The sequence below is a fragment of the Cervus canadensis genome, chromosome 4 (assembly GCF_019320065.1).
Source record: "Cervus canadensis isolate Bull #8, Minnesota chromosome 4, ASM1932006v1, whole genome shotgun sequence".
NCBI lineage: Eukaryota > Metazoa > Chordata > Mammalia > Artiodactyla > Cervidae > Cervus > Cervus canadensis.
The window spans coordinates 12,547,241-12,619,072 of record NC_057389.1 but is presented as its reverse complement, the minus strand read 5'-3'; the positions used below and the strand labels follow the sequence as shown (position 1 = coordinate 12,619,072).

The 71,832-nt window shown below is 44.3% G+C and overlaps 1 protein-coding gene and 1 non-coding gene across 3 annotated transcripts; both read left to right on the top strand.

Annotated features, from left to right (window-relative positions):
• The first annotated feature begins 23,647 nt into the window (after positions 1 to 23,647).
• RGMB (repulsive guidance molecule BMP co-receptor b) lies at positions 23,648 to 52,559 on the top strand. Of its 2 annotated transcripts, XM_043464582.1 has the most exons (6): positions 23,648 to 23,826; positions 23,990 to 24,224; positions 25,252 to 25,327; positions 28,998 to 29,281; positions 34,427 to 34,935; positions 49,095 to 52,559. In XM_043464582.1, exons 3-6 carry the CDS (start codon positions 25,323 to 25,325, stop codon positions 49,758 to 49,760), a joined length of 1,464 nt encoding a protein of 487 aa, XP_043320517.1. In that variant the 5' UTR covers positions 23,648 to 23,826; positions 23,990 to 24,224; positions 25,252 to 25,322; the 3' UTR covers positions 49,761 to 52,559. The 2 variants fall into 2 exon arrangements, with proteins under 2 accessions (XP_043320517.1, XP_043320516.1); XM_043464581.1 differs by lacking the exons at positions 23,648 to 23,826; positions 23,990 to 24,224 and adding an exon at positions 25,000 to 25,154.
• A 15,854-nt stretch (positions 52,560 to 68,413) lies between these two features.
• LOC122441176 lies at positions 68,414 to 68,620 on the top strand. The gene has a single exon (XR_006269298.1). It is a non-coding gene; the product is annotated as a small nucleolar RNA U3 (small nucleolar RNA).
• The last annotated feature ends 3,212 nt before the right edge of the window (positions 68,621 to 71,832 follow it).

Here is a 71,832-nt window from a genome sequence, read left to right as displayed (position 1 = left end):
CCAGCATTTCACATGATGTACTCTGCATATAAGTTAAATAAGCAGGGTGACAATATGCAGCCTTGATGTACTCCTTTCCCAATTTGGAACTAGTCCATTGTTCCATGTCTGGTTCTAACTGTTGCTTCTTGACCTGGATACAGATTTCTCAGGAGGCAGGTCAGGTGGGCTGGTATTCCCAACTTTTGAAAAATTTCCGCAGTTTGTTGTGATCCATACAGCCAAAGGCTTTGGCGTAGTCAAAAAAGCAGAAGTAGATGTTTTTCTGGAACTCTCTTGCTTTTTCGATGATCCAAGGGATGTTTGCAATTTGATCTCTGGCTCCTCTGTCTTTACTAAATCCATCTTGAACACCTGGAAGTTCTCAGTTCATGTACTTGTTGAAGTCTGGCTTGGAGAATTCTGAGCATTACTTTGCTAGCGTGTGAGATGAGTGCAATTGTGCATTGGTTTGAACATTCTTTGGCACTGCCTTTCTTTGGGATTGAAATGAAAACTGGACTTTTCCAGTCCTGTGGCCACTGCTGAGTTTTCCAAATTTCCTGGCTTATTGAGTGAAGCACTTTCACAAGATCATCTTTTAGGATTTGAAACAACTCAACTGGAATTCCATCATCTCCACTAGCTTTGTTCATACTGATGCTTCCTAAGACCCTCTTGACTTCACATTCCAGGATGTCTGGCTCTAGGTGAGTGATCACACCATTGTGGTTATCTGGGTCATGATGATCTTTTTTGTATAGTTCTTCTGTGTATTCTTGCCACTTCTTCTTAATATCTTCGGCTTCTGTTAGGTCCATACCATCTCTGTCTTTATTGTGCCCATCTTTGCATGAAATGTTCCCTTGGTATCTCTAATTTTCTTGAAGAGATCTCTAGTCTTTCCCATTCTATTGCTTTCCTCTATTTCTTTGCAATGATCACTGAGGAAGGCCTTCTTATTGCTCCTTGCTATTCTCTGGAACCCTGCATTCAGATGGATATATCTTTCCTTTTCTCCTTTGCCTTTGCTTCTATAGGAGTCTACTTGCTTCTCTTCTTTTCTCAGCTATTTGGAAGGTCTCCTCAGACAGCCATTTTGCATTTCTTTTTCTTGGGGATGGTTTTTGATCACTGTCACCTGTACAACGTTACAAACTGTCCATAGTTCTTCAGACACTCTATCAAATCTAATCCCTTGAATCTATTTGCCACTTCTACGGTATAATCATAAGGGATTTGATTTAGGTCATACCTGAGTGGTCTTGTGGTTTTCCCTACTTTCTTCAATTTAAGTCTGAATTTGGCAATAAGTAGTTCATGATCTGAGCCATAGTTAACTATGTCAATAAAATATAAGAAAATACATGTCAACTGTTGAGAGCTAAGCGAGATTAGATGTTTTCTTACGTATGATCTTACTGAGAGTAGGATCTGTGTCTTTTGCATGCATTTAACTGGATCTGAGATGAAAAAGGACTACTAGAAAAGCCAACAGGTGTGGAGAACAATGACAGTCAATGGCTGTTTTTACCACTCAGGACTGCTCGTGTTTCTCTTGGCACGGTGCCCTGATGCTAGTTCTCCCTCCCTCTCAACATGTAGGTTCCAGGTGAGCTACCCCAGATAGCTTGGGGATGGTGTGTGACACAGACCTAAACCAACCAGCATGGCACATTACCAGGGCCAGGCTGACTGACTCAGTGGTGGGCCCCTGAGCCAGTTAGAGACACTTCTTGGAATCCGAGCACAAAGATTTGCACTCTTTTTTGCATGGCCTTTGATGACCAGACCACAAAAGGTTAATAACTGCTGCCGATCATGAGGGAGGACCCTCCTGAGGTCAAAGTCGGCTAGGACAATGTAGAGATGAGAGATAGACAGAGAAATCCCAGTCCCAGTTGGCACTGGTTGAGTGCCTATATCCAGCTGGACCACACGTTTGCCCGTCAGCTGCTACTCTGAAACCCAGGCTTCATCAAAGAAAAAGGACCTCTTTCTCTTTTCTTCAGTCTTCCATAAATGATTTCTGTGAGCCCGCTCATTCTGCCCCTCCCCAAATGTACCTGTGTTTCAGAATGGTCTTATGTGTGTGTAGGACTGTTTACCTTCCAAAATATGAGTTCACCCAGGAAAAGGATTATAATCTTATTCTTTTCACAGATCCTACACAATTTAACTTCTGGAATATAGTAGGCACTCAAACTAATTGTAGATATCGTGTGTGTGGCACTGTGGAGAGACTTGGACAGCAAGCACAACTGGGTTCAAACTAGACACTGTCTACAGTCTAGAGCATCTTAGGGCTTCCCTGGGGCTCACAGTGAAGCGTCTGCCTGCAGTGCGGGAGACTTGAGTTGGATCCCTGGGTCAGGAAGAGGAGGAGGGCATGGCAACCCACTCCAGTATTCTTGCCTGGAGAATCCATGAAGAGGAGCCTAGCAGGCTACAGTCCAAGGGGTCACAAAGAGTCAAACACAGCTGAGTGGCTAACACACACGCATAGACACAGAGCAATTTGGTACCTCAGTTTCCCCATCTGTAAAATGGGAATAATAGCTTTCACAATTTGTAGTAAAAATTAGATAATGTTTGACACGTCTCTATGATCCCTAGCTTACAGAAAGTCCTCAGTAATTATTGGTTTTTTCCAACTCCATTCCCAGTAAACATTATATTAATTGATAATTCAAGCAAGTGGTAATGAGAATGTGATAGAGAACTATAGTTATAGGAAAAAAGAAGACCAAGTTTAGGAGCTAATATAAAGTAAAACAACACATTTTAGTGAAGGACTAAATTTAAAAACAAAAACAAAAACACGTAATTGAATGTAATCTAGAAGATGTGAGGACTGAGAGACCACTGATGATTTCATCATGATGCAGGGAGAAAAAAAGCACAGACCATGTTATTGCTGATTAACAAATCCTCCTCCAAAGTTCCAACAATGTAATTGGCAGTTGCAGTGGTAAACTATAATTTAACCACTGTGAACATGTTTATTAGTCAGACTCTAATTCTCTGTTAGGGCCTCCGTCAGCCATTCCAGTAACTAATTGCCCAAATTAAGCTGTAAGCATTGAGCTCATTGATAAACAGTTTCATGATAACACATAGCATATGGCAACAGCAAAAAAGAAATAGCTGAATATCCAAAGTGAGGTAAAGCTACCCTTAGAGATAATCTTAATATTTGGTTGGTACCAGGCCTTCTTATGGAATGTCCATTGCATCCATCTGATGAAATTTGCCAACTGGAAACATGAGGAATGTCTAAATAATAAAATGAAGTGAAGGCTCAAACATCTATTCAGTATATGGATAGGGTACAGATCAGTGAATGAAATAATTTAGCCCAATAATCTCTTTTTCCTTACTTAGAAAAGAGTTCAACTTAATTTTGACAATGCATTTCCACTGATGGAGTGGACAGTGCCAGTAAGGTCAAAGAGATTATGTGTATATTATCTGTAGTATTAAGCACATTTCTATTCAAGCAATATAAATCTCTGTAACAAATTTAGACAAGAGAATTCCCTGGCGGCCCAGTGGTTCGGACTCTGTGGTTTAAGTGCAGTGGCCCAGGTTTAATCCCTGGTCTGGGAACTAAGATCCCATAGGCCATGCAGTGTGGCCAAAAGGAAAAAAAAAAAATTAGACAAAGAGTGTGGCATCTAGGCTATGGGACCCTTGGTGAATAGATATATCTGGATAGTTGACTTTTTTTGAAAGTTGATTTCATAATTTATGCACCCAAACTCTTTTAATTGTGTTGAGTAGAATTCTTTCCAAAATAAACCACTAATTTTGCCTGACTCTTTAAACAAAGAATATTAATGACTCAAATTGGTCATTATAAATGACAATTGTTAAAGCCTCAAATACTTGAACGCCCTTCCAACTATTATTTTCATTACTAGGAATTTACCTTTAGAGCATAATCATAAAGGTATACAAGTATTTTACTTCAAAGATACTCATATAATATCAGTTTCAGAAATGATTATTTGATGTATACTCAAAAGCCATGGAAATAGTATAGAATATGAATAGAATAGGCAACAGTTACAATATGTTTACAAAGTGAAAAATGACAGCGAATATGTCACACTATTTAAAAAGAAAAATATAAACAGTACTGTCAGAGATATTGTGCCGTGATGTAATGAACTTTGGAGCTACTAATGAGTATAGAGCTATTTGCTCTAACACACATACAACAATCAGGCTCTAGTTTAGTCCTTTTCAGGTCTGGACCTGACTTCTGAAATGTTTCTGCCTTTCTTCATGGCTGTAAGACTGTCTGCTCCATCTTCTCAGCACTGACAGTTACTTGTCCCTAGCAGCCCGCCTTTGTTTTCATTCTCTTAGCAACATGAGGTTGAATAGGACATCAGTGATCACTGAGACCAATCACCTTCCAGATGTTTATGTCACCTCATTGACAACTCTGTCATATGCCATCCAGCTGAAACCTGCACCCATCTACCTGGACAGCTGACTTCATCGTCTGGCTGCATATAGCTCCTTTCGGCCTTGTGATTTTTTTTTTTTTTAATCTATTAGTCCCCTTACAATATTAATCTTTTGCTTTTATTGATAGCCATTCAAATCTCCTTTCTAGTTACAGCTTTTTTTAATATTTGAAAATAACTATCAAAGTTTTCTCTCTTCCTTCATTTCTCAATGAATCATTACTTACACCCTAGGAAAAGGAGTACATCAAGGCTGTATATTGTCACCATGCTTATTTAACTTATATGCAGAGTACATCATGAGAAACGCTGGGCTGGAAGAAGCACAAGCTGGAATCAAGATTGCCGGGAGAAATATCAACAACCTCAGATATGCAGATGACACCACCCTTATGGCAGAAAGTGAAGAGGAACTAAAAAGCCTCTTGATGAAAGTGAAAGAGGAGAGTGAAAAAGTTGGCTTAAAGCTTAACATTCAGAAAACTAAGATCATGGCATCTGGTCCCATCACCTCCTGGGAAATAGATGGGGAGACAGTGGAAACAGTGTCAGACTTTATTTTGGGGGGCTCCAAAATCACTGCAGATGGTGACTGCAGCCATGAAATTAAAAGACACTTACTCCTTGGAAGGAAAGTTATGAGCAACCTAGACAGCATATTAAAGAGCAGAGACATTACTTTGCCAACAAAGTTCCGTCTGGTCAAGGCTATGGTTTTTCCAGTGGTCATGTATGGATGTGAGAGTTGGATTGGGAAGAAAGCTGAGTGCCGAAAAATTGATGCTTTTGAACTGTGGTGTTGGAGAAGACTCTTGAGAGTCCCTTGGACTGCAAGGAGATCCAACCAGTCCATCCTGAAGAAGATAAGTCCTGGGTGTTCATTGGAAGGACTGATGCTGAAGCTGAAACTCCAGTACTTTGGCCACCTGATGCGAAGAGTTGACTCATTGGAAAAGACCCTGATGCTGGGAGGGATTGGGGGCAGGAGGAGAAGGGGACGACAGAGGATGAGATGGCTGAATAGCATCACCGACTCAATGGACATGAGTTTGAGTAAACTCTGGGAGTTGGTGATGGACAGGGAGGCCCGGTGTGCTGCGATTCATGGGGTCGCAAAGAGTCGGACTCAACTGAGCGACTGAACTGAACTGAACTGAGGGCTTCCCTGGTGGCTCAGAGGGTAAAGTGTCTGCCTGCAGTGTGGGAGACCCGGGTTCGATCTCTAGGTCGGGAAGATCCCCTGGAAAAGGAAATGGCAACCCACTCTAGTATTCTTGCCTGGGAAATCCCATGGACAGAGGAGCCTGGTGAGCTACAGTCCACGAGGTTGCAAAGAGTCAGACATGACTGAGCGACTTCTCTCTCTTTCTCTTTCTTTCTTTCTTTCCTTCCTCCCTTCCTTCCTCCCTCCCTCCCTCCCTCCCTTTCTTTCTTTCTTTCCTCTCTCTCTCTCTCTCTTTCTTTCTCTGGTGAGGGGCACTGCTCTAGACACTGAGAATGTAGCAATGAATATATCCAATAAGGTCCCTGTCCCCATCCAACTCACATTCTAACAAGGGAGATAATATCAAGAAAATGAAGGAGTGAAACAAGATAATTATAGATCACAGGAGTTATCGGGCAGAACCTAAATGGGCTTTTGTTCCAGAAAGGCACTAGAAGAGACTGAGTACCTAAGGAAGCACCATATCTGAGTAGAGACCTGAAAGGTGATGCTCCACCCACGGGAAAGCACTTGAGGCAGAAGGAACAGAACATGAATTCACTCCTAGGTAAGGAAACTCACAAAGTGAGTGAGGCAAACAGCAGTGACTGGAGAGGGTGAGGAATGGGAGCAGCAGGGAGCGTGAGACGAGGTGGAAGAGGTACGCAGCACCAGGTCGTGTAGGGACTTGGTACGAGGCTTAGATTTCCTTCCAAATCCAAAGGCAAGTGACAGGCATGAATGTGATAAAATCTGATTTATGCTTGAAAAGATCATTCCGGCTGCCCAAACATTACAAATTCCTGCAACCATTTCTCACAGGAATGATTTGCATTACTTCTCTTGGGGCCACCCCTCTAAACATGCTCTAGTTTTTCTACATTCTTCTCCAGGAGGGAGCCCAGAGCTAAAGGTGGTGCTTTGGGTGCAATCTGATCATCTGCAGGAAAGTCACCTATCTTACCCAGGATGTTCTTCTACCACGTAGCTGAAGATTAAGAAGTCCACCAAGGTTGAAAATAGTCATATAAAGATGTTTGTCAATAACAAAAGTAAATGAATGCTATTTGAGGGCTCAAAACAGTGGTTCTCAACCTTGCCTGCACAATAGAATCAACTGGGAAGCTTTGAAACAAAGATGGTGTCTAGACAACATCCCAGGCCAGTTAAGTCAGAATCTCTGGAGGTAGGCTTTCCCAAGTGGTTTCATTATGCACCCAAAGCTGAAAACCATGAGAGAATGGCTAGCTTGGTGAGTTCCAAATTTTATTTTGAGAAGGAGAAATGTGATAAAGGCAGGTTAGCAAATATGCTTTTGTGAGAGGGAAGCTTAATGTGCAGAGATATCATCTGAGGATCTAGTTAAAATACATATTCTGATTCCCTGGGTCTGGGGCAGAGTCCAAGAATCTGGATCTCTCAGTAATTTCCAAGTGATACCGTCGCTGCTGGTTTAAAAACCACACTATTGAATCAGCAAGGGGCCAGCCCAGAAATTCTCACGAGAGAATTTCAAGCACGAGAATCATTTGGAGGATTTGTTAAAACACAGGTTACTGGACCCCACTCTCAGATATTCTGACTCAGCAGATTCAGGGTGCAGTGAGACCCAAGAATTTGCATCTCTAACACCTGCCCAGGTGGTACTGGGGAACTCCCCAGGTGATAGCTTGTACAGGGACCACTCTTTGAGGTCCACTGAGCTACCCAAGGAGGAAGAAACACACAAATTATGTGTTTGAAGTCTCTGAAGTCTGGAGCACACACTTTACGTTTGACTTTCATGACCTGCAAAATGTTTCAGGTCCTTTTGTTCTCCCCTGAATTCCATCCAGGCACACTGTTAATGTATATTTTCCACAGAAAAATGCTAACTAAAAGGAATTTTATTTCGAGAAGGAGAAATGTGGCCATGGCAGGCTAGCAAATATGCTTTTGTGAGAGGGAAGTTACTTTGGAACACTGAAACTAATCTTGATATGTTTTATCACTAAGAGAGGCTTTCGCTAAATTTTGAATTCTCCCTCTCATAGATTTTTAGCTACAGTCTGCAACCAGTTTCCCTAATTAGTAAAACCTCAAATATTCTGAATCCTTTTATTTCTGTTGTGTGTCTACCTATTCACTTCCTTGTTCGCTTTGTTTCAATGCATCTTTGTGTCTTATGAACATGCTGCATAATGTAAACTAATAAAAATACATACTACTGAAGTGTAAACAGTTGAGAAACATAAACAGAAAATAAAGTGAATTGCTCTTCCAGCACCAAGTGTTTTCAGCACATATTTTTCAGAATAACATCTTTCCTTCAGACTCCTCTGCATACCAAACATTTGACAGAGATATTATATTCCATCTGCTATATATATTTCTGATGTGACATCATCCATTTCCTTTTTCTATCATTCTGTGACTATTTTGTTTTATTAATAAAATGTATTTAACACAATAAACTAGAAAGTCTACTTTCCCTATCAAAATATTTAATCAACATATTTTTTGTTAATGTCCAGGGACTACAAAATAATACATGATCCACTGGCTATAACAGCTGCCCCCAACATTTTTGGCACCAAGGACTGGTTTCGTGGACAACAATGTTTCCAGGGTGGGAAGGGTGGTTTCGAGATGACTTAAGCACACTACATTCATTGTACACTTTATTTCTGTTTGTGGCAATCTCAGGATATTCCGCCTTGACTTTAAAGTTAGTTTTCACACCTCTATGAGAATCTAAGGCCACCACTGACCTGATAGAAGGTGGAGCCCAGGTGGTAATGCAAGCAATGGCGAGCAGCTGTAAATATAGCTGAAGCATCTCTAGCACTCCGGCCATTCAGCTCCCGCTGTGCAGCCTGGTTCCTAACAGGCCATGGACCAGTCGGCGGCCTGGGAGTTGGAGATCCCTGGTCTATAACATACATACAAAAAAATCTACCAAGCTTAGCACTCTTCTGTGAATCAGTGAAGAAGTCATACAGGTGTGATGCAGTCTTTTTGTAAAAGCCCAAAAACAATTATAGCACAGTTCTCCTCAATATACCATGAATTCTTACAGCTGTCCGTTATAGTGTGAACATGCAAACTGCATACTTGTCAAATCAGACACGGGAGGGTAGATGATTGGAAAGCTTCACGTGTTGTTTCAGTTTTGACTCTTATTCTCAGAACAAAAGACAGTAATAAAAAGTACACAACAGAATTCTGTCTCCTATTCAATTTGTTTATTGATTTATGGGGATGATGGGGTGCTCTCCTGAGCTACAGAGGGGATGGTCTCTTGGTTAAGATAAACTACCAGTCAGATTTATTAGATTTGTCCACAGTCAGCAACTGTGATCTTCTGCTGGTCTTGCCTTTCTTGGACTGCAGAACTTCCACCGAATTCACATCCTCTTTCACTTTGCCAAAGACCACATGCTTGCCAAGTCCAGCTGAAACCGTTCACCTCAGATTGGAACTTGAATCCATTTGTCAGGACTGGATCCCAGCCAACACCCAGTTTGGGACCCAAACCTACATGGCTGGGCCTGGGACCCCACAATCTTCCAACAGAGATCATAGACCTCGTTTCAGGACCTAGTGAAGCTCAGGTTCTTGATATCTCATCGCAGAAAGAATTTGGTGAGGGATAAAGTGGTAAGAAGTCAATCTATTCAGAGAAACACACTCCACAGACAGAGTGTGGGCTGTCCCAGAGGGTGAGTATGGTCTCCTATTCAATTTAAAATGTCAAATTACTTTACTTTTTTTTAACCCTCCTGATTAGAAACATCCTCTGAAGGATAACAGAAAGGAAAAGAAAAAAAAAAATCCTATCAAGGTACATTTTATTGAGTTATTTTTAAGAAAATAAAAGAGAAAGATCAACTTGAGGACTTAGTAAAGCCATTCTGGCAGAAACCCAAACAGAAACTAGAAGTTTCACACCGGGAAAAAAAAGAAAAAAAAGGGATTTGATGGGCATCTTGTTTAACATCAGTCTTGACAGTTTAAGAAATCAGTGAGTTAACATGGAAGGCCTTGCAAAAAAGTATAGAAAAACTAAACGATACACCGGGACTCAGATTCCTTGTGATAAGTGTTAGGTAGATGTCAGACAGTGGAATCAATAATAAGTAAAATTTTTATTTACCTCTTTCTCATGGAGTTTAGTTACACCCCTCAACCAGCTTTGTAATTTCTTTAACAACTCGCTTACTGGATTACCCAGTACTGACTAGCTCCAGGATACATGGGTGAAACTGCATTCCTGAAGTCACTAGGCTATCAGTATTGCAAATGCGCATAGCCTGAGGTATGCTTTTTAAGTGAGTTAGCCCTTGTAGGCAACCCTTGAACATTAGCATTTTGGCAGCTGGGAGGGAAAGATGACTAAAAGCACTGGTAGCCAAAACAGCTGTACCTGTCGACGTTGTTGTTGTTCAGTTGCTAAGTCGTTTCGGACTTTGCGACCTCATGGATTGAAGCACGCCAGGCTCCCCTGTCCTTCACTATCTCCTGGAGTTTGCTCAGACTCGTGTCCATTGAGTTGGCGATGCTATCTAACAATCTCATCCTCTGCCGCCCCCTTCTCCTTTTACCTTCAGTCTTTCCCAGAATCAGGGTCTTTCCCAGTGAGTCAGTTCTTTGCATCAGGTGGCCAAAGTATTGGAGTTTCAGCTTAGCATCAGTCCAATGAATAGTCAGAGTTAATTTCTTTTAGGATTGACTGGCTTGATCTCCTTGCAGTACAAAGGACCCTTGAGCGTCTTCTCCAACACCACAGTTCAAAAGCATCAGTTCTTCAGCACTCAGCCTTCTTTACAGTCCAACTGTCACATCCATACATGACTACTGGAAAGACCATAGCTTTGACTAGACGGACTTTTGTTGGCAAACTGATGTCTTTGCTTTTCAATATGCTATTTAGGTTTGTCTTAGCTTTTCTTCCAAGGAACAAGTGTCTTTTAACTTCATGGCTGCAGTTATTGTCCACAGTGATTTTGGAGCCCAAGAAAATAAAATCTGTCACTGCTTTGACTTTTTCCCCTTCTATTTGCCATGAAATGATGGGATCAGATCCCATGATCTCAGTTTTTCTTAATGTTGAGCTTCAAGCTAGCTTTTTCACTCTCCTCTTTCACACTCATCAAGAGGCTCTTAGTTCCTCTTCACTTTCTGCCATTAGAGTGGTATCATCTGCATATCTGAGGTTATTGATATTTCTCCCAGCAGTGTTGATTCCAGCTTGTGATTCATCCAGTCTGGCATTTCGCATGATGTTCTATGCATACAAGTTAGATAAACAAGGTGACAATATACAGCCTTGTTGTACTCCTTTCCTAGGAATTATTCAAGCCAATACTAAATGTGTGTAATTTCTTGGGGAACACATGTAAATCCATGGCTGATTCATGTCAATGTATGGCAAAAACCACTACAATACTGTAAAATAATTAGCCTCCAGCTAATAAAAATAAATGAAAAATAAATAAAAAATAAAAATGAAAAAATAAATAAATGTGTGTAATTTCTCCCATGACCAGAGATGGGAGAAACTAAAATCAAATTACTGGTTAGAAAATATTGCTAAACAAACAAAGAACAAAAAAAAAAAAAAAATCAAATGCCATTTGACAAAAAAACAAGCCCAGAAAGTAATTATATGCAAATGTAAGATATTCCAACTGAACTGATAGGGAGAAAATGCTACTTAGAGTTCTATAGTAGTCCTTTAGAAACCAGTATCTTCAACATTTTGATTAAAAGCTTGGAGTGGAGATTTTAATACTAATAAAATTTATAAATGACTAGGAGAATATATATGATGATATTTTTGAAAAATTAGAATTAAAATAGAATATGAACCTGAAAGTTCGTAAAATGGGTTAAAAACAAAAATAGTTCATTCGGTAAAGAAAAATGTGAAGTTGTTCACATAGAAAGCAGTGAGTAGTATAAAACAGTAATGAGAACAGAACACCAAAGAGCATTAAAAAAATGAAAAATATCAATAATGTGTCACTAACACAAAAATCCTGTAATGCACTTTATTCTTCATTAAATATAGTATTTAATACAATTGAGTGAGTTTCACTTGGAATGCTTTGTTTTAGTACCAAGTGGTTCATGCGGGTAGTATTACATAATAAAAGAGATACAAATTCGATCATTCAGAAGAGAACAGAAGAATTACTAAAAGGTCAATAAGGAAATTACTTCAATGCAAAAGTGATAGAAATGTTTTAGCCCAGAAACAAAAAGAAGACAAAGCAAAAATGATAGAACTCTTGTATAATATATAAATGGAAAATACTGCTAGGTGTAGTGTTTAGGAGATTTTATTTTTTTTTTTAATTGAAGTAGAGTTGATCTACAACATTGTTAGTTTCCACTGTTCAACAAAGTGATTCAGTTATGTCTGTGGATACATTCTTTCTTGTATTCTTTTCCATTATAGTTTAGCACAGGATGCTGAATATAGTTCCCTGTACTATACAGTAGGACCTTGTTTTTTATCCATTCTATATATGAAAGCTTGCGTCTGCTAACCCCAAACTCCCAATCCATCCCTCTTCCACCCAGTTCCCACTGGCAACCACAAGTGTGTTCCCTGTGTCTGTGAGTCTGTCTGTTTTGTAGATGGGTTCATGTGTTGCACATTTTAAATTCCACATATAAGTGATGTGTTATTAGTCTTTCTCTTTCTGACTTACTTCATTTAGTACAGTCATCTCCAAGTCAATCCAAGTTGTGGCAAATGGCATTTTATTTCATTTTTTCAATTCCTGAGTAGTATTCCATTGTATATATGTACCACATCTTCTGTATCCCTTCATCCTGCAGATGGAGGTTTAAATTGTTTCCATATCTTGGCTATTGTAAATAGTGTTGCTGTGAACATTGGGGCCCACGTATCATTTTTAATTATAGTTTTGCCTGGGTATATTCCCAGAAGTGGGGTTGCTGGATCACGTGGCAACTCTATAAGAGACATGTCAGACAGTGATTTTTAATTATCTCCTTCTCATAGATTTTAGCTATACTGTTCAACTAGCTCTTCAGACTCTGAAGTCTCTTATAGACATGTGTTTGAATCCTACCTCCTCAACTACCAAGCATGACTTCACCTTTTAATTTCCTTATCTGTACAATGCAGAAAATAATGGTGGCAGATTGGAGGGTGGTCATGAGAATTTAATGAGATAATAGTGTAGTTTACATTGGTTTCTGAGCTAATTTCCTACATTAATTAAGAGAATTTAGTTATGATTATGCCTTTCTAAAGCCAAAAACAAGTAACACAATACAGATCTCAACTATGGATTATTTTAAAATCAAGTTATTTTTTTCCCCAAAATAAAGGGGATAGTCTAAAACATATTCCCAAATGTGCAAATAACACTTGTTTATAATATTTTATTATATTTCAAGACTGCCTTTTGTCTTTAGACAAAACTATACTTTGTTCTCACCCTTATTATCTTTTGTTCCTTAAATTTTAACTTCTAAGATAAGATTTCTAAACTCAATATGTTCTTTCCTGCCTAAAACCTCTCTGTACTCATCTTGACTCATTCTACATTCATATGATTTCCAATCTACTTTTTTTCAGTCTTTTTCCCAAAAGGCCTACATTTCCTATCACTTCTCTGGCTGCTTTGATCAAACTGGCTGTCCTGAATTTCATATGAAATATGAGGCACTCTAGGTGTTGGCAGGACATGTGAGAAAAACCTAGATCATTAACCTCTAACACTATAACCAGATGCATCATTTTATGTATTTTATCATATATCGTTATCAAAAAGGTCTTTGTGTATCTTTACAAAAATTTACTAAAGATAGGTATTTTTTTTTAAGTGACTGGTCATCTGGGTACCTACAAGGAAAAGAACATAAGATACACATAGTTAAGTATGAATACGAAATCAGTCATAACAAGTACCCTGCAATCTTTCATGATCCATGAATCCTATCACTGAAAAGTGAAACATCTGAAGAGTCAGATGAAGGAAAATTTGGTTGCAATTTCATTAAAGTAATTTTAGTAATATGAAGGCTGTTAAAAACAAAAATATTTATACAAGAGAAAAATAATTCCGAGACTTCATCTGCTTACTGAAGTGAAATAAAATTGATTATTCAAATTGCACATTTTTGCATGCAGCATGAGAATTCAGGGCTGGATACAACACACATCTTGATGTCAGGCAAGGAGGTGTTAAAGAGATTTTTCACTATGAAATCTAACAGAAATCTTAGAGCTGATAAGTCCAAAACTAAGTTTTGCTTTTCCTCACAGAAAATATTTAACTTTACCTGCATCCTCTGCTCCCACTCTTTTGTGCTTGAAGAACTGGCTAACCAAAAATCACCACCCTTCCCTCAAATATTTGAAGATAACTCACTTCCACTCTTCCTCAAATGACCCAGATGGGAAAGAGCCCTCCCTGTCCTTCCTCATGACTCCCATGAGATGACCTGATGACTCCATTTCGTATCTGCCTCTCTCTCAAGGTACTTTCCTTTTCTTTGAGATGGCCACCATTAATGAATTTTCTCCTTATTGCAACGAACTGAATAAAATCATCTCCTTAACTGGTGCATTTTGTCTTTCATACCCAAAACCTGTTCCAACTCAGCTCGGCTGATAGCAGTAGACCTTGACGGTGCTTCAGGCCAAAATCCTGAGAGCATTCCTTGACTCCTGTCTTTCTAACACCTCCATTGGATCTATCAAGAAATTCTCTTGATTCAGACATCGAAATATATCCAGAATCAAAACACTTCTAAACAATTCCTTTGCTACCACTATTGGTCTGAGCCACTATCATCTCTTACACAGTTCATTGAAATAATCATCCCACTGGACTCTCAGCTTCCACCGTGGCCTGGTCATCATGAATTCTCAACCAAACAACATGAATGAATTCCTAAAATTTAAATCAAATCATTCCTCTGCTCAAATTTCTCCTAAGCTTCCCAAATTCAGTTAGACTCCAGACTTCTTACAAAGGCCTTAAGGATCTGGGGCCCTATAATACATCTGAACTCATAAGTCTCCCTTGCTCACTCTATTCTGAGCAAACTGGCCTCAAAAATGCCAGGCAAGCTCCCACCTCAGAATCATTGCACTGGCTATTGCCTTGAACTCCCTTGCTTCAGATAGCTGCCTGGGTCACGCAATCAAATCCTCCAAGTCTTTGCTCAGATGTCACTTTCTCAGTTAAGCCCACCTTCACCACTCTTTTAAGAACCGTACCTACAAATAAACATTCCACATCTCACTATCATGTTCTATTTTTCCCAGAGCATGTTACTCCTTTTTATATACTCTACACTGTCTGCAAGTTTATGTTTATTTTCTCTCTCTCCCTCTAGCAGGGAGGACTTTTATGATTCATGCATTAATATATGTCTCAGTTCCTAACTTTCTTTTTCTTTCATTGATATATCCCTAGTGCCTAGAAAAGGGCTTCCCAGGTAGCTCAGAGGTAAAGAATCCACCTGCCAAGCAGGAGATGTGGGTTCAATCCTTGGGTCGGGCAGATCCCTTGGAGTAGAAAATGGTAACCCACTCCAGTATCCTTGCCTGGAAAATTCGATGGACAGAGGAGCCTGGTGGGCCAAAGTCCATGGGGTCACAAAGAGTCAGACACGACTGAGTGTCTGAGCATACATGCCTAGAAGAATAATGGCACATAGTAGGTAGTTCAGTAAATGTTTGTGGAAAGACAGATGGGCCAAATAGCTAACTGACTGAATGAGTGAAATAGGGATAAAACAGCACTAACTCTTTTAAATGTAATAATGAGTACTGTAATGAAGCTGTGCACCAATAACTCAGATGACTTTCCGTTGTGATTCCATCAGACTTTTTCCACAAAGTTACCTCTAGCACCCCTTCCAGGCTCTGAATGTGGTAGGAAAACCACTAATATTACTGTGCCTCTGGCATCATGGACACCACAGAAGCTTCGCCATAGTCACACAGCCCTTACTAGGGAGAAGACACAAGCTGTGCTGTGAAATGGGCGCGATTATGTCCTTAAGATAGTCCTGTTTGTGAATTCACCAGAAACATACTGGCATCCCACTGAAGCTGTGTGCATCCGACCACGTAGTTCCACAGTCAAGCCATAGGCTACTTACTGGCCATTTAATCAAGTGAAGACTGTTCAAGTCTTGACGAGAGCTGTACAGAGTGACAGATGTGAGCGGAGAGAATCTTCAGGTCTTTGCACAGTTGAGGAGAGATTCTTGCGTGGGCTAGATGAGACCTACGGGTTTAATTTTACATTTCTAAAATTAGTTCTTAATGTTTTTTTCCCAATAAGCTCACTTTTTAATTCTCCTATTAATGACACTCATGTTATAGGTCGGTGACACCAAATCATGATGATCTCTGTGCACGCTAACGCCAGGCCTGTCCCTAAATAACACAGAGCAGTGAAGTCTGGCGGAAACAAAACCGGACTTTAGAATCAGAAAGACTTGGTTCAAATCCTGCGCCAACCATGTGTCACGTACCTTTGGACAGGTTTTTCAATCTTTCGATCTAAATTTTCTCATCTACAAAAGGAGAACAATAACCTGTGCGTAGAGAGAGGTTACCAGGCAGTTAGAGCTCATCCACCCCCAACCTCCGAGTCAGACACAAGCTAATTTAATACTAATTAAATAAATGTTCCTTCTGCTTCTCACCTTCCTAAGGCTTGGGAACAACCAGGACGTCTCCCTCATTCAAATTCCAACTGGGAATTGAAGAACTCTGCCTTAGAGTGCTAGAAATTCTCCCAGGTAAGGTACTTTTTTGACATAGTTTTTTCTTCCTTGAACTCTACAAGATTGTTCATACCTTGAGACACTGCCCTCTGTCTGGAACCCTTTCCCCCCACGTTATTCCAGGCCTTTCCATGATATCTCAGAGAGCCCTTTCTGCTGATGGTGACTCCTTCTCACCCTCGTTACTAACAAAAGCCTATTCCTTAAACTCGATAGCATTACTAAAATGATTGTGCTTATTGGCTTATTTACCTGTTTGTGTTCCCACCATCAGAATGTACATCACAATGTACATTCAGAGCCCTGTCTGAATTATTTGCAGCAACATCCATAAATTTTGAAGCTTGCCAGGCTCATTGGTGGATGCTCAAAAAGTATTTGCTTAATGGAAGGATTAAGAGAAAGGAATTACATTTGTGCATGATCCTTTCTGTAACAAAGACCAAGTATCCTGGATGCTGTCTGCTTCAGGGGGGCTGGGGGTGTGTATCCCCCACCTCCCTTGCGGCAGCCCCTCCAGGGGGCAGGGGCAAGGGAAACGTCATCTATTTCACATAGACCCCTGCACCAGGCATGCATTCCTCACATTCTTAGTTGATGGACAGCCCCAGCTGGGACAGCTGAAGAGCACGTCAACAACTCAGCAGCAAGGGCCTGACCTCTGAGAATCCTCTCCCACTCTTGGTTTGACATGAGCCCCACTCTTGAATTCAGGCAGATTTATTTCATTCAAACTTCTGATGAACACGCACTGTTTTCATCCATCCATAAGTTCATTCACAGGCTTGAATCTAACCTTTCTTCTGGCATGGAATAACACTGCCTGAGTCTCTTTGTGTGGTTAGACCACTTGAAATGATGGCATGATGAAACATGAGGAAAAAAAACAAAATACTGTTTTTTGCATTTGTGATTATTTGAACATTGATTCCTTTGGCCCCATTATTTTTTTCAATTTTTTTAAGTTGGATTAAAATATATCTCCTTGGAATTTTCTCTCCTATCTGTAGGTATAAACATATATCATTTGTATATTAGAGCACACTTTTTTTATTATTAACTCTTAATTGGTAATGTTGGCTATTAGAATTGAAGTTATCCAATTTCTCAAATGTCTTAGGTTTCATGGTATTTTAAGGATTTTCATATCTTCTGTTGCATCATATTTTTATAATGTTCCTACCACTGTGTATACAGGTGAGTGTGGGAAAAGAGATTATACCTCTGTAAGAAGTTATGAATTACCATGGTACGTCTAAATTGGTTTACAGAAGAGTAACTCCACAATTTTTTACCTCTCTAAAAAGGTTCTTTTACAATTTCTTGAACTTTACCTTTTACAGAGCAAATGTCATGTAAAAGAAAGTGAATATTTCGGGGATGTATATGTTGCCTCTTAAGATTTAATTACAATAAACAAGTGGGTCCAGGAAATGGCAACCCACTCCAGTATTCTTGCCTGGGAAATCCCATGGACAGAGGAGTGGCAAGCTAGAGTTCATGGGGTCACAAAGAGTCAGACATGACTTAGAGACTAAACAACAACAATAAAATAAGTGGTACCTAATTAAGCCTAAAAGCTTTTGCACAGCAAAGGAAATTTGTCAACAAAACAAAAAGAAAACCTACTGCTTGGGAGAAATATTTACCAGTGATATGACTGATAGGGGGTAATATCCAAAATATATAAACAGCTCATACAACTCAACATTAAAAAAAAAAAAAAAAAACAATTAAAATAGACAGAAGAACCGAACAGATATTTTTTGACAGAGGAAACACAGATGGACAATAAACACATGAAAAGGTGTTCAACATCACTAATCATCAGAGAAATGCAAATCAAAACCACAATGAGATATCCCTTCACACCAGTCAGAAAGGCTGTCATCAAAAAGAACACAAATAATGAATATTAACAAGGGTATAGAGAAAAGAAAATCTTCATACACTGTTGGTAGGACTATAAACTGGTACAGCCACTGAGGGAGGTTTCTCAAAAAACTAAAAACAGAACTACCATCTGACCCAGTAATTCCACTGCTGAATATACGTCCAGAAACATACACACACAAATTAAAAAAAAAAAAACAACATATGCCCCAAGTTCATAGAAGCATTATTTGCAATAGCTAAGATAAAGTCTGACTCTTTGCGACCCCATGGACTATATGGTCCATGAAATTCTCCAGGCCAGAATACTGGAGTGGGTTGCCTTTCCCTTCTCCAGGGGATCTTCCCAACCCAAGGATCGAACCCAGATCTCCCGCATTGCAGGCAGATTCTTTACCCACTGAGCCACAAGGGAAGCCCCTAAGATAAAGAAACAACTTGTGTCCCTCAATAGATGAATGGATAAAGAAGATATATATATACATACAGAAAATACTACTCAAAGCCATAAACAAGAACACAATGTTGCCATTTGCAGCAACATAGAAGACTCTTGAGAGTCCCTTGGACTGAGATATCCAGCCAGTCCATCCTAAAGGAGATCAGTCCTGGGTGTTCATTGGAAGGATTGATGTTGAAGCTGAAACTCTAGTACTTTGGCCACCTGATGCGAAGAGCTGACTCATCTGAAAAGACTCTGATGCTGGGAAAGATTGAAGATAGGAGAAGGTGATGACAGAGGATGAGATGGTTGGATGGCATCACTGACTCGATGGACATGGGTTTGGGTAAACTCTGGGAGTTGGTGATGGACAGGGAGGTCTGGCGTGCTGCGGTTCATGGGGTCGCAAATAGTCAGACATGACTGAGCAACTGGACTGAACTGAACTGAACTGAAATGGGATGAACTTGGAGGGCATTATGCTATGTGAAATCAAGTCAGACAAAGAAAGATGAAATCAAGCATAGAACAAATAAGAAGCAGACTCACAGATACAGAGAACAAAGGAGTGGTTACCAGTAGGGAGGAGGGAGAAGGGTAACACAGAGGTAAGGCAGTAGGAGGCACAAACTACTGGGTTAAGACAGGCTGTATGTACAATGTGAGGAATACAGCCAAGATTTTATAGTAACTGTAAGTGGAAAATAAAATTGTGTGAAATTTTAAAAAGAATTTAAAGGACAGATTAGGAAATCTAGAAAATGTAATGTGCATGTGTTTATAATGAGTAAAAATGAAAAACACTTATAAATACAATAAAGAGAAGGTCAGTCCCTGCTGTTCCTTGTTCTACTATCTCACACTAGGCTCAATGGCTGAAAGATTCATGACAAGAGCTTTTCTAATAGCAAGTCCATAAAAAATTGTAGTATCTTTTCCTAGCACTTAAAGGAGATCATTCTATGCTTTCTTATCACATATGTGTTCAAGAATATTAACTTTATTAATGCATTTATATATCTACTTTTTTGTGCACATATATAAGAATACTTCTATTTTTTTAATTAGATTGCTCTTCAAACTGTTTATTTGGGGTTTTTTTGCTCACTCCTCGAAGTATGTAGGGTGTTAGTTCCTCAACCAGGGATTGAACCCACACTCCCTGCTATGAAAGTTCAGGGCCTTAGTCACTGAACCTCTAGGGAAATCCTGTTCCTAGGAATACTTTAGAATTGCAGGGTTTCTCCAGAAAATCAGGCTTGCATTGCTGATAGAATGTAATAGTTTTCATCTTCTGAAGGATTTTTTTTTCTCTGCTCATTAGCTGTGTGTTCAGGGGTCTTATTTTAAAATTTATAATTTACCAGAATTCTTTACCTCAACCATCATGTGAACCATCATGTGAATCTTTGTATGGAGGGGATAAAAGCAAAGCAAATTCTCACCCTTTTACGAGTAGACGTAGGTCTTAGATCCTTTATGATGTCAATCAATTTAAACATTGATCCTGCAAAGTAAAAAAGATCTTGAGAAACTTCAGTAACATTTAACTAATTAAAATATTTTTATTAATCACTTATAAAAAGTAGCATTTTCTCCCAGCATTACTATATAAGTATTCTATTCCTTACCAGTCTTATTACTGGTATTACTAATATTTAAAACAGTGTGATTTATTAGCAATAACAATAATTCTCAGACTTTATGAGTAAATAGATCTGAGCATTAACCCAAAACTAGAGAAGAATTACAACAGCACATGCAAGCAAAGGGAAACAGGACTTCTGTGGTGGTCCCATGGCTAAGAATCCACTTGCCAATGCAGGGGACATGTGTTCGATCCCTGGTCCGGGAAGATCCCACATGCCTCAGAGCAACAAAGCCCTAGGGCCACAACTACTGAGCCTGCTGGGCCTGGAGCCCATGCCCCAGGACAGAAGCAGCCACTACAGTAAGAAGTCCACAAAGGACAAGACAAAGAGCAGCCCCCTCTCACTGCGACTGGAGGAAGCTGGTAAACTGGTGTGCGGCAACAAAGACCCAGGGCAGCCAAAAATATATGAAAAAAAAAAAAAAGGAAAGGAAAAGAAGAGAATCTGAAAACTGGATTCATATGGTGCTTGATCATTGAGGTTACTCTTTCAATTTACAAAAGGACAAACTTAGAAATATCAAAAGTAAACAAACTATAAACTTGACAGCTGGAGAACTGAATGTGTACATTAGCTGAACATTTTAAATGCTAAAGTTCTAGCACGCGTAAGTGGAAATTCAGAGGATGATACAAATGCACATTGAATCATTAGAAGATTTCTTTGCAGTCAATAGAGAAACGCTGAGTCAAACACTGAAAGCTATTTTTCTGTCTTTTTTCTATCCCCATCTTTGGTTTATTCTGGCTGGTATGAGAAAAAAGAGATTAAAATGAAATAAGAGAAAAAAGTTATGGAGCACTAAATAAGATAAAGAATGGGGAGGGGTGGATGGGAAATAAACCATGTTCATTTACTAATGAAACATACAGTGTGGTATTTAATTAAAAATATAACCATTGTTAGCATATATGAATGGGACGGTCATGAGGGTAGTGTGATGGATAGAAATGAAAGGAACAGAATTAGACAAGCTCAAAATGTTCCTCCATCACTATTGTTTAAACAATAACTTATATTTCCCAGAGAAAGTGTACTTAAGAATTATCTTCAATATTATAATTTTTAAGTGTGCATTGGTATGAAAGCTAAGCAGTTGTAAAATTCTTTTGTTGAAACTGAAGAAGAGATTTATAGTTTAAAAATTAATACTTCATTATGAAATTTCACCTTTTTTTGTTTTGCTTTCATAAAGGATTCACAGAAAACAGTCAAGTTTGTCCAGAGGGAGAAGTAAGGCTAAAGATTCCAAAGTGAGTAGTGAATCAAAAATTTTGGAAAGAATCATGAAAGAAAGTGAAAGTGAAGTCGCTCAGTCTGTCTGACTCTTTATGACCCCATGGACTGTAGCCCGCCAGACTCCTCTGTCCATGGGATTTTCCAGGCAAGAGTACTGGAGTGGGTTGCCATTTCCTTCTCCAGGGGATCTTCCTGACCCAGGGATCGAACCCAGGTCTCCTGCACTGCAGGCAGACGCTTTACCCTCTGAGCCACCAGGGAAGCTATCCTGCTTTCCCATGAGGCTAAGGGAAAGTTATGTGTATTGATTTGATTAATGCATTTACATGATGACTGACAAGTTAGCACACAGGTTCCACTGATCAATATTTATGGAAAGAGGTGAAGGGAAAGGGGTCTGGCAGCTCCTGCCTACTATTTATGTGCTGTCCAAAGCCAGCTTTAGCAGGGGTTGTGGTGAAGGACTGGGGCTGCATTAGCAAACGTCCTCTGGGCTGGCTCCCTGGGCTTGCTTTGAACTCTTGTTCATCATTATTTTATGTGGCAGCTTGTCTTTGTGTTGGTGGAAGGGAAAAGAAAAACACAGGAGGCTTGCCTTCAGGTTTTAAATCAAAGCTCTGCGCTACTGATTGTTGGAGTGACTTTCCAAAGTGAGGACATTAAAATTCCTTGTTTCTGTGGACCAGGAGCTGAGGGTGATTATTTTTTTTTTTAATTCTCAGTAGCAAAAAGAGCATTTTTCAATATATCTAACGTTTATCATGAAACATCCCCAGTTTGGGGTTTTTTTTTTTTTTTTTTCCAATTTGATTGGCACTTGGAGAAGATAAAGCCAAGTGGATAAATGCTTCAAAAGCGAAAAAGGAACCTACAGAGAGGGTGCCAGAGGGCGTGTCTCATCATAGGATTTCAGAACCAGAAGGAACCCGGCCACTGTCCCTAACCGCACCTTTCCGATAGTGACCCAGTTGTCTGACTCCTCTTCAGAAAGTCCCTAAAGGACCCGGCTCCCTGGATTCCCACTCCGCCTTCTTTGCCCTGCTCTTCGCTGCCTCTAGCGACAGACCGAGCAGCCCCAGAGGCGGGGCTGCAGAAGGCGAAGAAAAGCTAGAGAGGGTCGGAGAAACTTCTAAGGAGGCAGAAGGTGAAATGCCTAGGTCAAGACGCTGGACTATTTGCCCAAACGAGGAGAAGCAGCCTGCTTGTCTCAGGCCTTGATTGCACAGAATAATCATAGCTACTGCTGAGTAACCGTGATGCTTATTTTCAACTTTGGAAGGTCAGCTAGTCCCTTCCCTCTAGCCCCCCGCTGCCATCCCACCTTCTGCTCTTACACAAGGGACTGTCTTCCCTTGAACATTGCGTGGGCTGGGCTTGTTCTTTATAACACGCTTCCTCACCTGTGTCTTAGATGTCTCTCCCCTGGTGGTGGTGGGGCGGGGGGGTGGTTTAGTCGCTAAGTCGTGTCCGACTCTTTGCGACCCCATGGGCTGTAGCCCGCCAGGCCAAGAATACTGGAGTGAGTTGCCATTTCCTTCTCCAGCGGAATCTTCCCAACCCAGGGATCGAACCCAGGCCTCCGGCATTGCAGGCTGATTCTTTAACCAACTGTGCTACCAGGGAAGCCCCTCTCTCCCCTCGTGATTCCCAAATCGTTGTCCTGGGCTTGTCCTAAGCTATAAACTCAAGCCCCTTTTAGAGGGACAGGACAGATCGCTGGATTCCTTATTTCAGCGAAACTCCAGAGGACCAATACTGCCCCCCTCCCCCAGTTTAGACATACTCGGAAGACACTCAGAGATCTTGTATGGAAAGCGAGGAAGGCATTTAGACGCCACTGGTGGGCAGCGAAAGAAAGGGGTGGAAAGGGGGGCATCAGCGTCTGTGCGGAAAGCGCAGAGTAGGAACCACGTGCCCACGTTCCCTACGGCCCTGCCCTGGCGACAGCTGGCACAGCCAGCGACCGGGAATAGGTTGGTGCGGGGGTGGGGGGGGGGGGTGGGGCGGGGAGCAAAAGGCAATGCAGCCGGCGAGGAGGGTGGCTTTGGCCGCGTGAAAGGCTCTTTGTGCCCGCACTCGGGGTGGGGGCAACGCGGGCGAGCGGACCCGGAGGCTGGGCGTCCTGGCCCGCCGCTGCGCGCCCCTCCGCCGCCGCGCTGCCCAGACCCGGTGCGCGCCGGCAGGGGGAGACGTGGAGGGGTGGGGTGGAGACCCTCTAGATCTGGTCTTTGATAACGGGAGGGAACTGAACTAAACGGGAGGGAAGAGACAGCAGCTTGGAGAAAGCAAGGACGCAGCTAAGGGCTTTTTGCCTCCCGCCCCCCTCCCCTAGGGAGCCGGAGAGATCGCGGCGGCTGCAAGGGCGCAGCGCCTTCCCGGGCGCTCCCTCACAGTCGGGGATCCGGGAGGGCGAGCCCCCCCTCCCCGGCGCCCCCCAGGTTCCCGCCGCCCCCACGAAGGAAAGAGAAGCGGGCGCCGCGCTGCCTCGCTCAGCGCCCCGGCCGCGTGGCTTGCGGCTTATTTTCCCAGCTGGCAAGCGTCGTGCTGCAGACAAGGGAATGCCTGTGGTGAGTTGTTTATTTTGTTGAAGTTTGCGGTGGGCCAGAGGGCCGGGGTGGGGGGGGATGGCGAGCGGCAGGCAGCGACCGGGACTGTTCTGTTTAGGTCTCCGTCCACCTGTGTGGTATAAATCTGCCCGCCTCGGGGCGGCGGGGAGCCGGGGTGAGAAAAGCCCAGCCCTGCAAAAGCCCCTTCTTGCCACGTGCAGACCTAGAACCGCACTGGATTCCCCACTCCCGGCGTCGGCTGGACCGGCCGGATCCCGGCGAACACTACCCCCCCCCAACCCCCCACGCCGACCTTGCTCAGTGCTGAGAACGGGGCTGGCGCCCCAAAGGGGTAGTCAGCGCCCACCACCCGGGGCCAGCTGGCCGTCGAAGTTCCTTCCCGGGTACCCTCGCCGGTGCTATGAGGCTCGCAGAGCTGGAGGCTTTGATGCGAGGGGCGCTGGCGAAATTAGTGGGGACTTGTTGGGGCTGTTTCCCGCAGCAAGTCGGTTCAGCGATGTCGGGTCTGCCCTTGATTACAGCCTGGGGATCTGGGTTGGCCAGAGTTTCCCTGACTTGAAGCTGGGTGGGGTGGGGAGGGGGGGCGGAGAAGGTAAGCGGTTGGCTCCCAGGGGAGCCCAGAGGAACGCCCCCCCCCCCACCCCCCAGGGGCTGATGGCAGTCGCGGTAGCGGCTGCGTTTGCCTGGAAGAAAAGCCTAAATACATTAGCGAGCTGGTAAAGCTTTTAAGGCCTTCTCGGGAATGAGTGGCTGGCTAATGAGAGGTTAATTCTGTTTGGAAGGGAAGGCTGCGCTGGTTTCCTGAGATAAATGGACAGGAAGCGCATTACCTCCGCGCGCTGGCAAGCGACTCCCAAATGCTTTTTGCACCTGCCGCTCTGAGCAGCGCGAGCCGCGGCTGAGCCCGCAGGGATCGCGGGGGCCAGTCGGGTACGAGCGGGTGATGAGCCCCACGCACGCCCCGGGCCCTCTCCTTCCGGGGGCGCAGCGCTCACCCCCGGCCCTGGAACTCCTCTGTCACACCCAGGTGCTGCGTGTTCCGGAGCTCAGGGGTCCCCCGATCCCGCCAAGCCCCCTCCAGGAGCGGAAGGGTTAAGAATGATGTAAGTACCATACACAAGCCGCTAGCCGCCGGGCCGTAGGGCTCCGGGCTGCTTCTCCCCGGCTTTGCCGGGGAAGAACAGCGGGGAATCTTTCCTCGAAAATGGGTGGCACACATCGCAGCCCTGGGTCTGATTCCTGGCTCCTCTGCCCCGGGGTGGTCTGTTAGAAGAGGGTCCTGGTAGATCTCTGCAAATGGAGATTCTGGGTATTAACAGGGGTTAGACATCATGTAAAGGTTCACGAAAAGAAACCACGTCTGTTTAGAATCCATTAATGTTGCTGGCATGTGTTTTATTTCTACCCATTTGGCACCTGCATACTGTGGGATGCTTTCCTGTGTCCCCTAATTGTACTGTTCTGCTTTCCTCTTTTCTTCCTGAAAACAAAGAGGAAGGAAGAAAGAATACAAGGGGCAAGACACAGGGTGGATTTGTTTGAGTTGTGCAAGCTGTCACGTCACGGTTTTCTTTTATATTAAAATATAAAACTTTTATAAGTCATCGATTTTATGTTTGTGTTCTAGCTCCCTCTCCAGATTTTTCTTTGTAGAGTCTTAAGACTCCTTAACTTGTGGCATACTAGCTGGGGAAGTGGGTTCGCTATAATTGACCGTTCACCACGCTCTTGCTTCCCAAGCTGACTTGGGATCTTGTTAACAGTCCGAATGTACCCGGCGAATGTGTCAACTAACCTTAATGTCCTGAAAATAGGAACCACCTTGCGGTTTAATTGTGAAAATTAACATTTTCCTCTAACATGCTGAACACTTATGCAGCAATAAAAAGTGAATTCTTAGGCGTATAAATCTTGGGCTTGTCAAACGTTTACAACAGAGGAGCAATAAAGCGCCTCAAAAGAAATGAAGTTTTTCCTCTAAGGAACAATAGTTTCATTTCAGGACGCTAGGACGTGCAGTGACTCGGGGGTGCCCTCTGTTGGTAAAATCTAGAGCAACCATGTACTTGAGGAACAGGATATAAGGGAGAAGAGGAAACGGAGGAAAATTATAGAAAATCAGGAGTGAAAAAACTCCTGAACTCAAACTAAACTCATACTAAACTGAATTTGACCCTTAACTCTTGGTTACATGTTTTAAAGTATGGCCAATAAAGTGGGATTCTTCTTTCATAGGAGTCGAACTAAATCTTGGGTTAAGGAAGAGGAAACATCTTACTATTAGTCTTTGTTAGCAAAATGCTTTGAAAGATGCTGTTTACATTGATTACTTTGAAAAAGAGGTTTACCAGGGTTTCATTGACTTGATTTCATTAGTAATATGTAGTAATTGCAAGAAAATCAATTTGGGGCTTAACAGTATTTACTTCACAGTATCACCTAAAAATCATATCGCATAACTACCCCCCCCCCCCAAAAGTCATTTCTCCAGGCAACTCTGAAGCTACTGTTAAGCATATTATGGATACACACAAGACTTGGGTTATATCGTGGGCAGTGAAAGGTGTGTTTACCACTTGAGTCATCACAGTATGTAATAACTAAGTAATGAAAAGTTGCAGTAAAAATAGATAGGCATCCTTCATTACGGAGCTAGTGGTTTGTATAATTCAGAACGTGTGTAATGAGTAAGCTGGAGCGATGGAAAGTTTGCCCTCAATTTTCCTGGTCCATTGATTGGCACTTTTTAACATGTGGAATACTAACATGTCCGTGGTTGATACGAAAATTCCTAAATTAGGGATTCTGAGTAATGTAGCAGGTAGAGTTGCAGACTTCGACTTGGATATAAGTGAATTTAAAACGGCAGCCCATTGCCGTTTGCGGTGCTGCTGCGCGAAGTCGCTCGGTCGTGTTGGGCTCTTTGCGACCCTACGGCCTGTAGCCCCGCCAGGCTCCTCTGTGTAGGGGATTCTCCAGGCAAGAACACTAGACTGTTGGAGAAAGGCAAAGACGAGGACAGTATGAAGTGGTTCCTGGCCTTTGAGGCCATTCTTGAGATTAGATACCACTTCACACCTGCTGATAACAAATTGTAACCTATCATCGACTTCATAAAACATGCTTTGCTGTATCTCTGGAAGCCTCTTTTCCCGCCAGCAATTGGTTTCCCTCTCATTTTTGGAACCATCCCATCGCAAAAGTAGAAACGGAACTGCTATTGAATTAATTTGCTAATAGACGATGAACATTTGTGGAAAAGCCACGGAGCAACAACAGATCATGGTATAAAATTACACTGCATTAAAAACTCACTATCCTCATGAATCTAACTACAGTGTAACAGAACACGTAGACGTTCCCCCTACTCTCAGCCCCCCCTCCCCAACTGCTTTCAGGAAGGGAAAAATGTCAGAGTGACAGGAACACCAGAGCCTCTCACAGCTGCCCGCGAACCCCACCAGGGAGCTGGCGGCTACCTTCCCAGGCCATCCGATTCGTTCTGGACCGCGGGTCACATTCGCATTTCCAAAGCGACTGGCTTTACCGAAAGTCCCGAATGAGTTCAGAAGGCGTTGACTTTACTAAAAAAAAAAAAAAAAAGACTCAATTTGGAAAGACCCTGATGCTGAGAAAGATTGAAGGCGGGAGGAGAACGGCCGACAGAGGATGAGATGGTTGGATAGCATCACCGACTCGATGGACATGGGTTTGAGTAAACTCCGGGAGCTAGTGATGGACAGGGAGGCCTGGCATGCTGCGGTCCATGGAGTGGCAAAGAGTCGGTCACGACTGAGCGACTGAACTGAAGAACTTACTTAAAAAGAAAAGTCCGCAGCGGGCTCAGAAGGCGGCTCAGCAGATGCGATTGGCCTCGAAGGGACCTGCCGCCGGGCGCTAGGCATAAACGCGCCCGTTTCCTCCGAGGAGCCAGGGCCATAGGGCAGGGACAGGGTCGGGGAGCGGTGATCTAAATAAATGCGTTACGGAGAGGGACGTCGAACCCGATCACTTTCCTCCTCGGAGAGGCCAAAGGCCGGCTCCTTTGTAACGACGGAGCTGCAGTCGCCCGTCTCCACTGGGCGCGGGGCGACAGTACATTGCAGGAGAGGGTGGAGGGGAGCGCGGAGGCCGCAACCAGCAGCAGGGAGGCTGGGCCGCAGCGCCGCCGACCCGACTGGCGGCAGGCTGGACGCGGAACTCGAATCACCCCGGGGAGGCTGGGAGCAGGGGGCGGGGCCCTGGAGGGGCGGGGCCGGGGCGGGGCGGGCGCTTGGGGCCCTATGAGTGACCGTCTGAGTCCAGAGGGCCCGCCTCTCGGCCAATGGGGTTAGGGTGGGCGGGGCGGGGCGGGGCGGGGCCGGCGCGGATTGGTGGGGCTTCGGGAGGGGCGGGGCGGCAGTGCGGGGCTGAGATTGATCGAGCGCGGGGGGCCCGGCGGCACAGAGCGATCGGGGCCGCCGGCGGCTGCGGGCCGCCGCTCGGGGCTCCGTCCGGTGCGTTTCCGCGCCCGCCGAGCCCACGCTGGCCCGGGGACGCCCCGCGCGCGCGCTGCCGGCAGGGCTTCGCACTCGCTCACTGTCTTTGTGTCTTTTCCTTCCCCGCCCTCCGCCCTCCCCGCCCGTCCTCCGCCGGCCCGCCGACTCCGGCCGCCACGATGCCTCCGCTCCCCGCGGCCGACGCCGCCGACGCGCTCCGCCCGCGGCACCCGGCTCGCTTCTGCTGCTCCTGCGGCGGCGGCGGCGGCGGCCCGCGTCCGACGCGGGGCTGAAGGAGGAAGAAGAGGAAGCGGGGCGCGCCCTCCGGCCCATGCCGCCGCCCCGGCCCGGGACCCGCCACGGCGCCCTCGCCGCCGCCCTCGCCGGAGCCCACGAGAGCTGCATGGACGGGCATGGGCTTGAGAGCAGCATCGCCCTCCTGCGCCGCCGCCGCCCCAGCCTCCGCAGCCGCTGCAGCCGGGGCTGAGCCGCGCCGCCGCCCCCGCCGCCGCCCGGGGCTCGGCCCGCCGCCCCTGGCGCTGCTGCTGTTGCTGCTCAGCCTCGGGCTGCTTCCTGCAGGTACGGGGGGCACGCGCGCGCGGGGCGGGTGGGAGCCGCCTCTAGGGTTGGGGGGTGGCTGGGTTCCCCGATCCCCCCACCCCCGGGGGGCAGAAGGCGCTGGCCGGAGCGGGAAAGGCCTCCGCAGCTCCTGACCCGCACCGTGGCCGGGCTGGCGGCGCGGCGCAGGAACACACCCGCCGACCGAGCGGCGCGCCCGGGGCACACGGGAGCGGCCTCTCGCCCTGCCTCCCGCCCGCCGTCCCCGCAGTCCCCGCCTTCTGCTCGGACCCTGGATGGATCTCTCCTCCCGCAGCCACTTATCAAAGATGTAGCGCGCGGGCGGGGGGCTGCGCTCCCGAGACCAACGTTTCGGATGCCTTATTGCTCTCTGCAAGGGTGTTTTACTGAAAGTCAGGCTGGGATCAGGTTTCCGCCGCCGCCTTCGCCTCCTAGGTTGGGGAGACGAGGAGCCTGGTTGCTGCTGCTGCCCTGGAGTTGGGGGTGGCGTCGAGGCGAAGAAATGGCACCCGATGGGAAGATAATTCTACCCGTTTGAAAACCTGGGGGTTCATCTCGAAGTCACTTAAGGACTTCTTTAAACTGGGATCGCTTTCATATTTGCGAAAGCCTCTTTTAATTTCAGCTTTCACCCTCTCTTTGGAAAAACTTCGTGCTTTGTGGCTAGCCGCGTGTTTTGAGGAGTTCCCAGGAGAGTAACCGATCTCTTGCCTTTGGGAACCTCCTTGGTGGAAGCAGCAGTGAGGAATCTGTTCTTAGCGAAGTAAAACCTTTTCGTCTTAGCGACGATGAGCCTTCCAGCGTGTATTGCCTGTTTTTCTTTTTAAGGTCTTTTAATTAACACAAAGATATATGTCAGTTATAGCTCAAGAAATCTGGGGGGAAAACGTCTAGAACGCCCTTTACAAATAAGTACCATCCCTAGGAGCATATCTAGACAAAAAGTTTTTTCAATGCCAAATTGAAAAAGACAATTTATCTTTTAGTTTGAGAGCACCTAGAGCATTAGATAGGTTATCCTTTGAGATCTTTTTGTCCTGTATTTGTGGGGCAGCAATCACAACCCTCTGATCTGGAGAATACTGAACTGTAATGCCACCCAACTGTGCCAGAGTTAATTTTTATTTATTTATTAAGTCATACCAGCGGTGTTAAAAATCCGGGAGGTCTTTTAAGTAATGGGGAAAAAATGTGACATTTGAGCAGATGACTAAATTTAGTTTTGCGTAACTTTGCATTGTGATGTAACAGCTGCATTTTAACACTGTCACTTGTGGAAACAGACTGAAGTCTTAATAGAGAGTGTAAATAGCAAGTTTTACAATGATGAGGGTTTTTAATTCGTGATTTTAGAACCTTAGTAAAGTCAGTCTGCTCACGGTTGCATGGAAAACTTTATGACGTGTCAAAAAATATATTCAGGAGTGTTTTGTGTGAAAAAAATTAAAAACAAAAAAAAAAGTGCCCATAGTGTCAAAGTGTAGATTTCTTGAAATGGAAATTGAGCTGGTGGGCAGGACTGTGACCCTCTTGACTGCTTGGATATTGCTTCCTTTAGTTGCCACAGGGTCCTGTAACAGGATTGGAATGTGGTCCTTGAAGCTTTCTTCTATGGCCTCTGAAAGGCCTAAGAAGTTGGTTTAAAGGTTTAGAAAATTAAGGTGCCTTAGTTCAAGAACTTGGAATGTGAAACTCCTCTCTGTATCCTAATGTGCTCACACTGAAGTCCCCATTAGATTCTACCCAGAGTTGCTGTGGTGAGTGATATCTGTGGATAGCTTGTTGGAATGAAGCAATTAATCTGGTTTTAGGAAAGAGGGCTCCTTTTGAGAGATTTCTTTGAAGAATGGTGCTATTGAAATGCAGGGGTTGTGTCTCCTCAGAGCAACCAGCCTCACCTCATGCTCTTTACAGATGGGCCCCCATATGTTTTATGCCTGGATCCTTATAATTTGCCTCCACACCCCAGATGGCTCTCCGTTTCACTTAATTCATTTCAGCATATCTCATTTCTTTTATTATAATCTGATGATTGGGCTGCAGATTCACCCATGCAGGCCTGACATTGCAGAAACCACCTTGAATGGTGAGGTCTTCGTGTCTGGATCATTCATGAGAGCTCTAGACTAACAAATCCTTTAGTAAACTTCATTTACTGGGATGAAAATACGATCACATCATAGATGGTATGATTTGAAAAAAATAGATCTGTAGCTGCAGATTTTGAATTCTGCCCTTGGGAAATGAAAAGAATACTTTTAGTCTTTCTTTTTTTTTTTTTTTCCTGAAGCAAACCTCTGCACTTCCTGAATGGAGATCCAGTATGGGAGTTCCTTGCTTACTCATACACTTCATGGTTTTCTTGGCTGCATCCTTGAAATTGTTTCTGCTCTGCATTGTCTTGGCATTTTGACAGGAGGCTTACTTTACCGCCTCTTACAGGCAAAGTGTGCATTGTCATTATAAATTCATGAAGCCTGGGTATTTCTGGGTGTATGCTGCAAATTAGTCATTATATACAGGAGCCTGTGATGGGGCTGAAACTGCTGACCCACATGCACTTTCTCTCTGGGTAGCCCTCCTCCATCCCACCATCTCTATTTAAAAAGTCTGTTAGAAACCTCATCCAAAACATAGGAATCCAAGGAACTGTGTTTTGTCTGAGATTTCTCAAAGGAATCAGCCCCTACCTGCTATGAAAAAGGGCATGGGGAAGGGAGGAAGGGAACAAAAAAGGATCTGGGAGTCTAGATTCTGCTTTTCCTTTCTAAACAGTTGCATCTGCTGGTCTTACTTTTGATATTTTTATGACTATTTGAAATAATTATAAGTAAGTGTACACTCGGCTAGATTTTATAGACCATAAAAAGAACAGAATAGGCACTGCAAGTTTAGCGGAAAGTTCTTGTGCTGTCATTTATGCATTGTCCAAAAGCTCTTCGTTACTGAATGAGCCTTGGCTCATATATTTATTTTCTTGCTTACTGCTTGCTGTGAATCTGATTTTAAAAGAAAAAGAGAAAAGATGTTGCTGTTCCTGACGTCTTTTTTTTTTTTTCTAAAGCTATAAAGTACTGTCTTGAGAATCAGAAATTTTGTTGGGAGAATGAAGATGAGATTTGAGGAAAGGCACTATGTGCTGGGCTTCATGCTGGCAGTTTACAGTCCAGCCAGGACAAGGCCTTTGGTGTCCCTTTGTGTTGATTTTCCCATCTGTAAAATGGCTTTAATGCCACTTTCGGGGTTGTTGGCTGGTCTTATTTTTTTGTTTCCACTTTTGCCTTTTTGAGTAAAAACAGTTGAAAGATGATTTGATCTACTTTGTAGAGAGGAATTCTATAAATACTAGAGCTGCTTTTGTCAACTTTGGAATGAGAAAACAAAAAAGAGGCCACACGCATAAAGATGTATCTGTGATTTTTATTTAGTGCCTTTAAGTAATAGCTGTAAATTCACAGCTCCAAAATAGTAAAATATTTTAATCTTCTTTTTTACTTGTGTTAAGTCAGATATCCAGTCTTGACTACATTTTCCCTTTTTGGTTTTGGAAACTTAGGAATGGTTGGGGAAGTGTCTTATGAGGTTGTCATCTTCTACTCCTTGTTTTCCCAGCTGATGCCTAGAACAAAGATTACATGCTATTTCACTCATTGAAAGGCAGTTTACTACTGAAAAGACTAAAATATCTTTCTACGATGATTATTAGTGTTAGTTTTAAGTCTTTATCAGATAATGTCCTAAATCTTGATATCATCCTGAAGTTTTGTTATGCCTAAATCTTGAATAATTACATATTTAATAATACTTTACTGACTGATGGACCCCCTCGGATATTTTCATGCCTAGAAAAGATCACAGAATTTACTTTAGAACAACCTACTTAATTCTCAGATGAGGAACCTAAGACTTGAGATTGAGGCTCCTCCATAGTTGAGATACCTATAAAGAATGTACAGGTAGCACAAATACATGTTACAGTTCATTTCTATCAAATTTGAGGTGGACAATAAAGAACATTGTTTTTCTTTTCCATGATTTTGGTGTTCTCATTTCAAGGAATACAACATTAAACTGATGAGTACACACACTGACCTAGTATTGGCAGTTCACTGTGGGTCTTGTGCTTTGAGAGATTTTGCAAACTTTTGTACAAGAAGTTAGGGGTAAACCATAATTTGAAAACTTACTGCTTAAATAGTAGGGCAGTAATCGTATGATTTTTCATTCCTTTATGTTAGCTTTGCTTAAATCATTAAGTTTATGTGAATCGTTGATTTAAGGGGGAAAAGTAGTTTTATATATATTCAAAGAATTCTGTCTCTGGTTCTGTCTCTAGAAAAAAACATAGTTGCTGGGATCCGCTGTCAGTGTGTGTACATTTTGAGTTAGTATACTTTTACTGTGAACTGTTGAGGAGCTAGAATCCTGGGGTGACTGATGTTATGGGATAGTGAATACCTAGCTTGGTCAAATCAGTCACTTAACTTTTTCAAAGGATCATTTACACTTTGTAGAAACCAGGGGATTATGTGTGTTAGTTTATATGCAACTTGTTGGTAAACATTTCTCAAGAAAGACAGGATAACTTAGTACCTGGATTTTTTCCTGATACTCTTTCCCTGTAGCCAGAGTAGGATCGGGTAAGGGTGTTTTACTAATCACGCTATAATTTGTTTCCCCTCCCCGAGGTGGACAGGCTTTACTCATGGTTTTGTGTACGGACAGTGCTTTTCCAAGCAAATTACTTACGCAATTTTCAAAATCAAAACAAAGTTTCCATCTTTGACTTGGCCTTAGAGCAAAGGGATCTTTCTCAAAATCTATAAACAAGAGCAAAGTTGATAAAATATTTCCTTTATCGTTCCCTTGTAGTTTAGCCTAAGAACACCTGGCTAAACTCCTGTTCACTCTCCAGGGCCCCTGCTTTAGCTGCTAAGTTAACCATCTGCATTGCAGTAGTTCTCCCAGTGAGAGGCCAAGAAGCCACCCAAGAAGCCACAATGCAACCCTATTTCTGAAGGCCTTCTTAAAATAGGAGTATAGGAAATAGAACCAAGTTCCCAGAGGAGAATGTCGTTTTCTCACGCAGCTCAGAAAGTTGTGAAGCCTTTTAAAAACAGTCGGTCTTACCCTTCTTTCTCCTAGGTGACTGCCAGCAGCCGGCCCAGTGTCGAATCCAGAAATGCACCACGGACTTTGTGTCCCTGACTTCGCACCTGAACTCCGCCGTCGATGGCTTTGACTCTGAGTTCTGCAAGGCTCTGCGGGCCTATGCTGGCTGCACCCAGCGGACTTCCAAAGCCTGCCGTGGTAACCTAGTCTACCATTCTGCTGTGTTGGGTATCAGCGACCTCATGAGCCAGAGGAACTGTTCCAAGGATGGACCCACGTCGTCTACCAACCCGGAAGTGACCCATGACCCTTGTAACTATCACAGCCACGCGGGAGCCAGGGAACACAGGGGCGGGGACCAGAGCCCTCCCAATTACCTTTTCTGTGGCTTGTTCGGAGACCCTCACCTTAGAACTTTCAAGGATCACTTCCAGACATGCAAAGTGGAAGGGGCTTGGCCACTCATAGACAATAATTATCTTTCGGTTCAAGTGACGAATGTGCCCGTGGTCCCCGGATCCAGTGCTACTGCGACAAATAAGGCAAGTGTACTTTTTCTTCTTCTTCTTTTCTTCTGTAACTTTCAGATGTTTGATTCTTCAGACGACTGTTGAAGCATGATTCAACAGACCTTGTTTAAAAGGAACTTCTGTTGGTCAGCTCGGCACACAAGGTGGATGAAGGATTAAATGAAAATTACTTGGTAAAAAAAAAAAAAATTTCTCACTGGAATTCTTGTGGGTCTAAGTTTAAATAGGCAATGATATGAAAAATAAAAAGGAAACAGTGAAGTTGGGTTCTCTAGGGAAAAGGCAGGCCAGTTTAATGAAAAAAAAAAAAGTTATTTTTTTTCCAGTGATGTCATTTTTGAGTGCAGATGTGTGTGGCTCTTGAAGAAATCCACGTTCAGATTTGTCAGACAACTGCAGTGGGTGTTCTGAATAAAGAACGCTGTGAAGTCTAAGAGAGCAACGCATCAGGAAATCTTATTGGAAACTTGGAAGCTATCGTAAAAACGTGGTGACCAGGGAAGTTAAGAAGTGGATTTTGCAGAGCAGTAATACCTAATTCCGTGTAACCTCAGGATAAAATTTAAGTCAACCAGAGGGGAAAACTGTCAAAATTAAGCTTACCGTGTCTAGCTGCCATTGCCTGTGGTTGGTGTTTATTTGTTTGTTCGTTTTAAAGAAACTGATGAAGAGAGATCCTCGAAGCCAATGTTAAGGCCCCAGAGCCTTAGTGCAAACAGGTGGCGAGGAGCTGTGACTGGGTTTCCAGTTGTCAGGCCAAGCTGATTCAGGCGTTAGTAAACAAAGAGGTCCAGAAGGGTTTTCCAGAAACATGGTGTCCCAGGGGCTTCCCCGGTGGCTCAGTGGTGAAGAAGCATCCGCCTTCCAGTGCGGGGGACACAGGTTCAATCCCTGGTCCAGGAAGATCCCACATGCCTCCAGACTGCTGAGCCCACTCACCACAGCTCCTGAGTCAGAGCTCTTGAGCCTGTGTCCCGCAACACAAGAAGCCACTGCAATGAGAAGCCTGCACCCCACAACTGGAGAATAGCCCCCCCAACCCTGGGCAGCTGGAGAAGGCCTGCAGGTAGCAAGGCAGACCCATAAACAAACAAATTTTTAAAAATCTTTCTACTTTTTTAAAAAGTGTAACAACAAGAACCAGCTCCTTCGCTGTCTCCTCCAACTATAAAATCACACATACAGGTTTCCTTATCTTGTGTGATTTCATTTGTTTATTGTACCTCTTCATCAGTTGGTTTAGACTAAAATGTAATTGACAGCTAGCACGCTTTTATAATACTTAACGACTGTTCTCTTGATTCCAGGACATCCGGCCTTGCCTCCAAACATATGTAGCATAGTTTTTAAGTGAATTTAAATTATTTTACTTAGCATTTTTGTGGAGGGAATTCTAGCGCGTTTCCAGAGGATGTATGGAGACACCCCAGGGTGTCACAAATCTAAGATTAGAAGTCATCGCCCTGAACAAAGGAGACTATACATTGGTCTAGACATCTTAGGGGAACTTAAAACTATTTACACTTCAATTCCCAATGAAACCCAAGCTTGCCTTTCCAAATCTTATATCTCAAATAAACTTTTCTTCCTCTGGTTTTTGTAAGTGTACAGATAGTTTTTCCTGTCTGTATACTACACTATGTATTTGCTATATGTTATGAAGTTAATAGTTGCAAAGTCATAAGACAAGCAGTGAGCAACATTTCATCATTGCAGACTCAAAGGGAATAAAACCTGGGAATAGTTTTTGAAAAGACATGACACTGAAAATTCAAGAAGGCAATTCCATTGAAAATGCACAAAATCATCACTTGTGCAGATAATTGAGGTCTTGGAAGGATAGCCTTCACATGATACTTTTGAGATTAATAAGTGCTATGTGCATGGGAAAATATAGTTGACCCTTGGACAACATGGGTTTGAACCCAGCCAGTCCACATATGTGGATTTTTTTCAGTAGTAAATACTACAGTACTACATGATCCCTGGCTGGGTGAATCCTTGGGTACAGAACTCTGGATATAGAAGGCTAGCTCTAACGTTCTATGTGGATTTTCAACTGCACAGGGCTCATTGCCCCTAACTCCCCTGTTGCTCAGGGGTCAGCTGTGTTGTTTCTTTTCACAAGCCCAGAGGTTTATTTTCCAGGCCTTCTATCCAGTCACATGTCACTCTGATTTGGTGTTCGGCCTTTCAAAATTCTGTACTTTTTACTGGTCATGTTGAAAATACCTGGGGATAGCTGGTTGCCTTATGAGTATTCATAGTATATGAATGCGACAGTTGACACTGAAGTACTTTAGATCATTCTATTTTAGTTGTGGTTGAACCTATCATAGCTTTTAGTAAATACATAAGTGCAATTTGCTTTCTCCCTCACTTTGGTGAGGATCAAAGGTTTTACCCTTTCCAGAAAAGAGAGAGGAAAAAGTTTTCTATCTTTTAACGTAAATTCAAGCAGACAAGGAGAATGTTTGGTCTTTAATTGCCTATGGGGAAGTATTCCCCACATCTGGTGGCCATGCTATTCAGCAACAAATTACTCCATGGCTTCGTGACCTCCAGTGCTTGTTTCTTGTTTTTTTCTTGTCTCTTTTTGTAACTCTCTCCAACACCCCCCAAAAGCATGTGAAGGTTACTGTTTGAGGGCCTCTCTCCATGTTCATATGACCTTTGCTGGTGAAACCAAACAAAGACCTAAAATCATGCACTGCAATTCCTTTTGCTGTACCCAGGACCAAGATAAAAGTTTTAAAAAATTTCTAAGCAATGAAAACAATCCACTCCAGTATTCACGCCTGGAGAATCCTGGTGGGTTACTGTCCCTGGGGTCCCATAGAGTCAGACACGACTGAGTGGCTAACACACACACACACACACACACACACACACACACACACACAAGCCATGAAAAAAATGTGATGCTAAAACTGTCGTATCTAAGCCAGAGTAGGATCGGGTAAGGGTGTTTATCATCCCACCACCCTCAGCACTCAAGTAAAGCACTGGACTCAGGTATTCTGCTCAGACAACTCAGTCCTGGGGCCGTGGGCTTCTTGAGCAGGCCATCATCTTCAAGGCTGTCTTTGTGAGTTCTGCCTGCCCCCTGAACACCCAGGTTTCCTTCATCACGGAAAGACAAAGCTTAGAGGGGAAAGAAATCTAAACAACAGAGGGAAGGAAAACGAAGTCATCTCTGCTCAGTTCAGTCACTCAGTTGTGTCCGACTCTTTGCGGCCCCATGGACTGCAGCATGCCAGGCCTCCCTGTCCATCATCAACTCCCGGAGTTTACTCAAACTCATGTCCATTGAGTCGGTGATGCCATCCAGCCATCTCATCCTCTGTCATCCCTCCTCCTCCTGCTGGCTAAGCCTTCCTTGGCCAGGCCTGCAGTGCTTGACAGTGTGGCCTCATCCCCCTGGTCCACGTCCTCTCCCCGCTCCTGTGTGCACAGGTATGCCTTCTCAGGGCTGAGGCTCCGGGCCATGCCCAGCGCCAGCCTGTCCGGTTCCCTGCCTTCCCCGCAGTCTGTGGGCTCGGCCACCTGGCTAGCTCGATGTGTTCCTATAGGGGGCACTGGGGCTGTTCCTCCCCCCTCCCCACCCCGGGGGCGGCCAGGGCTCCTTGGCACACCTGCACACACCTCTGCTGAGATCCGTGTCCCCTCTGGGCCGCCTTCCCCACCTTTGGCTGCGAGAGGCGGGCGGCTTCAGGCCTGCAGATGCTCTGCAGAAGACAGGAGAGGGGACGGGCTGAGAACGGGCAGGGTTGGCTCTGTGGGAAGGAACACTGCTTGTGTTTGGGGCTCCAGGGGATACAGAGCTGTTTTCTCTCCTGGGCCTCAGAAAAATAACCAGATCATCTGTAGAGGATGCTGGGCAGTGTCCGTTCTCTTCCACGTTCTCTTTGCCTGCCCCTCAGTCTCCACTTCATGTTGTGTATTTAGGTATCCCTGTTTATGTGGATCTAAGAAGGAATTGTAGATGCCCATGATTGCAGAAGGCACTTTTGGTGTGAATTGTTTCATAAAAAGATTGTGCACTTCACAAATGGAGTTCTAGTAACATGTATGAAAATCTCCAATCTTTCAGGTACTTTTAAAATGATTTCCTTTTCCCAAAAATTTCAAGGATGCATTTATTACAAATCTAAACAATGGTCTTCTCTCGTAGCTCAGTTGGTAAAGAATCTGCCTGCAGTGCAGGAGACCAGGCTTCGATCCCTGGGTCGGGAAGATCCCCTGGAGAAGGAAATGGCAACCCACTCCAGTACTGTTGCCCGGAAAATCCCATGGACAGAGGAGCCTGGCGGGCTACAGTCCGTGGGGTCGCAAGAGTTGGACAGGACTGAGCAACTAAACCAACAAACAGTGGCAATACTTCTAACAATTATTTTGTACAAATAATTTGTGTACTTTTGCTTTGTTTTTCAAACCTTTTGTTTCAATGTAATCATGTCCTTTCTCAACATTCTAGCTTGCTTATCCTATTCTTCAAAGTCAGGGAAACAAAATTATAAGTAGGAAGGGAGATTGAGATGACAGCCCATCCTTCATAGGTCTTCAGATCTTTCTGTACTTCATCCTTTAGTGAGAGAAGGTGGTTTACCTTCAGGCAGTTTGGTTTGGGGAGGAGGCGTGTTCCTTCTGCTTGACCAGGCCAGGTGAGCGGACACTCAGGTGCTTCGTATGTCCTTGCTGCTGCCATGAGCCCCCAGCTACAGTAACCCACGGGCAGCAGGGCTCTGTGCTATCCAGAGCACGAGAAGAGAGCCTATCTTTCAAAGTCCATAAATATCTGTACTTCTGGAGTTCTGGCTACTTGCTGGGACATTTTCCTGGAAATCGCCGCTGGCTGATGATACTGGAGATACAGGAAGGCTTGAGTTCCTGGGCTCCATTCTTGCTTGCTGCCCACAGTGTTCCCTGGTGATGAAATGCCCTTCCCTTGTAGGGTCCTAGAGCAGGAGTTGGGGCCTCTCCTGCTTTTGATGCCCCTAAGCATGCCCTGTTCAGCAGGAGAGTGTGGGCACATAAACCAATGTTCTGGGTCATTCTCTGTTGGTTATAAAGTCGGAGCCAGACGTGCCTCTGTTGCAGAGCCTTCCAGTGATCGGCTTTTTTTAGGCATATCTCTGGATCAGGCTTTGGGAATCTGTCCTCTTTTGACCCTAAGCCTAGTGGATTTTTTTTGTAGCTAAGTTTTTGTAACCAGTTATGTTTTTAGTATCTTTATGGAGACTCTGTGAGCTGCACAGTGGTGATCATTCTTTTTTTTGTCCACTAAGGAAGATGCCTCATCCTCTTGTGTACAGAATTAGGTTTTGAATACATGGACACTGTGCTTGCATGCAACACTGTTATAGAGGCAATACACTGTTTTTGAGAATATAGATTCCTTCTGGGAGCGCACAAGTTTCCTTGCAGATTCATTGTAACTAACCCTTAAAATCTGATTTGATTATGTTTTTGATTATGTATTATCTGATTTGTTATGATTATCTGTTAATACAGATAACTCTTGCCATCTTTAAGTTTTGCATCTCATCCTGGCCCTCCTTGTTTTGCAGAAATGTTTAAAAAAAAAAGTTGCAAGATATATTAAGATATACTGTTGAGATATATTGCGGAACAGATGGGAAAGAAGTTTGCAGTTGTATAGCTCCCTGTGCAGCATACTGTGCTCATTTCTCTGATAAAATGTACTATTTAGTGTTGCATTGGAAACCCCAAGCATTGAAGGACCTATCGTGTCTGGGAGGTGCCAAGGTAAATGTAGTCTCGGCCTTAGTCTAAGCCCATAACTAAACTTTGCTGCCTTCATGTCATGGAGAATTTTGGGGTTTGTGGCGGGGGGCGGGGGGGCTGTTTTTAGGGTTTCTTTTCAGAACATTGGGGGCCCACCTTATAGGCTGGCTCCAAGTGCTGCAAGTTGCCTCGGGGGGTCAGGACCAGGAGGTTGGGCCGGAGAGATGGGCCGCTGTACCTCGGCCATAACACTGCCCACTGGCCACCATCTCAGGTCAGTGTTCTTACTCCTAGGACTTGGTCCCGTCTCCCTTTTCACCTCCTGCCGTCAAAGTGTACCCTCACCTACACCCAGATTTCCTCACTCCTCTGAGATACCCTAGCAGGGTCTGGAACCCTGGTTGCTGTTATTGAAAGGTAGTTGATCTTTAATACCCAAAAGCTTGCTAGGGTAGTTGACCATCAGAATCACCAGTTCTTAGTTAAGTTGATTTTTCAGGGTTCTGTCTCATCTTTAAGACTCATGTCTTGGATAATCCTTATCCTCCCTGAATTTCTTTATTGTAGAGACAATATTAAAAGAATAGTTCCTAGAAGAACAGAAATCAGCTGTAGTTGTTCCAGGTGGTAGTATTCCTGTTGGGCCTTGCTGTTTCCTGCATAGCCCTGGTTTGTACTGGATTTTAAGGTCTTAGCCCAGAAACTATTCAACTTCGCTTCATAGAGTTTCAGCAGACTACCTGCAGGTGAAAGTGGGTTTGGGCAGAGGAAGCAGAAGAAAAGGGGGAGACATTCTTAGCTCCATGATGTATCTGTAATGTGAAAGATCATTTTGTGGGATGAAAACAGGCCTACCTTGGTTATTCTTGAGGCCGTACTTTTCCAAACAAGATCTGCCTTCATTTTGTCCATACAAGTCACATGTACTCTGCATAACTAGGCTTCTATCTTTTTTCTGTTCCCTGGAAGGAAGAAACATATAAGATGTCAGTGAAAACTGCCTAAAAATGTATGAAATTTGTCTCTGTGTACCTTGTCAGTTGTCTACTTCGAATCCCTGTCTGTGCCAGCGTCTCCTTCCCAGATGTGGTTTGGAAGGATGGAAAGGACCCTCAGGATGCCCCGGGTGTAAGTGGCAGTAGCCCAGCGTCTGCCTGAGCCAGCCAGAATTCCCTGCGGGTGCTCTGGGCCTCTGCTGCTTTAAAACAAACCCACCCTCCTCCATAGTTTGAACCAGAGGCACCCAGCCAAGTCTGATACACAGCTGAGAGTTAGAACTTGTTTTTCTGTCACATTTCCAAATGTCTCTCTCTGCCCTGTTAAATTTTCTTTGAGTCAACATTTTGAGAGGAAGGGGCAAGCAGGAAACATTGGATGGTTGGTAACTTTTTTCTTTTTTTGCTGTTGGCTTCAATTAATGCTAACCAAACAGTTTCTGCCCCTACGGAATGTGGCATGTAAAAAGTCATACCTACAGTGGCGAACAATGGAAGCTGCTACCTTACCCGTTTCGTCTTTATTTGTTTTGACTGCACTTAGAACTTGCTCTTCCACTGGTTTGGATGTGGTGTTCTCCTGGGTGGGGTAACTTCAGGACTTCTTAAGCTGCTCCGCTTGTTCTGAGTATAACAAGAGCGGCAGCCTACATCGAAGATGCAGAATTTCACGGGGGAGTCTTGCAGTGAAAGCCCGTTGCTGTTGGGTCTAGAAAGAACTTCAGATGAAATTGGGTCTGTGGAGAGAGGAGCTCATGAGCTGGTTATTTTAAGAGCCGGAGCCCAAAGAACCTTAGCTCCTGTTGGTGAGGTTGTCTCACTGCTGGAGCTGACTTCTGCACACTGCGGATAGGATTAATGTGCCAGCATTTAAAGGCTAACTTCTCATCTGCTCTACGTGGGCCCCTGAAAAGGGTGTCAGTGTTTGCTCTTTCCTTTTAGAGGTGTGAGTACACACACAAGCACACATGTGTGTTTATGTGGGGTCCATGCCTTCCCCACTCCCTGCCTCAGGAAAATGAAGACAGAAGGATATTGTTTTGGAACTTTCCAGTTAACTGGCTTCTTGGAATATATGGTCACCACCTCTAACCACCTTGTTCCTGAGTGGGCTTTGCCTTTTTTTTTTTTAAATAGCCCTGGGAACCTGAAACTGAACTTGGAAGTGACAGAATGTGAGTGCATTGTGAGACCTCTAAGCCCTTTTGCTTTTGAAATCACCTCCTCAAACTGAAATACGATCAAAGGGGCTGTGATTTCCTGATAATCCCCATAGGTTTGGGAAACAGCTGTGCTGAACCTTGGCCCAGAGCGTTCACCCAAGGTGCTATGAAAGCCTGGGGATCTGTGTGTCCGCACCCTCCACCCCCTTAGGAGGGGGATCCCAGAAAGCCAGACCTGCCAGGACAGATTCCTGCCCCTGAGTGACTGTAGTATTTTTAGCCTCTGGTCCGAAGCACAGCGGCTTCCCTGGTGGCTCAGAGGGTAAAGCGTCTGCCTGCAATATGGGAGACCTGGGTTCGATCCCTGGGTTGGGAAGATCCTCTGGAGAAGGAAATGGCAACCCACTCCAGTATTCTTGCCTGGAAAATCCCATGGCTGGAGAAGCCTGGTAGGCTACAGTCACAAAGAGTCGGACACGACTGAGCAACTTCACTTTCACTTTTCCAAAGCATAGCGGCAGCCTCGGCCTGGAAAACTGTCCCCACGCGCCTGACTTCCCATCTAGAAGTCTAGCGAGGCCTCCTCACAGTGCAGAGACCAGGCACAAGCAAGAAGGTCCCTCTGGAGTTCTCCAGGTGCCGGGTCGGCCAAGGCATCCCAGGCGCCGGGTCGGCCAAGGCACCCCAGGCCTCCCCTCCTGCCTGTAAACTCAGCACCTCGTGCCTCTGGTCTGCACAAGGAAGCTGGCCCATTTCCCTGCCTCTGAGCCTATTTATGTCTCCAGTCTTCCTTGTTTTAAGTGTACAAAAATTGCTCTTTGGATGTCGACATTTTTTTTTTTTTTTGCCTGTCGCTTTTATGTATCATTCCTGGGCCTGCTTCTCTCTCTCTCTCTCTCTCTCTCTCTCTCTCTCTCTCTCTCTGTCTCATGCTTTTTCCAGCCACCGAGCTTAATGCTTCCCCCCTGGACCACCCTAGCAGCCTCAGCCGTGGGTGTCCTTCTCCTCTGGTTGGGTTTCTTCTTTTCTCCAGCTGCTGCCAAGAACCCTCCAGCAGCCAAGGCAGCCCTTGTTCCTTCATGTATTACCTAGGGCAGCCCTGAAGAATAAATAAGTCTGATCCATTCTGTGTCTCTGGAATCCTGTGAGTCCTGCTACAGCAGAGCTTGATGGAAAGAAACTCAAGAGGACAGAGAAACCTACTTGGGTATCTTTAGGAGCTTATAGATTTTTGTAGTCTCATTCAAGCCCGAAAAGGAGTCTAGAGGGAAATTTCTTCTGCCACCCTCCTCTGAAACACACATACGGCTGTCTTTCTGTTAGCTATCTTGGCCTGGCCCAGTGAAATGACTTAAACTGTGCTTTTGTAGATGTTGAGTTCAGACTTCCTGTAGGTAGATAGCTGATGCTAGGCTGAGTTGCAGTGGTAAAGTTACATTTGTTCACACCTTCCTGGCAGATTTTTTTTTTCTTTGTTTCTTTTTGTTTGTTTGTTTTTAGTTTTTCAGGAAAATGATCAATGACATCAGTTACTGGCCTCCTTAAGTATGATCCATGTACTCTCCTAGGCTTTGTATGAAATTGTTCAAACAGAAAGTTATTCTAGACAAATATGCTTTTATTTCCTGCCTCATAAAAAGGAGCAAAATCCAGAGTTCTCGCCAGCCTAACCGAGATCCTTCCTTAGTCCCTCGGAGCTTCCTAGTCTTGGACTTCTCAGCATTGAGAAACATTGGCCCCCTCAAGTTAAGATGACGTGTTTTAGAGCTGGCAATAGAGCACATGTGTTTATTTCTTTGAAACACACGCTCTCGTAGGAATGATCTCCTTTGTGCTTAAGCTCTGAGAGCTAAGTAGAGGCTGTATGCTGCTGACCCGGTGAGTGCAAAGGCCATGGGCACTGCGTTCTCTGATTTCTCCCAAGTCATCTGTTTTTTTCAACCTGTAATTGCACCCAGAGGATCTGAGGAAGTAGACACATCAGCTAATTACATGAAATAAAATTAATCTTAGTTTTCTTAACACAAGCAAAAAAAATTTTTTTTCCAAGCAAAATTTTAACTAGATACCTATCAACATTGGGTTTCCCTGTGCTCCAGGCTGATTTCCTGTGATTTTCAGCTTGGTTTGCCAGCCCATCTTAACCCGAGAGCTGGGGCCCCTTGTCTATGAAAGTCCCGGTTCTGGTATTAAGAGAATTCCAGCAAGGTCCCACACATGCAGTGCCAAAATGGTCCGATTTAAACACTGATAAGTGTTTCTTCCAAAGAATGATAAGCACAAATAGTTCAGGGCACAGCCTGTGGGGAATTCTGCTGTTTGAAAACCTCCTCACAGCCCTGCGCAAGGCCGTCGAGCTTGGAGAAGCTCTGTGGTTGGCGAAGCAGTGTCTGGTTCTCTGGGCGATCTCCCTTTCATTTAGTTCATTTTTTTTTCCCCCTGATGGAAAGGAGAGGCAGGTGCCTCTCAGTGTTGGCATTTCGCAGCAAACCCTAAATCCTTATTGCCTTTCACATGTGGAAAGGTTGATTTGTAGCTGCTGTCTTGCTTCTCCTAAGAGACCCAGTAGGTGGTAAAGATCTCAGGGAGTGAAGCATTAAAAATGAATGAGGAGACTGGAGTAGTTTGTCTGAGGTGGGGGTTGGGAGGAGCTGGGCGGGGAAGGTTTAACAAAAGGCATTGATGTTTTAAATGCACAGAAATGCCATCCATCAATAATAAATGGTGTGGCAGAGAACAGATGTGCCAAATTGAGTTATTACAGCATATGGATCAGTTCATAGAGACGGGGAAAGTAAAGAGCATAGCTGTTTTTAGGTTATCTGTTTAAGAGCTTTAGAACACAATTTTGAATGTCCTATTCTGACCCTCTGATAGCTGCTAGTTGGAGATAGAAAACATGTGGAATTTCCAAACATTTCAATGAAAATTTGAATGTTTTTAAAGTAAGAATTATTGAGAGTGAATAAATTTTATTTAATTTTTCTGAAGAGGAGAATAGAAATGGAAAATGAATTTCTGGCCCTTCCTGGCTGAGTTGAGTGCTTGCTTTTTAAGACCTCAGGTTGCAATTGTATGAGGGATGAAAATCCCTTACACGATTTGTCAGGTACTGTTACCTCGTGTTTGCTACATTTTCATTGCTTATATCTCTAGGTGCCTCTTCAGTATCTACTTAGACTGCAGAGGACCACTCAGGAAACCTCTCTCAAGCTTTGAGGTTAATTCATTACCCTCAACATCTTGATTCAAGGGCTGATTCTATACATAGACTCTGAGAGCAAATTATCTCACCTAACAGAGGAAGAAACATCAACTTCATTGTCTTGTAAAGAATATCACTCCTAGGAAATTCAACCGATCGACAAAAATCCATTAGGTAAACTAGAATATTTTGTGAGCGTAGACAGTGGTACAGAGGTCGAGCTTTAAGCTTTACCTGATTTTCTGGAGGTGTGGGAGTTACCTGTTGGTGTTACAGGTAAAGCAGAGGACAGTCACGTGAGAGGTGTTTGAAATGACTCCTGAGTTGGAACTGGTGTGTTTAATGAAAACCGCAGAGACTTGGTGAGACAGGGAACTCTTCCATCCATGTTAATATTGACCCTTGCTTGCTTTTTTGGAAACTTCGTTGGAATTGGATTTCTCTGCTGTGTTTTCCCAACAAAACTAATTCCTCTGTGTTTTTCCTAAGGCAAACTGAAAAGTACTTAATTCTTGCAAATAAGGCCAAGTTGGTTTAAATTTGAGGTTTGTTAGATTGGAATGACAAATGGTTTAACTGTTGTAGAAGAAGTCATTTGGATGTTCTGGTTGAAAATGAGGATAACGGCTGTATGAAAAGTCTTGTTACTCTTATTGTAGCCATCTGTATTAACTTGCAATCCTTTCAGGTGCAGAATTTACTTGAATTAGGCTTTTCACCTCCAAGAGATCCCAGCTTGCCTCTAAAAAGCACTTGTCAAACTGTCTTTAGAATCACCAAATAAATCTATTTTATAGTCCCATTAGATATCTAGCTCAAAAAATCCCACTCGCTCTGAAAGGTCGTATGGTTGGATGCACAGCAAATTTCCTGAAATCATCTCTGGTACACCTCCTTCAGGTTGTTAGGAAGGTGTTGAAACGTGAGAAGGCTGGTCGTGAAATTAAATTGTGGCTCAGAGTAATTAGGCAGGGAGACACCAGGCATTCTCACAGAGAATTGTCTGGCTTTTGGTTGCAGCTGCAAACAACGGATATGAATTTAACCAGTTGCTGCAGCCACAGCTGGTTCGGATCTGGCTTTACAACTGGCTGAAGTGAAATGAAATGGCTGGAAAATTCCAGTCAAGTAACACCAGTGGGAACATGTGGAATTAAATAGCGTGAGCAAATGCTGGCCGGGCCGGGGGAAAAGCCTTCAGACATGAACCCGAGGGTGGTGGGGAGGGCTTGTAGGGAGAAGGGTAGGGAGGGAGGCCCCGCAGCCTTTTTAACAAGGGTCTATTGTTTTGATTAGTCCCCTTGCAGGAGGTGGCCCTTTGCCTCCATCCAGAGTAATTTGTAGAGTATTTGGCCTGTCTCCCTTCCTCCTTGACTGAAGTCACCTGATACTTTTTTCTTTTCTTCAAGAAGAAAGCATAATAAGCCATTACCTCACTTACAGACAATAACTCAAATCTCAAAATGTTGTCTTTTTTTACCCCCCTTGGGGACCATTTTCCCACCTGTGTGATCCAGAAGCCCCTATCTGTCTTAGCATCTTTCTATCCCCGTAGCAGAGATGTCCAGGATCACTAAAGGGAAGCTTTTGTATTATCAGTAGATTTTTTTTTTTTTTTTCTCCACGAGTTTTCTGCTTAATTTGGAGACTTGAGAGTTGACTGGGGAACAGATTTCTGAGAAGCTGAAGGGCCAGTGTGCTGTTTGGGGAAAACATTTGCTGTAACTAGGTTTAGGGTATTTATTCTCTGCCAGTGCTTGGGAGCGCACTTGCCAAGTGATTCCGCTGTCCCAAGGATTAGCCGGTCATGTGAGACTTTTGATTAAGAGACTCAGAGAATCTTTCCTGAGGCACATGGTTGGTAGCTGTTGCTGGGCTGGCTCCCTCCTCAGCTTTCTCTTTCTTCCCCGAGTCTGTGTGTATAGCTCAGTTTGTAGTGATGAGTCATAGGATATTGTTTTAGAGTCCAAGGGAGAAACTTTAAAGAAATCACAGTTCTGGTAGGTTTATTATTCATGAAGCCACTTAGAGCATCTGCATCACTCAGAATGGAATCTTCTTTCTTTTTTTCTCAGCACAGTCTACCACAACTCATCTTTCTTTGGAAGGAGACAGGATACAAATGATCAATAAAACTTGCCTATATCCCAACAACATCATTTTTCTGTCTTAGGAAAATAAAATTTTTTTTGCTGATACACACTCTGTAGATCTGTGTCAGTTTTCCATTCTAAACACATAGGACTTTGGGACTTCCCTGGCTGTCTAGCGGTTAAGATTCCTTCGCCTTCCAGTGTAGAGGGGTGCAGGTTCAATCCCTGGTGAGGGGGCTAAGACCCCACGTGACTCATGGCCAAAAAAAACCCACATAAAACTGAAGCAATATCGTAACAAATTCAATAAAGACTTTTAAAAAATGCAGAATGAATACATGTATATGTATGGTTGAGTCCCTTTGCTGTCCAGGGGAAACTATCGCAACATTGTTAATCAGCTGTTCTCCAATATAAAATAAAAAGTTTAAAAAAAATAAAAATTAAAAAAAAGTCCACATCAAGGGAAAAAACACAAATACATCAGTTCAGTTCAGTCGCTCAGCCGTGTCTGACTCTTTGCGACCCCATGGACTGCAGCACGCCAGGCCTCCCTGTCCATCACCAACTCCCAGAGTTTACTCAAACTCAAGTCCATTGAGTCGGTGATGCCATCCAACCATCTCATCCTCTGTCGTCCCCTTCTCCTCCTGCCTTCAATCTCTCCCAGCATCAGGGTCTTTTCCAGAGTCAGCTCTTCGCATCAGGTGGCCAAATTATTGGAGTTTCAGCTTCAGCATCCATCCTCCCAATGAATACATAGGGCCTTTAAAATTGTCCCTAACAGTGACACCATTCATTTGCAAGGCAGAAGCAGATAAGCTGAGTTGGGAGATTCTGTCGCTAGCCCATTCAGCCTCCAGAACGAAGGGCAACTCTCTCAGCCCAAGGATGCTGTCGTCCCCGCCCCCACCCCATCTCCCTCCCATCTGTGTTAAAAACTTTGTCCGCCTTCCTTCCCCCGCAGATCACCATCATCTTCAAAGCGCACCGGGAGTGTACGGATCAGAAAGTGTACCAAGCTGTGACCGATGACCTGCCGGCCGCCTTCGTGGACGGCAGCACCAGCGGCGGGGACGGCGACCCCAAGAGCCTGCGGATCGTGGAGCGGGAGAGCGGCCGCTCGGTGGAGATGCACGCGCGCTACATGGGGACCACTGTGTTCGTGCGGCAGCTGGGCCGCTACCTGACGCTGGCCATCCGCATGCCCGAAGCGCTGGCCATGGCCTACGAGGAGAGCCAGGACCTGCAGCTGTGTGTGACCGGCTGCCCCCTGGGCGAGCGCATCGACGACGGGCAGGGCCAGGTGTCCGCCATCCTGGGGCCCGGCCTGGCCCGCAGCCCCGCGGCCCCGGCCTGGCCCGGCTACACGCTGGAGACGGCCAGCGCGCGGTGCCACGAGCGGATGCCCGTGAAGGACATCTACTTCCAGTCCTGCGTCTTTGACCTGCTCACCACCGGCGACGCCAACTTCACGGCCGCCGCGCACAGCGCCCTGGAGGACGTGGAGGCGCTGCACCCCAGGAAGGAGCGCTGGCATATTTTCCCGAGCAGCGGCCGCGGGGCCCCCGGTGGACGCCCCCTCTGGTCTGTCAGTCTGGGACTCACATGCTTGATCCTTGTGTTTTTGTAGGGGATTGTCTTTTTTTTTTTTTTTTCCTGTTCCGTTTCTCCTCCTGTCTATAACAAAATTTTTAAAAAATATATATTGTCATAATATATTGAGTAAAAAGTATATATGTATATACCATGTATATGACAGGATGCAGGATGCGTGTGTCCCGGGATGCCCACCTGATTTGTACATATCGCGTTTGGCTGTTTTCCACGTGATGTTGGATGTAGTGTTCTTGGACCGTTACCGATTTGGGTTTTTTGTTTTTTTGTTTTTGCAGTTTTGTGAAATGTTTTATAACGTCCCTGCCCGGGGACCTGTTAGAAAGCACTTTATTTTTTATATATTAAATATTTATGTGTGTACCTGGTCAGTACGTATATAGTACACGCGCACAGACACCGTGTGCGGCGCGCCTTTGGAAGAGGACCGGCGACCTCGTTTGCAGCTCTTGCTGGCGGTGCCCTCCCGGCCTTGGCCATCGCCACGCGCCCAGCTTCACCTGCTGCCCTCCTGGGGCGGCTGCCTCGTTCCTTGGAACTAGGTCCTTGCCCGCTTCTGCTGCCCGCACTCCACGTGGAAGGACTGTGAACCGCCCCGCCCCACCCCCGACAGGTGCTCTTGGCTGTTAAACACTGATTCTAGGAAGCACTGTCCCTCCTGGACATCTGCCACTCGTTTTCAGCGGGTGGGGAGAACGTTAGCATGGTTGTTAGTAACTAGGATTGTTAGGTCTGAGCGCTTAGAGCGTGGTAGGTTGAACCGTATGAAACTGCTGTTTTCCTAGGTCAGGAGGGGCTGGAGATGGCAACGGGTAAGGAGATAGCAGGCATCTTGCTAGAGCCCGCTCGGACATTCGTCATCCCTCATTCCCTGCTCAAACTGTCGCTTTTCGCGCCTTTAACTCCATTCTACATTGAACAAAGAAAGGGCAAACACCTCAGTGGAGCGATCGTGCCTTGCTCTTCCCTCTGTGATGTGTACAAGACCGCGTTCTCAGCCGCCGCCTCTGGCTGTCTGGGCTTGTTCTTACCCGTGTCTACACCCAGTAAGCCCTCCCCAGGCTCAGCGTAAGAGCGGGGAGCCCAGGCACTCCGGTGTATAGATTCCTTCATGTGGAGACCCAGACCCCATCACACAAAGGTTTCCTCTTCCTTGCCCCCACACCGTGGTCTTCCTCAGCCTCCGACTTTGCGTGCGTGTGTGTGATGGGATGGACTGGGGTGCTGACCACAGACATGCTTCCTTGGCCTGACCTTGTAGGCAGCTTGACTGGGTGCTGGGTCCTCAGACATTCTCATTGACCAGAGCTGCTCCCCACGTGGCCTCTCGATTTAATCACTTTCCCTCTTAATAGGCGTAGGTGACTATTGGTTGCTCATTTAACTTTATAGTGATTTCACCGAGCTACACGAGCAACGCCTTCCCTCTTCCATCCCTTCACTGTTGGCACCTCTTAAAACCACCAACACCCAAAGGCAAGAGCAGTGTGTGAGAACAGGAACTCCAGGATAGGTAGGTTTCTATTGTTATACCTAAAATGTAAATATCTGGTTCCAAGAATTAGTGGTAGAGTTTGTACTTGAATCATTTGCGTAAATGGAAACAGACGGTGAACTTGAAAGGCCACAGAGATTCGGGTCAAGGTTGTCCGTAGTTTTAGTTGGCAGGGTTAATTTCTTCCTTTTGATGAGTGGCACTGCCAGATTTGGTAGCAAAGAGGATGTCCCTTCGTGAAAGTTCTGTTTCTTTGTGAATTGATCTGTCGGTCACAGCATGGAGCTGTCGATTCACCAGAAGTGGCAAAGCTTCTCTTGAGCCCGTCTTCCGATGTACGAGAGAATGATCTTGGCCAGTCCGGGAAAATCCCGAAGGCGTCCTGCCTCTTACTGGGCAAAGATGCAGCACCAGAGAGCTGAATCCCAAACCTGTTATCCTTGTATCAAAGCCGGACGGGGGCCTGCCTTCCATCAGCTCTGAACCGTGACTGCTTTTGTTCCCTTACGGAATCACGTGCCCAGGTCAGAAGCCGTAGTTAGCAAGTACTTCTGTTATGTAACTGAGTAGAATGCAGGAGAAAAAATAATTAGGGTACCTCTAACCACTATTTTTGTGCAAATAGTCTAAAGGTGGAAAACGGTAGAAGTTTTCTACGATGTCTGGGTTTAGTGTGTACATGATGTAACATACCTGTGTCCTTTTCAGCGAAAGTAAAACAACCACCTCTCCTCATAGCTGGGAAAAGGAAACCGGGTGGTTTTGCCGTATCCTTTACCTGGAAAAGTTGCATCACAACTCTTAGTTCCAGTGGATTTGGCTGTTTTCCCTTTGCAGTCCGTGTCTCTCTGTGACTCTGAAGTCTTCCCCACGGATAACTGTTTCAGAAATACAGGTATTTGTCTAGAGAAGGGCCTGGCTTATTTTCTTCTGTTTCTTTCATAGAAAGTCTAGAGAAAAAAAAAAAAATGCTCCTTGCACATGTTGGTTTTTGAAATCCCCCCCTTAACCAGAAGCGTTTTGGGTCATACTCACGCGTTAGGTAGGATGTCTTCTGGGGGAGCTTATCCTTGTGGGAACACACTGGTTTTCACAGATGCACCACATGGCTGTCTGAAGACTCAAAACTTTTTTTTTTGTCCTTCCCTTCTCTTTGTTACGCTCGAAAACCCCCACATTGTGTCGAGTCTTTGCAAAGAAATCTTTAGATGTGGTTCATAGGTATATGAATAAGTATCTGTGTAAAACAGTGAGTGTGCAGTGTGTAAATACTTTAAATTATTATGGTAGAAAAATAAAGTTACATACCCTGCTGTGGAATGTTTGTTCTGTGACTGTGGTGACACCTGCTGGAAGAGCGGAGAAATAGCAGAAGAAAGGGCGTGAGGGGGTGTGTGTACAAAACCCTTCATGGTTACTGACCATGAGTCATTCAACCAGTCCACAAACTCACTTCTTTTCTGAACTATATCACTACTATAGTTTTTCCTTTTTTAATTTCTAAGCAATTGGAAATAAGTCAGTATCTGTGAGATTAGACCACTGGTATCATCCCAAAGGTCTTTCTTTAGGGTTAGTTTTGGTCCCCAGCAAGCACAGAACCTGCATTTGGTTCTTTGAAGGCAGCTTGGATGGCAGCAACTTTGTTAATCCTGGCGGGGAGGATATTGGGCAAGACTTTCTGGCTTTGTAAACTTTAGTAAATTCTCACTTCTTGGGTGTTCCAGAAGGAGACATCACAAGATCACAATTTGGTCTTTGTTCAAGAAACATGCCAAAGGGTAGAGAAGCTTGAGAGAGAATTAAACCCAAACTACGGAAGGCATAGAAAAGGACTGTTAGTGCCAGAAGGTAGAAAACTGAATGGGGCAAATTCTGATTGGGGAAAACATACGGAGTCATTTCTTAAAAGAGAAAGTTAATCCTTACATGTGGTGTTTGTGTGTGGTAGTTCAGAACAAATAGAAAAGGAAAATTGTGTCAACTGAACCACCCACACAAAGTAAGATGACAGTGTTATAACCGCTGAGTACCTCGAGCTTATGTCTGTACTGAACGAATGCTAAGAAATCATCTATGTCACCATGAAGTCTACGCTTAAGAGGAAAAACATTCTTCACTGTATTGACGTCCAGACCTCCAGCTTTTCAGGGATTGAAATTTGAGCAGCTGTCCAAAGCCTCAAAAAGAAGTCGTTGTTGCCTTGAAGAGCCAATGGTGACTAACAGATTCTAAGAATCCTTTTATCTCAATTTCTCTCTTTATTTCGGTAGCCACAGCGTTTAGCAGCATCCTGTTGCCTATAATCACCCGGAATAAAGCACAGGCACTGCTGTTGCTGCCGTCCTTTCTGGCCCAAGATACTTTTGCCTGAGTTTTCCCCCTGTTCCCACAGTGATCTATTTGTATGTGAACCAAGAAACATCTCCCCCCACAGAGAGTGTAATCCAGACATCCAAGAAGCAGGGAGCAGTTCCCAGTTCTTTATTTCACTTCCTAGCTCACCATATTGTTTCTGCCTCCATCCATTTTCAGCGTGTCTTTTAATTGGATGAGCCACATTCACATTTTCATTTCGAAGGTATTTTCCTTTGAATTCACTGTTCTTCTTGCCCAGAGTACCTCCAGTAAGCATGATGCTTAACACTATCAACTCAGTAATAGAACACACAGTCCCTTGGGCCCTAAATGTGATGTCTGAGCTGTGTGCTTGGGGGGGGCTGTCTCTGTGTCCCCTCTTCCTTGCGAGGGTTGTGTGGGTTTATAAAGACTCTGGGCATCCAGACTCCAGGAGGATACACTGACAGATTACAGAGGTGGAGCATGTGCCGCTGGCCTCGTTAAAATGATGTTCAAGCCACTTGAATAAACCAGCCTTGTCAACTAAAATGTGTTAAAGTAGGTCCATCAAACATCACCCAGGGCTTCCCTGGCGGCTCAGTAGTAAGGAATCTGCCTGCCACTGCAGGAGACGTGGGTTCGATCCCTGGTCCAGGAAGATCCCACATGCCACATAGCAACTAAGATGGTGCACCAGAACGGTCTAGCCTTGTTTTCTAGACCCCGGGAACCGCAGCTCAACCCCAGGCAGCCAGCACTGCAACTGCTGAAGCCCTCACATCCCAGAGCCTGTGCTCCGCGGCAAGAGAAGCCACTGTGATGGGAAGCCCAAGCACCCCACCTAGAAACTAACCCCACTCTCTGCAACTAGGGAAAGCCTGGATGGCAGGGAAGACCCAGCACAGCCAAAAATAGCAAATAAAATTATATTTAAAAAAAAAAAAAAACTCCAGCCAGAAGAAAACAACCAGGCAATGTTTTATAGGTGAAGGTTCTTGATAGGTGACAGTTCTAGGACCATTTTTATTTTAATAATGAAAACACCAACTTCAAAAGAAGAGGGGGGAAAAAAGAGGAAACATTCTGCTACCAGATTGGATATACTTTGTCAACAAAGGTCCGTCTAGTCAAGGCTATGGTTTTTCCAGTGGTCATGTATGGATGTGAGAGTTGGACTGTGAAGAAAGCTGAGTGCTGAAGAATTGATGCTTATGAACTATGGTGTTGGAGAAGACTCTTGAGAATCCCTTGGACTGCAAGGAGATCCAACCAGTCCATCCTAAAGGAAATCAGTCCTGGGTGGTCATTGGAAGGAGTGATGCTGAAGCTGAAACTCCAATACATTGGCCACTTGATGCAAAGAGCTGACTCATTTGAAAAGACCCTGATGCTGGGAAAGATTGAAGGCAGGGAGGGAAGGGGACGACAGAGGATGAGATGGTTGGATGGCATCACCAACTCAATGGACATGAGTTTGAGTAAACTCCAGGAGTTGGTGATAGACAGGGAGGCCCGGCGTGCTGCGGTTCATGGGGTCGCAAAGAGTCGGACATGACTGAGCAACTGAACTGAACTTAAAGAAGTAAAGTGAAATTGCTCAGTCATGTCCAACTCTGCGACCCCATGGACTGTAGCCTACCGGGATCCTCCATCTATGGGATTTTCCAGACAAGAATAATGGAGTGGGTTGCCATTTCCTTCTCCAGGGGATCTTCCCAACCCAGAGATCAAACCCGAGTCTCCTGCATTGTAGGCAGACACTTTACCGTCTGAGCCACCGGGGAAGTGGTGACCAAACCACATACAAATTAACCAAGTATGAATTGCACCTACCTTAAATGACATTTTAAAAACCCGGATTCTCTCAATCAATAAGGTAGCCCTGCCAAGGGAAAGGATGCTACTGGATGGCATAAAGGGCTTCCAGAGGCTTCTAACAGGAAGCAGTAAGACAGAAGTCACTGACGGGGAGGATGAGGGGGACAGCCAATTCATTTTCCCGCAAGACCCTCTTTGGAGTTGCCAAGTAGCAGCTTTGCCATTAACGCTTGTTGGCCCTCAGTGCAGAGATGTTCGTGGAGAGCTATCGATCGGCTCGCTCTCAGGGAAAGATTCAGAGCGAGTCATCACGTGAATGTTCATCTTCCTTCTTGGGAGGAAGGGAATCGTGAAATAACCTGGGGCAGCACAAAATATAAGATCCTCGGGGTCCTGTCAAGATGGACATTTGGGTGATATTTAGAGGCTGGGTAAGACGTGAAAGTTTTACCTGCGGGCCTGGACGGGAGGGTGGTCACAGAACTGGTGGAGCTCACAAACCAGAAGGACGAACATGGAGGGCATACTGACCGCATTTGTGGCCAAGAGCCACTCCTAAGGGTTCATTCGTGTGTCGGTGTGGGTTTTATATCCTCTTCCTTAGAGGAGGCAGCATAGCCCGCTGGTCAAGATTACGGATGGTGGAATCACCCCGTTCCGAGTACAAATCCACACACTGTACTAGGCGTTCAGCCTCAGACATGCCAACCCACAGCCTCATCTTTAAAATGAAGATCCCAATAGAAATTCACATCTCAAACATTCACTGTGAGAGGTAAATATGTTACCACATCTAAAGTTCTCAGCACAGCGCCTAGTACAGACCCACCCTCAACGTACATTACACAAAAATGTACCTGAGATGAAGAATTGTGTGTTTACTATTCTTGTTGTTTAGTTGCTAAGTCATGTGTGACTGTCTTGTGACTCCATGGACTGTAGCCCACCAGCCTTCTCCAGGGGATCTTCCCGACACAGGGATCGAGCCCACATCTCCTGCTTGGCAGGTGGATTCTTTACAGCTGAGCCACCTAGGAATCCCATGTTTACTTTTAGGAACTCACAAACTCTTGAGCTGTTTCTAGAAGTAAATTTTTATATAGACGCCTGGGAACACTCCACAATTTAGGGAATTTAGGGCCGGGTCAAAGTTCTACCAATCCCTGAGAATAGACACATCCATGAGGGCAATGAACTCTCTAGGAGAATCAGTTCAGTTCAGTTCGGTCGCTCAGTCGTGTCCAACTCTGTGACCCCATGGACTGCAGCATGCCAGGCTTCCCTGTCCATCACCAACTCCCAGAGCTTGCTCAAACTCATGTCCATTGAGTTGATGATGCCATCCAACTATCTCATCCTCTGTCATCCCCTTCTCCTCCTGCCTTCAATCTTTCCCAGCATCAGGGGCTTTTCCAATGAGAGTTTTTCACATCAGGTGGCCAATGTATTGGAGTTTCAGCTTCAACATCAGTCCTTCCAAGGAACACCCAGGACTGATCTCCTTTAGGATGGACTGGTTGGATCTCCTTGCAGTCCAAGGGACTCTCGAGAGTCTTCTCCAACACCACAGTTCAAAAGCATCAATTCTTTAGTGCTCTGCTTTCTTTATGGTCCAACTCTCACATTCATACATGCCCGCTGGACAAACCATAGCTTTGACTAGACAGACCTTTATTGGCAAAGTAATGTCTCTGTTTTTTAATATGCTGTCTAGGTTGGTCATAGCTTTCCTTCCAAGGAGCAAGCGTCTTTTAATTTCATGGTTGCAGTCACCATCTGCAGTGATTTTGGAGCCCAGGAAAATAAAGTCTCTCCCTCGGGGAATGGGTGAGCCCAAAAGCAAAAGCCTTGCATACCGGTTGCCTCCTGCCTGCCTCCTCACTGCACCCCCCGCCCCCCACCCAGATCTCAGTGCCAGTTCTTGAAGGACTCTACTGAGAGAGTAGTTCTGACTTGTAAGCGACCATTTGCCCTAGACAGAAGCTCACGGCTTAAGAGTGACCTGGAGACAGGAAGAACTCTGCCACCAGTAAAATAACTGCTGGAGATTTCTGGTCATGTATGTATATGTATATATATATATATATATATATATATATATGTACCTTAGCAAGTAGGAGTCCCAACAGAGAGAGCATCCACCTTTGGAGAAGGACATTCTGAAGTGTCGTCCTAGATCCAGTTGCATGTAGAAGGCTGGGCAGCAGGACCTTCAGTAACTTAGATCTAACTCATGCATCTCTTCTAGCTGTGCAGACCAGGCCGGCTTGTTGACAACACACGGCTATCTTCTCAGAATCGCTCATAGTGGAACATGGAGAGAGCGAAGAGGGGAGGCCACGGTGGCGGGGGGCGAATTGAGCCAGTCTTTCTGGTGTGAGGATTTTTTTCACACGTTGAGAAGTAAGAGGAGAGGAATTGTGAGAAAGTGCACACAGACATTCAATAAAAAGACAACACAGGGGAAAAAAAAATTAATGAGAAAGGTGTGGGAAACAACTGCAAAAGCAACAGAAATAGGAAAGAGAAATGGAACATGTGACAAAAGAGGCAAAGGGTGAGGCGGGGGTGATTGAGACCTGTAGACAGCAAATAAAACAGACTAGAGAGACCCAGGTGCTTGAGGAATTTTTGAAGAAAAGCAGTGGCATGGAGGAATCGGATATCCCCGCGCAGTTAGAGTTCTCCAGAGAAGCAGAGCCAGTAGAACAGACACGTGAAGAGCTTTGTTACAGGAACTGGCTTATGTGATTATGGAGGCTGAGAAGTCTCACCATCTGCTGTGCACAAGCTGGAGAACCAGGAAAGCCTGACTGTAATTCAGCCTGAGTCCAAAGGCTTGACAGGGACCGCTGGTGTAAGTCCCAGAGAAGTCCCAAAGTCTGGAGGCCTGAGAACCAAGAACTCCAGCATTCAAGGGCCGGAGAAGTTGGACATCCCAGCTCAAGAAGAGAGAATCTACCTACCTCCACCATTTTGTTCCCTTCAGGCCCCCAGTTGCCTGCCCATACTGCTAAAGATGATCCCTTGACTCAGGCTCCTGAATCAAATGCTAATCTCTTCCAGATACACACTCACAGACGCACCTAGAAATCATGTCTGGGCATGCCTTAGCCCAATCAAACTGGCATATAGAATTAACCTTCACATCCTTCTGTTATGTATTTGCTTATACATTTTGCTATACATCCCTCGGGCATCGGAGGGACTGAGATGGAATCAAGAATCTGATTTCATCAACAAAACCTAATTCAAACTACCAAGCACAAAAGCAGAAAGGAGGGCCTTGTTTTAAGTTATAGTGCATCTTATACACTGTAAAGCAAGTTGAGCACCAAAGAATTGATGATCTTGAACTGTGGTGTTGGAGAAGACTCTTGAGAGTCCCTTGGACTGCAAGGAGATCCAACCAGTCCATCCTAAAGGAGATCAGTCCTGGGTGTTCATTGGAAGGACTGATGCTGAAGCTGAAACTCCAATACTTTGGCCACCTGATGCGAAGAGCTGACTCATTTGAAAAGACCCCGATGCTGGGAAAGATTGAGGGCAGGAGAAGAAGGGGATGACAGAGGATGAGATGGTTGGATGGCATCACCGACTCAATGGACATGGGTTTGAGTAAACTCCGGGAGTTGGTGATGGACAGGGAGGCCTGGTGTGCTGCAGTCCATGGGGTCACAAAGAGTCGGACACCACTGAGCGACTGAACTTGCATAAAATGAATCTGGGGCAAGAACCGCACCTGGCCCATAGAGGCTGAAAACAGAGTCTGCAAAGCTGTTGGGGTCTCATCTCTGCTTCTGTCTCTAAATGCACTTTCTTCCCTCTCACTCTGCAGGCTGAATCCTCTACTTTATAGGAACTCCTGGTGAGACAGCTGAGTTATCCGCCTGCATAGAGTTCATGTTCCTGGGGGATCTCTTTGGCCCAGCTTAGGCCAGGTAAGCAAACATAACATAGGATGGCCGCAGACACCCCCTTCACGGCAACCCAGCCTTCTGCAGTTTGGGCACTGGGGCGCTCTAGTGGTGTGGCCCGCTTTATTCTGGGCACATGACTGGCCTGTCTACAATGGTCCCCCCCTCATTCTCTACTCCCAGACCCTGCATGGTTTGTTTCTTCACTATCTTACAGTACACTGCGTTCCATGTTTATGTGTTTGTTGTGCTTCCCCTGCTAGGATGTAAACTGCACAAGGACAGAGGTTTTGTTTTTTCCTATTTACTATTTTGTCCCTAGAGAAGACCATGGCACCCAGCACGTATTAATAGAGTACCTATGGAAGGAAGGGAGGGAAGGAAGACAAGCTGAAATTAAACTTAGTGATCCCTCAAGAGAAGAGCTAGGACTGGAATTAGAAGAGACAAAGAATGGGCGAGTTGAGAACAAACTGTGAGACAAGGTTATTATAATCAGCAAGACCTCGAGACAGTGGTAACCGCTTCCTGACACATCTGTTAGGAATACTGAGATGAGGCTGTGTGGAAGGGGAGGAGCTGATTCCAGAACTGGACTAATCCTGCGTCCCACAGAGGTCTAATAGCTGTTGATCATTTGTTATGACCCCACACAAGGCAGGCACCTTGCAAACCCTATGAGCTGTTAGACTGTGGTCACAAGCCATGAGAGGTGGAGCTTATTAGCAGCCTGGGACCAGAAAACCCATGCTTGCAGTGAGAGAGCCCAGTGATCTTACACTGTTACTGTATGGTTTGTGCGTGTGTGCTAAGTCGCTTCAGTCATGACCCTGTGGACTGTACCCCGCCAGGCTTCTCTGTCCATGGGATTCTCCAGGCAAGAATACTGGAGTGGGTTGCCATGCCGTCTCCCAGGGGTTCTTCCCGACCCAGGGATCGAACCTGCGTCTCTTACATCTCCTGCATTGGCAGGCGGGTTCTTTACCACTAGCGCCACCTGAGAAGCCCTCTGCATGTAAACTGTATGGTTTACCTTCAGTTATAGTACCTGCTTGAAGGGAACTGCTAACAACATCGGGTTAAATAGTCTGTTAAACAAATGTTCTTTTATGAATAGTGAAGGTGGCTCAGACGGTAAAGAATCCAGCTGCAACATAGGAGACAAGGGTTCCATCCTGGGTCCGGAAGATCCCCTGGAGAAGGGGATGGCAATGCACTCCAGGATTGTTGCCTGGAGAATTCCACGGACAGAGGAACCTGGTGGGCTACAGTCCATGGGGTTGCAAAGAGTCAGACACAACTGAGTAACTAACACTGTCATTTATGAATAGTAAATACTACAAATTATTTGTCTTCCTGCAATGCAGGAGACCTGGGTTCGATCCCTGTGTCAGGAAGATCCCCTGGAGAAGGGGATGGCTACCCTCTCCAGTATTCTTGCCTGGAGAATTCCATGGACAGAGGAACCTAGTGGGCTACAGTCAAGGGGGTCGCAGAGTCTGACACAACTGAGCAACTAAATAACAAACTACTACAAATTACTATTTTGATTGTTTGCTAATGATGAGGCACCTAAAATATTTGATAATATTGTCATAAGAAGGTAAATAGTACATATATAATCTTATTTATCAAACATTTTACTTAATTATTACAAAAATGAAGTGTATCTTCCTTATTTGAATCAATGGGATCAAAAATTAAAGAATGCTGAGTCTGTTTTATGTGTAAATACCTATATAAACACATATGTATGTGTATAACATTGATAAAACCTTGTATAAGTTTCAGCATTACTAATCACCTGACGAAAAAGTGCCAAAACTTGTCATCTCATCAGAACCACATTCCTTGGCAGTCCTAGGGTAGGATTATGAATTCTATTTGTAAAATAACTCACTGTCATTGAAGAGAAATCTTAATGAGTAGGCAAATTGGACTGAATGCAGTATGAAAAGGAAGAGCTATTCATTTAACAAATGTATACTGAGTATCTACTAAATGCAAAATGCTGTTGAAGTATTAGGTTGGTGCAAAAATAATTGTGGTTTTGCATTGTTGAAATTTGCCGTTTGATGTTGGAATACATTCTTAAAGAAATGTGAAAAAAAAAAGAAATGTGGTTATTTCATATATCATTTTAATGCACATTTCTTGCTTTATGTTTTTTGCTAGTGAGTTATGACTTGCTATTTATATTTATTTTAAACTATAGAAATTATGTTAGACCAAAAGCAAATTCGAGTGATTTTTTTTATTCGAGTTCAAAATGAGCTGTAAAGTTGCAGAGACAACTTGAAACATCATCAACACATCTGGCCTAGGAGCTGCTAGCAAATGTAGTGTAGTGGTGATTGAAGAAGTGGGGATTCATGGTACTCTGCTACAATTCAAGAAGTTTTGTGAAGGAGACAAAAGCCCTGAAAATGAGGAGCATAACTGCCAACCAGCAGAAGTTGACAACAACCAATTGAGAGCCATCACTGAAGCGGACCCTCTTAAAACTACATGATAAAGTTGCCAAAGAATTCAATGTCATCCATTTTATGGTCATTCTGCATTTGAAGCAAATTGGAAAGGTGAAAAAAGCTCAGTTAGTGGGTGCCTCATGAGCTGACCAAAAAAGAAAAAAAAACCAAAGTGATCATTTTGAAGTGTCTTCTCTTATTCTATTGCAACAAGGAACCATTTCTTGATTGGATTGTGATGTGCAACAAAAAGTGGATTTTATATGACAACCAGCGATGTCATCATATATGGCATCAGCTCAATGCTTGGGCCAAGAAGAAGCTCCAATGCACTTCCCAAAGCCAAACTTACACCAAAGAAAGGTCATTGTTACTGTTAGGTGGTCTGCTACCAGTCTGATCCACTACAGCTTTCTGAACCCCATTAAATCTGAGAAGCATGTTCAGCAATTCAGTGAGAAGCACTGAAGACAGCAATGCCTGCAGCTGGTACTGGTCAACAGCATAGGCCCGATTCTTCTCCATGGCGATGCCTGACCACACCGCACAGCCAACGCTTCAAAAGATGAGCAAGTTGGGCTATGAAGTTTTACCTCAATTCAGTTCAGTTCAGTCACACAGTCATGTCCGACTCTTTGCAACCCCATAGACTGCAGCACGCCAGGCCTCCCTGTCCTTCACCAATTCTTGGAGCTTGCTCAAACTCATGTCCATCGACTGACTCAGTGATGCCATCCAACCATCTCATCCTCTGTCGTCCCCTTCTCCTCCTGCCTTCAATCTTTCCCAGCATCAGGGTCTTTTCCAATGAGTCAGTTCTTCGCATCAGATGGCCAGAGTATTGGAGTTTCAGCTTCAGCATCAGTCCTTCCAATGAACACCCAGGATTGATCTCACTTAGGATGGACTGGTTGGATCTCCTTGCAGTCCAAGGGACTCTCAAGAGTCTTCTCCAACACCACAGTTCAAAAGCATCATTCTTCGGTGCTCAGCTTTCTTTGTAGTCCTCATCCACCATATTTACCTGACCTCTTGCCAGCCTGGTACCACTTCCTCAAGCACCTCGAAAACTTTTTTCAGGGAAAACACTTCCACAACCAGCGGGAGGCAGAAAATGCTTTCTAAGAGTTCATCGAATCCTGAAGCACAGATTTTTTTTTTTTCATTTCTTTTTATTAGTTGGAGGCTAATTACTTTACAATATTGTAGTGGGTTTTGTCATACATTGACTTGAATTAGCCATGGATTTACAGGTATTCCCCATCCCTATCCCCCCCCCCCCACCTCCCTCTCTACCCAATCCCTCCGGGTCTTCCCAGTGCACCAGCCCCAAGCACTTGTCTCATGCATCCAACCTGGGCTGGTGATCTGTTTCACCCTAGATAATATACATGTTTCGATGCTGTTCTCTTGAAACATCCCACCCTCACCTTCTCCCACAGAGTCCAAAAGTCTGTTCTGTACTTCTGTGTCTGTTTTTCTGTTTTGCATATAGGGTTATCATTACCATCTTTCTAAATTCCATATATATGTGTTAGTATACTGTAATGGTCTTTATCTTTCTGGCTTACTTCACTCTGTATAATGGGCTCCAGTTTCATCCATCTCATTAGGACTGGTTCAAATGAATTCTTTTTAATGGCTGAGTAATATTCCATGGTGTATATGTACCACAGCTTCCTTATCCATTCATCTGCTGATGGGCATCTAGGTTGCTTCCATGTCCTGGCTATTATAAACAGTGCTGCGATGAACATTGGGGTGCACGTGTCTCTTTCAGATCTGGTTTCCTCGTTGTGTATGCCCAGAAGTGAGATTGCTAGGTCATATGGCAGTTCTATTTCCAGTTTTTTAAGAAATCTCCACACTGTTCTCCATAGCAGTGAAGCACAGATTTTTATGCTTCAGGAATAAACAAACTTATTTCTCTTTGGCAAAAATGTGCTGATTATAATGGTTCCTATTTTGATTAATAAAGATGTGTTTGAGCCTAGTTAAAATGATTTAAAATTCATGGTCCAAAATCACAATTACTTTTGTACCAACCTAATAGCTAGGCCATGGAAGCAACGCAGATGTCCATCAACAGATGAATGGATAAAGAAGTTGTGGCATATATTTATAAGGGAATATTAGTCACCATAAAGAGGAACCAATCTGAGTCAGTTCCAGAAAGGTGGATGAACCTAGAGCCTGTTATACAGAGTGAAATTAAGTCCCACGGACAGGGAAGCCTAGCGTGCTGCAGGCCATGGGAGTCACAAAGAGCTGGACACGACTGAGCCACTGAATTGAACTGCATAAAAAGAGAAAGAAATATCATATAATAACACATATATGTGGAATCTAGAGAAACGGTACTGATGAACCTATTTGCATGGCAGGGATAGAGACACAGGCATGGAGAACAGACTTCTGGACACAGAGGGGAGGGAGAGGGTGGGACGAGTTGAGAGAGTAGAACTGAAGCATATACACCACCACGTCTAAAGCAGACAGCTCCTGGGAAGGAGCCGTATACAAGGGAGCCCCGCCCAGTGCTCTGTGACAGCCTAGAGCCGAGGGATGGGGTCGGAAGTGAGAGGGAGGCTCAAGGGAGGGGACACGCGTATACTTAGCTGATCCACGGTGTTGTTTGGCAGAAGCCAGCACAGCAATTGTAAAGCAATTATCCTCCAATTAAAAAAAATTTTTAAATACTGTTGAATGCTAGAGATTCAAGTCTAAATAGTCATATTTCCTTACCTAGAGGAACTTACAGTTTAGCAAAAAGGAATATTATCGTCAACCCTCAGTGCTGAACTTTTTTTTTTTGTATGATTCCATTTATATGAAATGCCTACTAGAGACAAATGTATAGAGACAGAAAGTAGGTTAATGGTAGCCTGCGGCTGGGGAAATAAAAGATTGGTGGGTCATGGCTAAAAAATATGGGCTTTCTTTTGGGAGCAGTGAAAATACTACAAAATTGATTGTGGTGATAGTTTCACAATGCTCTGAAAAGAATAAAAATGGTTGAATTGCACACTTTAAATGGGTGAGTTGTATTACATGTGAATAAGATTGTTAACAAAAAACCTACATAACCCAATGTTTATTTTCTCACATCTTCTGTGGACCAGGAGTCTAGGCATGGCTTAATTGTGTCCTCTGCTTGAAAGTGAAAGTGAAGTCGCTCAGCCGTGTCCAACCCTTTGACTCTTTGCGATCCCATGGACCGTAGCCCTGCCAGGCTCCTCTGTCCATGGGATTTCCCAGGCAAGAATAATGGAGTGGGTTGTCGTTTCCTTCTCTGGGGGAATCTTCCCAACCCGGGGATCACACCTGTGTCTCCTGCACGGCAGGCGGGTTTTTTTTTGTTTGTTTTTTTTTTTTACCAGTGAGCCAATAAGAAAGCCATGGTACTCTGTTACAATTAAAAAAAAAAAAAAAAAAAAAACTATCCTGAGAAAAAGTGCTCTTTGATAAAACAAATTAGGAAAAAGGATAAGGGGGCAGTGATCAAAAAACTCAGTTGGGCTGGACATCCAAGATGCCCTGCTCAACTGGCTGACAGTCAGCAGTGGGAGGTGGGAGGTGGGCTGGGCCAGGGACTAAAACACCTGCACGTGGCTTTGACTTGGGCTTTTCATGCACAGCCTGGGTGCTCATTGGAAGGACTGTTGCTGAAGCTGAAACTCCAATGCTTTGGCCACCTCATGAGAAGAGTTGACTCGTTGAAAACGACCCTGATGCTGGGAGGGATTGGGGGCAGGAGGAGAAGGGGACGACAGAGGATGAGATGGCTGGATGGCATCACCCACGCGATGGACATGAGTTTGAGTAAACTCTGAGAGTTGGTGATGGACAGGGAGGCCTGGCGTGCTGCAGTCCATGGGATCGCAAAGAGTTGGATGCGACTGAGCAACTGAACTGAACTGAACTGAACTGATGGCGGCTCTAAGAGGGAACACAGAGAGCGGGGACATGATGCAAAAGCAGCTACGATAAATCAAGAACAACTGAGGGCTGCACCAGGAACTACAAGCACAGCGTCACTTCCACCGTATTTCATAAGTCAAAGCAGTCACAGGACCTACCCAAACTTAGGAACACAGAGAAATAAACTGTCTCTGGATGAGGGACATCACGACCACACTGCAGAAGATAACGTGGGATTAGAGTTATGGAAAAGGATCATCTGCCACGGAGAGAAAAGCCATTGTTTTGAGCAATGTTTCGTTTCAAATTGCTGTAACCAAGCATTAAAACTTTCAAATGCAGTAAATCATCACATCTATCTGGCAAGCAAGGTTATTCCTGCCTGCGCTTTCCTAAGGGAAAGAAGGAAATGCCACATTTGGGGAAAGAACACTGCTCTAGTACTGCACTGGTGTGGCTCTAACAGACTCGCCACACGCCCCACACCCCCATGTAGCACAGAAACAAGTGCTTAATATCCAGGGCAAGATAATAAATCCAGGCACTCTTCAGTGATAATAGATCGAAATGCTTATCTGTGAGTGTCACGTCCTTTCAGCTCTTCATCAATTCAAGCAGACGTTAATCTATTGAAATTATCTATATGAAACTGTTAAGTGTTATAGGCTGTGTAAAAGCTTATAATCCAGAAACCATGTCTTCCTGGAATTTACAACGTATGCCAAAGGGCAGGAAAATATTGTCTCTTCTTCATGATTAGTCTCAGCAGCGGTTGATGTGTCCTTTGTAATTGAGTGTTTTTCTTTTTTGGCTCTTTCCCTCCCCCCCCCCAAATGGCTACCAGAATAAATTGCACAAAATTCAGAATTCATTTTTCATAAGCTGCCTTTTAACCTACATTAATTTAGAAATGAGTTCAAGCATCTCTTGTTTACCCATCAGTGGAGATTGTTGTAAAAGTCTCAGCATGATTCTGTAGCACTGCATGTAAAAGAGAAGTATGAACAATTTTCACCAAAAAACTAACATAAATTCATTTTTTAAACTGTCAGCAACTCTTCATGTTTGAATATGGTCATTAGATAGGCTTGGGAAACTCCAAAATATTCTCCCAATGCTTAAAAATGTCTGTGCTTCTGCATGTTTTAGGCTTCTTAAAAAGACAGTTTACCTAAGTAGGAGCTCAGCAAATCCCAGATGGTAAATACACAGGTTCTGGCATGCCAGGAAGAGCAACAAAGGTATTCAGTTCAGTTCAGTCGCTCAGTCATGTCCGACTCTTCGTGAACCCATGGACCGCAGCACGCTAGGCCTCCCTGTCCATCACCAACTCCCAGAACTTACTCAAACTCATGTCCATCAAGTCAGTGATACCATCCAACCATCTCATCCCCTGTCATACCCTTCTCCTCCTGCCCCCAATCTCTCCCAGCATCAGGGTCTTTTCCAATGAGTCAGTTCTTCGCATCAGGTGGCCAAAGTATTGGAGTTGCAGCTTCAGCATCAGTCCTTCCAATGAACACCCAGGACTGATTTCCTTTAGGATGGACTGGTTGGATCTCCTTGCATTCCAAGGGACTCTCAAGAGTCTTCTCCAACACCACAGTTCAAAAGCATCAATTTTTTGGCGCTCAGCCTTCTTTATGGTCCAACTCTCACATCCATACATGACTACTGGAAAAACCATAGCCTTGACTAGATGGACCCTTGTTGGCAAAGTAATGTCTCTGCTTTTTAATATGCTGTCTAGGTTGGTCATAACTTTTCTTCCAAGAAATGAGCGTTTTTTAATTTCCTGGCTGCAGTCACCGTCTGCAGGGACACAGGTATTAGAAAGCTGCAGTTTTTCCTGACAGGAGCTTCCTCCTGTCTCACTTTCCAGTTGGGTGGAGAGGTAGATTTCCTTCACGTCACATTCTCCACGAGCAAAGATTCGGTCCTTTCCAGCTCCCGACCCCAGCGTGCGCCTTGCTGCCACGCATCAGTAAGGACAGTCCCGATGATCCCCAGCTTCTCTGAATGGTGAGGCTACAGAGCCGCAGGAGGCTGGCTCAGTGGAGAGCACTTTGACTCGCCTTGTGGACTCGTGTTGTGCGGGTGGGTCAGTGAATTCTGGGAGTGGGCTCAGGTGGCTCTGGGAAGAAGGTTTCCTTCCCTGAGCTACCTTTGACCTCAGTTTAAGCAATGTATTTATAGTTGGGACTGTGTCCTTTTAACCTGACCTTAAAGTGAATTGAACAAGCCAACTGACAATGCAGTGATCACCCACTATGAAGCCCCCCCCCCTTTTTTTTTGTTAGAGGAAAAACGATGCATTTAGATCTTTGGGAAGAACTGGATAGGGACCAAGGTGGTGGTGGACATGTGGGAAGAAATTTTCAGAATAAACAAAGATAAATGGTTCATGTTTTAGAGGAATAAATAGGTCAATGTTCCAGACACTCCATTCCATTAATCAGGTTGGCAACAGTATCAACAAACTCAATTGCTAGCAAATGATTATCTGGTTAAAATGGCATGAAGAATATGCCCAAATAGGTAAACTAAATTTTATAAGATTTAAAATACTCCTAATGCATTCTTTTCTGATGGTATCAGTAGTGTGTTGGGTAACATTTTGCCAGAAAAAAAAAATCTCAAGGATGTGCTTATTCTTTACAGATTATACACCCCCTTGTTGTCTTGTGAATTACAGTGATCCACTAAAAAAAAAAAAAAACTATATGTTCAGGGATCATTTCTACAGTTTGTTACTGAGGAAGTTTCTCTGAATGTGCAGAGCAGCAGAAACCACGAGGAGGACACGCAGCGTTCTCTCCCGAGCATGAAGCTGGCTTCTGCCGCTGCCGTTAGCCATTGATGATCATTCTTCTTTTCCTTCTGGAGAGTAAGAGGGAAACAGTGTAGCCTGAGTGGTTAAAAAAAAAAAAAAAACTAAACAGACCTCAGATATCCTAAAAAATACACTAAAAATATACTTCCTAAGATTGTATGGTTTTTCCAGTAGTCATGTATGGATGTGAGAGTTGGACCATAAAGAAAGCTGAGTGCTAAAAAATTGATGCTTTTGAACTGTGGTGTTGGAGAAGACTCTTGAGAGTCCCTTGAACTGCAAGGAGATCCAACCAGTCCATCCTAAAAGAGATCAGTCCTGGGTGTTCATTGGGAGGACTGATGCTGAAGCTGAAACTCCAATACTCTGGCCATCTGATGCGAAGAACTGACTCATTGGAAAAGACCCTGATGCTGGGAAAGATTGAAGGCAGGAGGAGAAGGGGACGACAGAGGATGAGATGGTTGGATGGTATCACTGACTCGATGGACATGAGTTTGAGTAAGTTCTGGGAGTTGGTGATGGACAGGGAGGCCTCGTATGCTGCAGTCCACGGGGTCGCAAGGAGTTGGACACGACTGAACTGAAGATCGCATTGTGTTACATTATCCATGTATTTTGTTGTACCATTCCCAGATGTTTAGGGTAGATAATAAAATCACTAAATGAAAACTGGATGCAACTTGCTCAAATCTCGGATAAGAAAGGAGTGTTCTTTTCACTCTACCCAGGGAGTATGAAAATGACCAAGAGATGCATTGACTAAGCCCCACCCTCTCGCTCCAGGGACAGGCACGTGAAGTTGCAGATGGACACAGATGAGTATCTGGGACATTCAAGCTCCAAGCCCTGGGCCTTCAATGCCTCTGTCTCCTGCACTTGAATGACTCACTGCTACAGTCTGGTTTTTCTGGTCCCCGTTCACCTGCAGCTCTTGCTTAACCAATCTATCATGTATCAGCAGATGGCTTTCCCAGCAACACTTCTGCAATCTCTTTCTCATGAGTGTGTTTGCCAGTCAGCTCTCCCTTTGACACCTTAGTCAGTGTAATACTGTTTTCTGTATAGATGAATGTCGCATTTGTCCCAAGAGCAGTTGTCTAGCAAACTCAACTATCCCGAACACAGGCCAGAATAAATAGGAAGATAAAAAGACATTGAGCCACTAAGGGAAACTTACAGAATATGTGCACAAAATCTTGCTCATTCTGCTCAGAGAAGAATCTCTAACCATCAGTCAGGGCTTAGTTACTTCCATTTTACATACAACTCAGACTTGCCATTCAATCACAAGAAAAGCGGCAAATATGCAGAGCGGAGAAAGATGGCTGGTGAAACAGGTACACTGGCAATAACCAGAAAAAAAAAACCTGACAACTGCTTTGGATGCAAAAGTGAGAACTTCAAAATTGTACAACAGAATGAAGGAGCCATCACTGTGCATCAGAGTGTGAGAGACCCACAGCATCCCCTGAGGCAGCACTGATGTGCTTCCCAGTGGAACGGAGTCATCCAGAAAAGGTTAAACTACTATTTTGAATTCCAGATAAGAAGGCAGAAAGTGCATTGCCCAGCACATAGAGTTTTCCAATGAAAATGGCTTAAGTAAAGGATTTCATTCATTCCTTTATGAAATAGACATCGACTGCTTACCATGTGCCAAGGAGGCTTCATCCCTTGCCTTTTCTTTTTTTTTTTTAATTTAGATAACTGCAGCCTGGAAGATAAGCAATCTGCTCAATCCTAATGACCTTCTCAAAGTTACTCCTAGACTAAGCCAGGCCACACAGATAGCGCGTCACCACCCCAGTGCCCTTCCTTCCACAGGTTTGCTGCAGCCCCAGACGGCTCTCAGGGGACAGTGTGATGTGTCTGAAACCTGTGGCTTCATTAGCCACGAGACACTTAGTGGGAACAACAGATATTCATACCTGGGACGCATTGTCTCTGTTCTTCATATAAAGAATAAGGCCATCTCTTGTTAACTTCTGGGCTCTTGTGAGTCATAGAACTGACTGCCTTTGCCTTGGTACCAGAAGGCTCAAGCTAAGACTGTGATCCACTTCTCATCATTGAAGGGACTTGAAGGGTGTTCTTTTGCACGCTGTGTTCTGATTCCATACCTTTTGTTTTCCACTTGCCTCATCCATCTCACTTATTTTGAATATATATCTTCTTGCTCTATAAGTGAAAGTGAAAGTCGCTCAGTCGTGTCCGACTCTTTGTGACCCCATAGACTGTACAGTCCATGGAATTCTCCAGGCCAGGATACTGGAGTGGGTAGCCTTTCCCTTCTCCAGGGGATCTTCCCAATCCAGGGACTGAACCCAGGTCTCCTGCATTGCAGGTGGATTCTTACTAACTGAGCCTATAGTTTATTTTATTTTTTTTTAAACTTGTACAGAAGTCACTGTGTGCTGGATGCTATTCTAAGCCCTTTACAATATTAATTCATTTCTATCTCATAATTATGCCTGCACTATCCATTTAAAGATCATTAAAAGCTGGCACTGAGAGATTCCCTATCATATGTATCTCTTAATCTACAGAAAGTCTTTTTGGAAAATAAGAAAATATATTGCAATCCTTAAACAATTAGCCAGTAAACTTGACTGGAACATTTACTTAAATGCTCATCTTTATTTCCCAGCAGGGTCAGATATACCAGACATAGAAATGTATATACTTATATTCAAGTGATTTGAAAGTGTTTCTAAGATTCTTGATGTTCTTAAGACACATCATGATCTAACCGGGCCACTGGCAGCTAATAGATCATTAACAAAGAGTGATGAAAATGTAGTGTGCACAATGCAACTAAGAATGAAAGTGGAAATACAGACAGCGAGCAGAACTCCAGGGTGAATATAGAATGTGAATCTGCATGGGTTAGAGGGAAATTAAATGTGTGATGATTTTGCACAAGCAGCCAATTAAGGAGCGTGTGATTAAGTACAATGAAGAATATAAGATAAATGAACTTTATTGGAAAATTGATCCACTGCCGCCAGTCCCAGTGCATTATCTGTTAAAACACTTGTCTATAGTGGCATATAACCCTAGAGGTTTTCTGGCACAATGACTGTTCTTATAAAATCAATCACAGTTTTACAGAGCTATGCCAAAGAATATTATTCATTACATAAACGGCTGAAATTTTTTTTCTAAGGGCAGATAAATGACCAATGTGACAGATTGATATTTGTTCATGTTTATATATCTCCTTCCCTTTATTGCTATGAAGACTTTAAAACCAAAAAAGGTCAATGTTGTGTGCTTTATTGGAGAGAAGGCAG

Bases quoted from the DNA above. Each gene is read 5' to 3' on its own strand.
- RGMB (XM_043464582.1), top strand. The intron at 29,282-34,426 runs GTACGGGGGGCA...TCTTTCTCCTAG, and splicing joins CCTCGGGCTGCTTCCTGCAG to GTGACTGCCAGCAGCCGGCC. The intron at 34,936-49,094 runs GCAAGTGTACTT...CTTCCCCCGCAG, and splicing joins GTGCTACTGCGACAAATAAG to ATCACCATCATCTTCAAAGC.